The sequence below is a fragment of the Adiantum capillus-veneris genome, chromosome 5 (assembly GCF_014529385.1).
Source record: "Adiantum capillus-veneris isolate H3 chromosome 5, ASM1452938v2, whole genome shotgun sequence".
Lineage (NCBI taxonomy): Eukaryota > Viridiplantae > Streptophyta > Polypodiopsida > Polypodiales > Pteridaceae > Adiantum > Adiantum capillus-veneris.
The window spans coordinates 6,617,092-6,689,180 of NC_140935.1; the positions used below are offsets into that span (position 1 = coordinate 6,617,092).

At 44.2% G+C, this 72,089-nt stretch overlaps 2 protein-coding genes across 4 annotated transcripts; one reads left to right on the plus strand and one right to left on the minus strand.

The window, feature by feature from the left end:
- The first annotated feature begins 2,959 nt into the window (after positions 1-2,959).
- ATRAD17 (RADIATION SENSITIVE 17) lies at positions 2,960-51,047 on the plus strand. 3 transcript variants are annotated; one of them, XM_086511946.1, is made up of 13 exons: positions 2,961-3,166; positions 3,280-3,337; positions 46,035-46,150; positions 46,265-46,315; positions 47,598-47,654; positions 47,739-47,841; positions 47,938-48,083; positions 48,177-48,287; positions 48,383-48,788; positions 49,176-49,307; positions 49,389-49,605; positions 49,719-49,779; positions 49,913-51,047. In XM_086511946.1, exons 1-13 carry the CDS (start codon positions 3,062-3,064, stop codon positions 50,210-50,212), a joined length of 1,863 nt encoding a protein of 620 aa, XP_086368072.1. In that variant the 5' UTR covers positions 2,961-3,061; the 3' UTR covers positions 50,213-51,047. The 3 variants fall into 3 exon arrangements, with proteins under 3 accessions (XP_086368073.1, XP_086368072.1, XP_086368071.1); XM_086511947.1 differs by having other exon boundaries at positions 2,960-3,166; positions 47,938-48,287; positions 49,719-49,799; positions 49,913-50,091; XM_086511945.1 differs by having other exon boundaries at positions 47,938-48,287.
- Positions 51,048-63,993: 12,946 nt separating this feature from the next.
- On the minus strand, positions 63,994-68,227 carry LOC147456829 (uncharacterized). Its single transcript, XM_086511948.1, has 5 exons — positions 67,231-68,227; positions 66,953-67,010; positions 66,676-66,759; positions 64,865-65,009; positions 63,994-64,754 (listed from the first exon to the last, which is right to left on the minus strand). Exons 1-5 carry the CDS (start codon positions 67,874-67,876, stop codon positions 64,407-64,409), a joined length of 1,281 nt encoding a protein of 426 aa, XP_086368074.1. The 5' UTR covers positions 67,877-68,227; the 3' UTR covers positions 63,994-64,406.
- Positions 68,228-72,089: the final 3,862 nt, after the last annotated feature.

The window sequence follows — 72,089 nt, forward strand, 5'->3', positions numbered from 1 at the left end:
TGGATAAGATTCCATATGCGTCTGCAGTGGGTAGTTTGATGTATGCAATGATTGCTACTCGACTAGACATTGCATTTGCAGTGGGAGTAGTAAGTCGATACATGTCAAACCTAGGCAAGAAACATTGGGAGGGAGTGAAAGGAATATTGAGATACCTGAAAGCTACAAAGAGTATGCGTATATGCTATGGGAGTCAGGAGCTAAGTGTAAAGGGTTTTACAGACTCAGATTATGCAGGTGACTTAGACAACCGAAGGTTTACGTCAGGGTATGTCTTTACATTGGCTGGTGGAGCAGTATCATGGCGTTCTAAATTACAAGATTGTGTTACTCAGTCTACTACAGAGGCTGAATATGTTGTAGCATCAGAGGCATGCAAAGAATCAATTTGGCTTAATTGACTAGTAACAGATTTGGGAATCAAAGAAGAGATGCCTGTGTTATATTGTGATAGTCAAAGTGCTATACAATTGGCTCGCAATCCAGTTTATCACTCAAAGACAAAGCATGTGGATGTGAAGTATCATTTCATCAGGGAAATGCTCGAGGGTAAGCAGCTTCAGCTTGTCAAAGTTCACACCACAGAAAATCCCGCTGATCTACTTACAAAAGGACTTCCCTCAGAGAGCTTTGCGCATTTTCTCAAGCAGTTAGGTGTAGGGTAGTACATCACTTCTCTACATCTCTTGTATATTAGCTTGTATAGTAGCTTCTCTCACACTTAAAGTACCACATTGGACTTTAAGTGGGAGGTTGTTGGGGTATAAAGCCCAATGTGGTCGTCCAGGTAAGTGGGCGGGCCGCCAGGTATGTACACATATTCTTTTGTAAAAACCTAATAAGAACTCACTATGCTCTACACATTACAGCAGAGCGAGTTCACCATATCGTCGTGCTCTTCTTCTCGCACTCTCTCTCGCGTCGCACTTCCGCTCGTACTCCTTTAGGTGGTCAGTGATCACTACAAAATGGACACCTCTAAAATAATGCCTAAACTTCTGCAGAGCGTAGACAAAAGCCAATCCCTCTCTCTCAGTGGTTATGTATAGTTTTATTTGGCCTTTGTGAGGAGCCAACTTGCATAGTAGACATACCAATCCAACTTGTACTCCTTGCTAGGCTGGGTAAGGACCGCGCCTATGGTTGTGATACTAGCATTAGTGTGCACATGAAAAATGAGTGACAAATTAGGTGTGCCTAAGATGACAACATGTGTGAGACGTTTCTTCAGATAGTTGGGAGAGCCATCGGAAAGGTTGGGCTAGACTAGTGAGACGAAGTAGAGGCTTGGAAATATCATCATACATTCTAATAAACCGTTGGTAATAGTCGATGTGGCCTACAAAGCTCTGCACTCCTTTGGCATTAGGTGGCCTAGGCATGCATAAGATGGCTATAACTTTTTATGGGTCAAGGGCAAGTCCTTCAGCATAGACAATATGGCCCAACGAAGTGCCTTGGGTGACCATGAAATGACACTTATTAGGGTCGAGTTTCAAATTTACATCTCTACAGCGAGAAAAAATGAGGGCCAGTTGCTCCATATGCTCTTGGAAACATTCCACTAGACTTGCACAGTCTTGGACCGAGAAGCAAGCAAAGTCATCCATAAAAATCCTCAAAAGTTTGTCGAGGAAGGGCTCAAACACAATGTAGACCATTCTGTTCCAGGATGGCGATGCATTCTTTAATCCAAAGGGCATGCACTTGAAGACGAAGACTCCCCATGGAGTAATAAAAGCTATATTGATCCTATCATCCCCCAAAATTGCCATATGATTGTAGCCACCGAAGCAATCCATAAAAGTGAGCAAAGCATGGCCGGCTACATCTTCTAAGATGCACTTATAAAAGGGGGTCGGAAAGCCATCTATAATAGTGACCTTATTGAGAGCTTTGAAGTCTACAACATGGGCAACCTTTTCTTTGTCTTGTCCACACTATCCCCTAACTGCTCTATCTTAAGAACAAGCTATTACATCATTAAGATTGGCTTCTTTGCCTTCTTTACAAGTTTCTAAAATAGAGTTTGAAACAACTCATAGTGCCCCGAGCACCTTGACAAAAGTGATTGCATTTGGGGATCACATGCCATCATGTTGCATCCATTTATACCAATCGATGGCATCTTTGCGAGTCCTTTCTGGCTTAAGCTTCTAAAAGTACAATCCTAAGACTATATCTTGCAGTAACCCACGCTTGACATATACTTTAGTAGAACGTTATAAAGACAAAGATGCTAGCATAATTTGCATCTCTGACAATCCTGAGCCTTTTTTACCTCTGTTACAAAAGGCGAGACCTGCACAATATTGCTCAAGCACATTATTTTGAGCTTTATACTTGTTGTGCCCTCATTGTGGACACCTTTTCCACCGAGACTCCTCTATAGCTTGCATCGAATGTCTTGTGGGGTATTTGATCACTAATAGGCACGCAACACCTAAGTTGGCAACTCGTCACGAATAGAGCCCACTCAGCCTTGATGCCTATGAAGCATGTCTAGGGTCCATCCCCTCCTCTCCATGTCCTCAATATGACAAGTTCCTTGGTGACTTGATCTTTTATATTATTGGGGGTTGTATTACTTTATGATGCCATGGTGAGAGTTTTGAGCTGGCGTGAAGTAAGGGTTTTTATATGCCCTTATTAGCAAGTGAGAGCCATCGATGGTTGCAATTTGAAGGCAGTTTGAGTTTAGCTTCCTTTTGTTTGTTTTTTTTTGAATTTATTTTTACACAGGAAGCACTAGGACGATTTTGCCCACATTGATCGTTGAAGACACCCACGTGGCACTCCTATTGAAAAGCTATGGTCGATTGTTGGCCCAAGAAAGGTAGAATATTGGGTGTGGACCTGTCACGAGTGTTCTATCCTACCATATCCGTTTATATTTTGCTTTTCATCTTGAGAGTCCATGTGGAGCATTCAAAGGCCATCCAAAAACAAACAATGCGACAATTCTTGTAGTTTCCCCATTTCCCTCAATTTTCAAGCTTGATTAAAATTTGGCAAAGAAATTGGAAGAACAAAACAATTTGAGCGTCCTCTGATTAGCGTCATGGGGAAGAAGCGCAGACATACCTTCATATTTCTTTCGGACGATGAAGATGCTGATAACGCGTCTCGCCAGCAGCCAGCCGCTGACAATGGCGGAGCCTCACAGGTAATTTGATTTTGTGTGTGAGAGAGAGAGAGAGAGAGAGAGAGAGAGAGAGAGAGAGAGAGAGAGAGAGAGAGAGAGAGAGAGAGAGAGAGAGAGTTTTTTTTCCTATTTAGGCTAGCAGCACCAGCTTCCATAGCCACATCTATCATTCAGAAAAGTGCGGGCTTGCAAGTACGTTTTTCTAACTTTTTTTGGCTCATGATTGTGTTTGTATGTGGAAGGGCATAAAGCCGACTTTTGTGTGTGTGTCTGTTAAGTTTGAGAGAGAGAGAGAGAGAGAGAGAGAGAGAGAGAGAGAGAGAGAGAGAGAGAGAGAGAGAGAGAGAGAGAGAGAGAGAGAGAGAGAGAGAGACATTGTTCCATGCTTTGTACATGCACAGTTTGTATATCCTAAGAGTAGGCCACACTGGCACTCTTGGGGGTTCTATACTCAGATATAGAGTCATGGTTTTCTCGTGAAAGAGAGAGAGAGAGAGAGAGAGAGAGAGAGAGAGAGAGAGAGGTCGTAACCTTAACCTAGGTCGTAACCCTAATTCTAGGTCATGACCCCAACCCTACGTCGCTGCAGTAGCTTTGGCCATGTGTGGACGCTTGTGTAGCAAGAAACATTTCGTGTGTTTTGTCGTTACGAGGTGTTTTGTTTTGAACATGCCAAGTTGAAACACGATATGAAACACATGTTTCTATCGATTATAGCAAACCTAATATTTAGGAGTCTAGTAGGTGAATACAACTTATATACATGGTCACATTGCCTCATACGGAGTTCTACCAATGGCACTGGAATAGGAGTCCTTACACACATCACCGAGAGCACGTCGTGGTTTTGATACCATGTCAAAGGTGCAGCAGAAAAGGGTGAATCGAGTGATGATCTCATCTGCAATTGCGAACAAACCTCCTCTTCGGACTGGGCAGCCAACGATCTCGGATTTATTGCGATAGATCTCATTGTACATAAGCTTCTAGCACGAACCGCCCACCGCTAGGGTTGAAAATGTGAAATCTGCAATCTTCTGACTTTCTGTTAAATACCGACACTGTGTCGGCGAGGACGGCGATGACGCGATGACGATGTGTTGAAAACGGAGATGCTTTAATCTGCGAACAGCATGCTGAATCTGAAAACGTTGGCTGACTCGACGGTACGGCAAGGATCTACTACGGGTAGGTGAGATCTTCGAAGCTAAGGGTCAATCTGCAAGGGCTAAGGGCTGAAAACTGAAAACGCTACCTGTATGGCTGGACCGGAGTGTTGGTGACTGAAAACGCTAGGCAATCTGCAAGATGCAAAAACGCTAGGCTTGATTTGCAATCTGCTAACGCCAAGTGCTGGGATCTGAAAACATTGGCTGATCTGGATGTCCAAAAATGCCAGGTTTGTCTTGTGGCTGAAAACGCTAAGTCTCCTGCCGGTCTTGCTGAGAAGGTGCATTGCAAGTTGCTGGAACTTCTTCTGCCTCTTCTGCCAGAAAGTGCTAGCGCTAGGTTTCTTTTAGAAGCTTAGTAAATTTTCCCTACCCAGTTTTCCAACAAAAGTCACTTATTAAATAATAAGTGAAAAATGAGTAAATAGGGAAAATGGGTTCTGTGCACTGTAAAGTGCTCATGATGGGTATTGACTATCATGCTGATGATCATGCTGTGTGCAACCAGAGGATATGCAACTACTCTAAGTGCCTGGACATGCATGGCCTGCGCACAGGCTCACAAAGGTGCCATAACACTTCCTAAGCTGACTTGAACCCTAGACCTGAAGTAGCTTGTCCACATGCACATAGGGTTAGATGTGCACGTGACAAATGGTTTGGATGCAATGGACTTGTCGATGATGTCGACGACAATGATGACGATGACGAGGACGAGGACGGGCTGAAAAGTGAAAACGCTAGGGTTGAAATGCTGAAATCTGGAAAATGCTGACTTTTTGCTGAATATTGACACTACGTCGGTGAGGTTGACTCGATGACGATGCGCCGAAAATGCAGATGCTGAAATCTGAAAATAGCGGGCTGAAACTGAAAATGCTGGCTGATCCGACGGTACGGTAAGGATCTGCTACGGGTAGGTAAGATCTGCGAAGCTAAGGGCTGAACTGCAATGGGTAAGGGCTAAAAACTGAAAACGCTACCTGACTTGGCTGGATCTGACGACGGAAACTGCAAAACGCAAGGCTTGGTCTACAACAAGAAATGCCAGAAAACGCTGGGGCTGATCTGTAATAGAAAACGCTAGGGCTGATCTTGTGGTTGAAAACACTAGGGCTCTCTGCTGGTCTTGCTGAGAAGATGCACTGCAAGTTGTTGAAACTTCTTGTGCTGCCTCTTTTGCTTGTAGTGAGCGCCCCTTCTCTGCTTTTATTCCCGATAAAGGCTGGGTCGAGCAATAACTCCTACAGCCCCACGACCTTGAAAATGTGGCATAATAAATAAATAAATAAAATGCCTGCAAAACTGAAGTGTCCCAATGTCACAACCCAGTGACGTGGCGCACACACACACTCTCTTGCAGGGGCATTCCTCGGATTTTCCGTTGGATGTTGAGGTGGCATTGCCGTACGGACATTTTCGCAATTCACGGCGCTTTTTGCGAGCAGTTATACGGAGGCCTCTACGCAAGAAGGCCTTGCTTTTTCTACGCAAAAAGGGCTGGAAATCCTACGCAAAAACTTGCTTTATTTTGGAGTTGCTTATTTTACCAAGGCTTGAGAGGAATTGCCTTTATTTTTAAAGTGCTTTTAATTGGCAGCTTTTGGGGCTCTGCTTTTAGCATCCCTTGTAAACCTTTATAAGGGTGGGTAGGGCTCCCACTCTGGAGAGCATCTGGACGCGAGTTCGAGAGAGACCCTCCCACTCCCTTGTACTTTGTGTTGCAGATTAATACAAAAAGAAATACCGAAAGGGGCGCCAGTCTTTGGGGCTAGTATCTCTAGGCACGAAACTCCGCCGGGCCGTGTCGAATCAATTGTGAACTCTGAATTGTTTTGAAGTGAATTCCTGTCGTGTCGCGATAGAATCTTGACTTGGAGTGTCCAAGTCTGTTACAGTGGTATCAGAGCGCGGCCAATTTCTCTTCTACCGGAAAATCCGATCCTTTTTCTAGCGACACTTATGGATTCAGACTGAGATCAGTCAACTTCCGCTGCATCCGGAGATGCGGGAAGAGTTCACGAAGAAGATTCACGCGAGGAGTACGGCACGCCTCGGCCTACTCAGGCGGAGCTTGAAGAGATGGAGCGTCAACGATTGATTGACGTGCAACAAAGATGATGCTAAATTTTGCGGAAGGACCCGAAATTTGCAAAATTTATGTCCTTCACGAGGTACATTCACAGTGGCAGCAAACCGCAAAACCACCCCTCAAACCGGCACTCAAGAAATCTCCTACTCCAAGGATGTTTACAGAGCAAGAATTAGAAGAGGTGGTTGATGCATGGATTTTTCAGCTTTTTGACGCGCAGAACAAAGCCGAAAAGCACGACAAAAAGCAGAAGAAAGGCACTGACTTCCGGTTTATTTGGGTCGTCAGTTTACATTTGCCTCGGCAAGAAAGCAAAAGAAGCATGTGCGATTTGAAGGAGTACCCAGTTCTTCTTCTTCTTCTTCGAGTTCTTCTAGCTCCTTTGACTCAAGCGAAGAAGACAGAAAAGGGGAAAAGCAAAGCAAAAAGCAAAGCTTCAGAAAGGGTAAGAAAAAGGCAAAGAAGCCTAGATTTCGCCCAATTTCTGACAGTTCTACAGAGGACTCGTCTTTAGACAGTTCGGACTCCGATGATCACAGATTCTATGCAAAGAAGAAGAATTTCTATAAAGCCAACCAATATGACTTTCTGGAGGATAAAAGCAAGAAAGTCCGAGAGTTTAAAGAAGGTGGACAATCAATTAAATTTGACACGTTTTTTGGATATCAAGATGCTTCGAAGGCTTTGGCCTTCATACAACAATTTGATATAGCTTTCTCTGGAGGGCGTTACTCAGAGCACTCCAAGATTCGGAGGGCTACCTCTTACTTCAAGGGAAATGCTTGAACTTGGTGGTCCACGCTTCTATTGAACAAGACAGTGCCAATTAAATGACTGAAATTTAAAAGGCTTTTTATTTCTTCTTGGTTGACTCGAGAGTACGAATACGACATACGAACTGCTTGGAACCATCTTCGGCTGACCAAGAAGGATACATTGGACGCATATTGCGAGAGATTCTGGAGCTCTTTTCTACCAGCCTCTTCATTTAAGAAGATCTCGTTCAAAGAACAGATTGAGCGGTTTACCTTGGGACTTCCTACAGAGATCCGAGATCATTGCTAGTTAGATTCCATTCAGGAACTGATGAGTCATGTGAAACGGGGTTTTGCCATTCATTCAGGCAGTTTGACCTACCCCATATATGAAATCATGACGCAAAGGACCGAACAGACTTCAAACAATGAAAGTAGAAAGAAGAAGAGCAGCCCAGAAAAGAAAGAAACAGATGCATGACCCAAGCTCACTCTTCGAGAGAGGGCAAACTACATCAAAGAGGGAAAGTGCTTTGGATGCGTGGAACTGGACACATCTACGCGAAGTGCTCTAAAAAGGCACCGAAAGAACACAATGACAAAGATGAAGAAAGGCCTGAGAGTTCAAAAGCAGCTGAGGAACGCGGACGAAAAGGCAAGATGAAAGCAAGACTGGTTCGAGATTGCATGGGTACTGACCCAAGCATGATTGACGAGAGTCCAGAACTTTGCCGAGCTTGGGGCAAAGTGAGGCCAAGAAGCCTTGATCTTCTTTGATGGAGAAGCCAAGGCCAACTTCATTTCACCTGAATTGGCGGCGAGGCTCGAGATCACACCTGATCGGAAGGGATCACTAGCAGAGGCAGTTCTAGCGGCACCCGGCAGGGACGTAGCCATTACACCTGTCATTGGCAAACTTCGATAGCATTGTCAGGGGTATTTGGGGCACGAGGACTTCTACATAATGCCCTTGGAAGGTTGTGATGTCCTCCTGAGAATTCCCTGGTACCATAAGAACAACGCCGTGGTCGACTATCGAGCGAGAAAAGCAACTTTGATTACAGAGAAGGACCGAACGATTGTACTTGATGTGAAACTTAAGGGCGAGTCTATCCCTATTGTATCGGCTTCGGCTGTTTCAAAATCAATAAAATCCAATCTGTTTGTTTACTCTTGATCCTTTTGAGAGAGTTGAATGATGAGAATAGGACAAATATGTCTGAACTTGATAAAGAACGCCAAGATTTTCTCCACACTCATGCCGATTGCTTTTCAGAGGGCCTCTCAGGCGAATTACCACTCGCTTGTCCCGAGGATCATACCATTGATCTGATACCTGGAAGCACACCACCGAACCGGCCACCTTATCGTGTGAGCCGAGCCAAGAACGAAGAAGTTATGAACCAAGTGAAAGACCCCTTGAAAAAGGGTCTTGTCCAGCCTAGTACTTCACCGTACTGCTCTCCAGTTGTCACGTGACACAACCAACCCTGTGTCCGTGGACAAGCTACAGCATTATGTGTCTGTGGACAAGCTACAACATGACCAGGGCTCAGTTCAGTCAGTCAATCTAGAATAGGAAGTGATCTGGCACTTTTGTGAGTCTGTTCGCAGACCGTGCATGACCAGTCACTTAGATTAGTTGCATATCCTCTGGTTGCACACAGCATGACCATCAGATTCTAGTCAGATCCCATCAGTAGCATTTTTACAGTGCATAGGCCTAGGCATTTTCCCTATTTTTGACATTGTTCACTTATTATTTTTAAGTGACTTTTGTTGGAAAGTAGGTAGGGCTATTTTGCTAAGTTAATATAGAAGCAAATCAGAGTTAGCACTTTCTGGCAGAAGAGGCAGCAGGAGCACCTTGCTCAACAGGCAACTTCTTAGCAAGACCAACACCCGCAGTAGCCCTAGGGTTTTCAGCCATCTGAGGACCTAGCGTTTTTGCATCAGATCAGCCTTGGCGTTTTGTGCACAGCAGATCAGCCCCGGCGTCATCACGACACGGCAGATCAACCTATCGTTTTGCATTTGCAGAACCACCGGCGACAGCAGGACCAATTTCAGACCTAGCGTTTTTGGTTTGCAGCACAACCTCAGCATTTTTGTAGATCATCGTGATAGAATCAGCCATAGGACCAGCGTTTCAGCCCTTGGCACTCGCAGAAGAACCCCCGAACCTCGCAAATCTCACCTTCCTGCAACAGATCCTCGCCGCACGGTCAGATTCCGCAAGGTTGACAGTTTCAGCCCGGAAAACGCAGATTTCAGCATTTGTGTTTTGAGCCCGCCATCGTCGCATCGTCGCCATCGACATAGAATCAGAATTTCAGCAGATAAAGATTTGCAGATTTCAGCCCTCAGCGTTTTCAGATTTCAGCCTGTCTCGTCGTCGTCCTCATCGTCGTCGACATCGTCGGCAAGTCCAAGCATTGTAGAGATTTGTGCAATCACAAGTAGACCGCTCTCGCCATAGAGAGTGGGGCCTTCGGAGGTGTCACGTGACACATCCCAACCCTATGTGTCCGTGGACAAGCTACACCACAGCAGGGTTCAGTCAGTCCGATCAAGTTAGATTAGCAGTGATCTGGCACTTTTGTGAGTCTATTCGTAGACCGTGCATGCCCAGTCACTTAGCATACATGCATATCCTCCAGTTGCACACAACATGATCATCGGAATTCCCATCAGAATCCATTAGCATCAGTTAGGGGAATTTTCCAGTGCATTTAGCCTATTTTCCTATTTATTGGGATTTTCACTTATTATTTTTAAGTGACTTTCCTACAAAAGTAGGTAGGGCAATTTTGCTAAGTTAATATATAAGCAAATCCAAGTTCACACTTTCTGGCAGAAGAGGCAGTAGGAGCTCCCCGCTCAACAGGCAACTTCTCAGCAGTACCCCCCCGCCGCAGTAGACCATCGCCATACCTTCCCTTCCCTTGGCGTTTTCTAGCCCAGCCGTCACCACCACATGCCTGGCGTTTTCTCTAGCCTTGGCAGCAGTACAAGAAATCACTAACGCTAGCAGTCATTACAGATCGTTGGTATTTTCAGCATCAAAAACGCTGCAAGAACTCAGGCCTTAAACCTGCAAATAGATCAATGTTTTATCATCATTTCAGCCCCTTCAAAAGCTGCAGAACCTCAGCGTTTTCAGCCGGCAGAAACCTCTTCAAAAACGCTAGCAAGACCCCAGCAATTGTCCAGCGGTTCAGCCCCAGTCACTAACGCTAGCCTATTGCAGTTTCAGCAGAGAGAAAAACTCAGAATTCAGCATATAGAACAGTAGCAGATTCCCCCCATTCAGTTGCAGAAGATCCCCGAGTTTAGCCCCGGAAAACACATCCAAAAACAGTCATTTTCCGCCACCGAAACAGTCCCTGCATTCAGCGATTAGAAGCCACAGATTTCAGCCATCGAGTCGTCATCGTCATCACCGTCGTCGTCATCAGCATAGTCCAACTTGCATCTGTCCATTGCATACGCATTGTACACCTTTGTGCAATCAAAGAATAGACCACTCTCGCCGACGAGAGTGGGGCCTTCGGAGGAGGGTTTTACAACCTCTCGGGTGTTGTATCTCTTCTCTCTCCTTCTCTCAGTCTCATTCACTTGCACGCACAATATCCACTCACTTTGTTCGTGATCATAGCACTCTCCATAAGACGGAAAGCTCTCTCTTTCCCTAAGAACTAAAAGGAACCTTGAGCAATAAAGATCACTAATCTTGAGAAAATACAACATTCATTCCGCTGCACCTTACAGGAGGAGGGTTTGACAACATCTCTGGTGTCGTATTCTCTTCTCTCTCTCTCTCTCTCAGTCTCATGCACTTCCATTCTCAGTGTCCATTCACTTTGTTTGTGTCCATTGCACTCTCACTAAAGGAACGGAAGGCTCTCTCTTCCATAAGTAAAAGGAATCCTTGAGCACAATTCGGAGCACTCATGTTGAGCAAAGATCAACATTCATTCCGCGGCACCTTACATTGGTATCAGATCTTTGACAGTGTTCTGTATCACTCAAGGAAAGAACCACAAGAACCATTGAATTTTTTTTGCTTGTTGAGGTCGCACGAACCTAAGTTCACTTGGGCGTGTCGATTCCTAATCGTGTTTTTGAAGAGTGACAGGAATCCCAAGAAAGAAGGGCTTGTCCAGCCTCCCCTTGTGCCTCTTTTCACTCATTGAGAGCAGACCGTGCACTTAGCGGCCGGCCAATCGATGCGAGGTGGGAAAAAGCAACCTTGGTGTGAGCGCAAGGCCGCTAAGGGGTGTGTCCGCGGAAAAGAGCAGAACTCGGGTGAAGAGAAGATCCTTCTCGAACACAGATTGCAAGCGAAAGAAGAACCTCAAGAACCTCAAGAACTCAAGACCCCAAGAAACCCAAGACCCAAGACCCACAAGAACCCAAGTTCCTCGTGCACTTAAGAACCCAAGACCACAAGAACCCACAAGAACCCACGACTTCAGAATGGTCATCACTCGAAGCGGAATGGATACTTCGCTCGGAAGTGATGAGCATGAGAGAGGCGAAGAAGAATTTTCCCCACCAGGAGGTTTTTCCGACCCTCCCCCTTTTCCATCTACGCCAAGGATTGCACTAACTCCTATGGAGGAGTTGGAGCAGATGTTTATGGACATGAAGTTAGAACGCGAAGCAAGAAGAGTAGAAAGAATGGCAGAATTTGATCGCAGACACGCAGAAAGAAAAGTAGAAAGAAAGGCAGCCATAGAGCGTGAGCATGAGCAAGCGCGACACATGCAAGAGTTGTTGCGACTCTTTTCTCAAGTGCAGACACAAATGCAAGAGATTCGGGAAAAGGAGACTCTCTCAGTCTCTTCTTCTCCAAAGCATGACACACAGGATTTGCATGATGATAACCATGATGGTTTGAATGATAATGACAAGCATGAAGAATTGCATGACAATGACAAGCATGATGATTTGGATGACAATGACAAGCATGATGATCAAGATGTGATTTCTCACAAGCATGATGATTTACATTACGATGATGTGATTGTTTACCAGGATGATGGCTTAGTTGATACTTTCTCTAGTGAAGCTAACCTCATTGCAGATTTGATCAATCACGAAGACCCGATCTTGGCTCTCGAGCCTTGGTCCAAAGAACCCCCTCAGGAAGAACCGATCTTGGCTCTTGAGCCTAGGTCCAAAGAACCCTTACAAGAAGTACTATGTGTTCGAATGATTCGTCAGCACGCATTGTACGAGTGTTCATTCGTGATCGTTTCCTGAATTTTTGTCAGCGTCTTTTTGTGATCCCTTTTCCTATGCATGACATATTGTACGTTGAGCACGTTTCACTCATGAATGAGCACGGATGTATGCGGATTATTCATGAAAAGCTGAAAAGTATGCATTCAAGGAAGTCACATTTCATGTCTCTTCCTTGGCACGACACAGTTGTAGAAAGAGCACATGAAAGTATGAGCACCAAGCATGGGCATTTCCGTTGTGAATTGCCACAATCGATTGCTTTAGATCAGAAGAGAAAGATTCGATCTCATTGTTTGCGTGTGTGTGGTGAATGGTTTGGCACTCCGTCTCTTTGTTCATCTACATTGCATGCACAATCTTTGAGGAAGACAAGATTTTTTCTAGTCACTTTACATGGAATAGGTATGTTCATGGTTTTGTGTTGGAAATGGTTTCAAGAATTTTCAGCCATGGAGATTCTTGAAGGAGAAAGAAGCATGACTCTAGATGAAGTTGAAGCATCGAAGGAGCCTTAGAAGACTTTGTGTCGCTTTCGACGCGGCCCAAAGAAGCAAGCGTTGCAAACCTTTATGAAGTTCAAGTACCGCACGACCCACACATCAGAATGGGCCGGCGAAGAGTCCCTTCCAGGATTCTGGATGCTATTGGTGATCGCCCTCAACGCCATACAGTTTGGTACCAGTACCTCACTTTGAAAAGGAGGGGATTTCACGTGACACATCCAACCCTATGTGTCTGTGGACAAGCTACAACATGACCAGGGCTCAGTTCAGTTAGTTAGTCTAGAATAGGAAGTGATCTGCACATTTTATCAATGACACTATGGAAATCCTATGGGATATGCTTTCAGTCAAGCATCGGAAATCTACTCCTTACTATCCCAGATGCAATGGACAGGCTGAAAGTAGCAACAAGACAATAAAGACTATTCTGACAAAGGTGGTGCAAAAGAAACCAGATCAGTGGGATTTGAAACTTCAGATTGCTCTATGGGCTTATAGGACAGCTTATAAGGTAACTACTGGAATGACACCATTCAGAATGGTGTATGGTATTGAAGCTGTGGTTCCTATGGAATTTGTGATCCCCAGTCTGAGAATGGCTGTGAAGTATGGGTTAGACTTCAAACATAATCTTAAGAAGAGGCTAGAGGAACTGATGCAATTAGATGAACTCAGGCAAAGGGCTATGTTGGAACAAGAAATTGTTCAACAACGAAGGAAGCACTGGCATGATCGCCGAATTAAAGTTCGAGAATTCCAGAAAGGAGACTTAGTGCTTCTATATCAGTCTAGACTGGGTCCAAAGAAGCCGAACTTGAAGATTGCTTGGGCAGGACCTTTTGAGGTAGACTGGGTCTTCTCCAATGGCACAGTCAGATTGAAAGATTTATCTGGACTGATGTTGCCAGGAGTATATAATGGAGCAAAGATCAAGCTTTATTATTCAGAGACCAGAGAAACTGGGCTAGAACAAGGTACTAAGGAACTGGAACTTGCTGATCAAGAGATACCAGAATCAGACATTTTTGGACTTTTTCATGTACAACCAATTCCAACTTCAGAACCAGTACGAGAAGGACCAGATCAGGCTGACCTTAGAATCAGTACCAGTATGGTCGAGCCAGACTGGAAATCAGTCGAGTACCAGTGTGGACACACTTTCCAATTTTTAAGCGCCCAACGGTCAAATGGCACGCCAGTGGTAATTATTTCAAGGATGGGTCGCAGTCTTGTCCAATGCATGTCTGCCACGACAACAACGACGCACACAAGTCTAGGAGCGGCGAGTGGTGGAGCTTTTATGGCGCGAACACGTATAACAGTCAGGAGAGTTAGCATTTTTCCTCATAAATCCCCTGCGCGACGCTTCCCTCCTGTTAACCATTCGCCATCGCCAAGCTTCGAGGTTTCTTCGCTGCAGCTGCAAACTTCGACCTCTAACGAGACAGTTGACTGTCAGCTAGCCTTGCCAGCGACACCAGGAAACGGCTTCGACACGATAAGTAAGTCATCTTCTCTTTCGCCTGTTTCATCGTCATCGACCTCACAGTGTATGGGTAGAAGGAAACGCTCAGAGAAGATGCAGGAGTCTCTTGAGGAAACCCAGGCCATAGTTGTTGAGGCAAAGGCAAGCCTTCCCATTATCCCGTACAGTAAAATCCAGCGATATGTATTTACTGATCAAGCAATGACTCTGCTACAACTCTGGGATCTTCGAGTTGTGTTGCAAGCTACAAGAATTGCTTTTGATGCAGATATCATCAAGCAAGTTCTTGATTCCTTCGACACTGAAAATGGCAATGCCATGGTAAATAGTAGGAAGGTGTCAGTGACACCAGAAGCCATAGCATTTGCATTCCGAATGCCCAATGAGCCCAAACCTTCTGTGGCAACTACGCAGCAGATAAGTATAGCTCTGAAGGAGGATGAAACGGCTAGACGAAAGCGCAAGGCAAGTGCTCAAGGAGTTCCAGTAGCAGGACTGGAAGCCTCCATTGCTTACAGGTTTGTAGCTGAAGCAGTAAGCCTTAAAAACAACTTAACGTATGTATCCGAAAAATTGTTTGCTATGTTGTTGGCCAAGATATTGGATCCACAGGTTCCTATTAACCTTTGTCAAATTCTCTCGCATAATGTACTCCAGCAGACTGCCAAGCTAAAATCTCAAAATGTTTTCAAGGCCTGGTATGTTTGGCAATTCCTGTATTGGGCTACTGCTGCAGATGTTAACGAGCAGGTAAAGAAGGCTTGGAGTGAGAAGCCAATTTCTGAACTGAAGAACATTGAACTGTCCTCAGACGACGAGGAAACAGACAGTCAAACCATTTCAACCGACCTGAAAAGGAAAGCAACTGCAGAACAGGTTGGTAGTTCAAAGAAGCCAAAAATTACACTGACAAAAAGCAGTGAGTTTTTGAAGCAGATAGAAAGCCAGGTCAAGACAGTAAACACTGAGAAAGCTGTAGTGAGCCAGACTGAGCAGCAATCTGCTCAGAAGACTGTGCCTGACCAGTCAGTCGTAAAAAATACAGTTGCTACTGGTTCTGGGAAAGATCATGCCAAGCCAGCCACTTTTGAGAAGATAGCAGACCAGTCAGGGGACAAAGGCAAGAGCCAACTGGACAAAGGGAAAGGTCCAGCTTTCTCGACTTTGCCTAGTGGAGTTCCTACTCCAAATAATGGAAACCTTCTGCAACTGGTAAAACAGGACAAGTTGCAGCAAATGCAGACTAAGCATTTGAAAGGGCATCTTCTTCTCATCAAAGCTGATTATGCAACTTTACCCTACATAGCTCCAATGGCAATATATGAGCCTACTGATTCTGATCCAACCACAGTCAAAGACAGATGTTCAGTCCTTATACAGTCTTCTTGGAATACCATTGTCAGTTGTATGGGACAACTGATGGAGACTGCTGGATCAAAAGAGGAAGTCAAAAAGCTCAAAGCTGACTTGACAGAGGCACAAAATCAGATTGAAAAGCTCCAGAAAGCCCAGGAAGAGCAGAACATACAACACAGGGTACTGGAAGCTCATTCAGAAAGGACTAATGAGTTGTTGAACAAAAAGTTAGCTAAGGTTGAATCTGAAATAATGATCGTCAAGAATCAACGGAATGAAGCACTGAGAGCTGCAGAGCGGGCTGAATCAATGCTCAGGATGAAGCGGGCGGAATTCAAAAACCTGCTAATGCGCCATACAGCTCTGAAGGCTTCTCTGACTGAAAGATACATCTATAACAGCTTGCCTGAAATTTTAAATCCATCAGGCAATGCTGTTTTCAATTTAGAGAATTTAAAGTCCTTGATGGAAAGTATGCAGAGCGATTTGCAGGACAAGGTGACTGAGTACAATAATGCTCTGATGAATCAAGCTATATTAGATTATATTGAGCAGCAGACTTCTCCGGATGAGGAAGAAGAAGACCAGGAAGATGAAGCCGATCAGGAGGAGGATGATCAAGAAGCTGGGCATACAAAGGATGATGATGATGCCCCACCACCATCTCCACCTCCAGGACGTGGTACTGGTGGGACAGGGCCAAATGAAGGAGGCCAGTCACAGCCAGACCAGCCAGGCCAGAATGAGGGCCAACAGGAAGGACAGGCTGAAGGACACCAGTCGGGTAACCAGCAGACTGAAGAGCAGCAGCCCAGTTACATTGGGAATCAGCCAACTGATCAGTCCCATCTCAACAGAGATGCTAAAGGGAAAATGAAAGTGCAGGATGAGGGATCAGTTGTTGATCATCAGCATTCACTGCAGCTCATTACCCTGAATAGGCAATTGAGACATCAACAGGCCTCCATAACCAGACAGTATCTGGAGGATGATGATCTCTTGTCTGACTTGGAAAGATTTCAAAGGCTATATGTGGGAGCCAGGGAAATGGTAGAACATTGGAAATCAGCAGCTTTCCATGATAAAGAAGCTTGCCGACTATCTACGCATCCCAATACAGTCCAGCTGCTGGAACGAGTTCCTGAATGGATACTCAATGCTGATGAGAGTGGCAAACCCGCACTGGCAAAGGCAGTCTACTGCAGATTGTCGCTCCCTAGCCCTGGAATTGGAACTTCTGCTGGGTAACAAACCAACTTACAGCTGTATGAAGGATGTTAGGATACAACTCAAGGAAGTTTTGGTGCAAATGCAAACTGCTAGAGGTGTTTTGGATCAGAGAGTCAAAGCCATTCTTGAGGACCAGACAGCCACTAGCAGAGGACCTCAGACGAGAATGTCAGTCGGAGCACAGGCAACTGCTCTCCGAACACTGTTCCAGCTAGTGAGAATCACCAGAAAGATGATGCAGCAGGAGAACCAGGCTGTTCTCAATTTCTTAGAATTTGTGCCTGATTCTCTAGTTCTCTTGTATGCTGTTCCAGCAAGAGAAACAGAGCTGCCAAGATTTTTTCCAGCGCTGTATCCTCAACATCCAGAACCAGTTGATCGTCTCACGGTATGAGTGATCAACTGTGGAATGGAAGACTTGGCAGACGCTGTTCAATGATGCTCTCCAAATCAACGACATTCAGGCACTGAAAGAGGAGATGCATAGGATTCAGCTGTGTATGGGCCAGTGGAAGATTCAAGTCAGAGGAATGACCAAGATTACTAATCAGTACAACTTACGGTCGAATCTTCCAAATTGCCTGAAAAAGACATTGCAGCAAAGCCAGGTCTGGCACCATAGTACAGGGAGATGACTGAGATTCTTTTCGAAGCTCGAGTCAAAACTAATCAGCCTCTTCCAGAAGGATGGATCCATACTGCTTCGCATTGTCATAAGCTGGCCAGAACCAGACTTAGCAAAGGTAGGCGTACACTCTATGACCTTGACACCAAAACCTATCATTCTCACGCCTTATGAACTTATGAAGTAGAGATGACCACCGACCGGCGGGATCAGCTTGAGCAGGAGGCCATTTACCGACTGATTCAGAAGGAGAATGCTGGTACTAGGACTTCTCAGGCGCCATCTAGGTCAAAGGGAAAACGGAAGACGGTCCAATGGAAGGATACTGGGTAGTTCCATCTCAGAATTCAGTGGCGACTTTTCTCCTCAGCAGGCAGGTGGAGATGACAGCTCTACCTTGGCCTGATGACAGCTCCACCTTGGCTTGGTGAGAGCTCCACCTTGGCCTTTTCATCTGCCTCTCGCAATCCTTGGCCTTTTCAGCTGCCTACTCGCAATCTTTGTATGGCCATTCTATCAGTGGTCAAGCCGGAATCCCAACATCAGAACCAGACGATGGATTTTTCAGTCTCACATCAGAATCAGACAGGGGAATTTTTCAGAAATTTGCAATCTTGCCAAAATTCAAGAAAGAAGGGAAGGATGTAGACGGCTGGATAGTTCACTATGTGGGAACGACTTCTTAGAAGATAGGCAGCGAATTACTTAGTAGTTACTATGGTAATTACTACAGTAAACCCGAAGTGTATAAATAGGGCCCATTACATTGTAATCGGGTTGGCAATTATTATCATTTGGGTTAGCGCCTTAGCTATACTTGCACTTGAGAATCATTGGCAGTATTGTCGGCTGTACTTTCTCTCTGTAAATCATATTCGCTGTAATCTTGATCTGTAATCCCAATCATGGCATGTATTTCAGTTATACTTACTTCTCGTCCAGTCTTCTGAATCTGAATCTGAATCTGAACCTTGTTTCCAGTACATAAGTCTGATTCTTATTTCAGTATCCACATTCTAGTCTAGTCTCTGATTCCTGTCCAGTCTGCTGTCTGAAATCTTCCCACACTAGTAGCTGAAATCTTCCAACACTAGAATTAGGTGTCTCAAGAGATCAGCTCCAATTCCATCGAGCACTCGTCTTGAGCCAACAAAATCACCATCAAGAACAGATTTCCGATTCCTAGGATCGATAATATTCTTGACCGACTACAGGGATCCTCGTGTTTTAGTAGGATTGATTTGAAGAGCGGATATCATCAGATCCGAATCGCGCCGGGAGATGTCTACAAGATAGCTTTTCCGACGACTTTTGGGTTGTTTGAGTTTTTGGTGATGCCTTTTGGCCTAACCAATGCTCCTGCGACATTTAATCGGATGATGGACAAGATTTTTCAAGAGTACAGACTATTTGTTGGCACTTTCTTTGACGACATCATTGTTTTCTCCAAGGATGAGACAGAATATAGAGAACATCTGCTACAGGTCTTTCAGGCATTACGAGATCAGAAGTTGGTGATTAATGTAAAGAAAAGTGAAATTTTCCTACCCCATATACACTTTTTGGGACACATTGTCTCAGTAGCAGGAGTGCAGATGGACCCGGCCAAGATATAGACTATCCGTGATTGGCCCGATTTGAAGAATGTCCATCAAGTTAGAAGCTTCTTGGGCTTGTGTTCGTACTACAGGCGGTTCATTAGAAAGTTTGCAGAGGTTGCTTTCCCTTTGCATTTGTTGACGCAAAAAGGAGTCCCTTTCTCGTGGGGACCCACAGAGATGACTGCCTTTCAAACATTGAAAGAGAAATTGACTACGGGACCAGTTTTGATTTTGCTGGATTTGCAGAAGTCATTTGAAGTATATTGTGATGCTTGTGGTCGTAGTCTGGGTGTGGTCTTAATGCAAGAAGGCCATGTCATTGCTTACGAGAGCCGATTGTTCTCAAGGCCGGAATTGACAGCACATATTTATGAGAAAGAGCTTTTGGCGGTTATCCATGCTCTTACTCAGTGGCGACATTACCTACTCGGAGCGGATTTTACTGTCTTCATAGACCATCAGAGTTTACGCTACTTCTTGTCACAGAAGCAACTATCGGAAAAGTAAATGCGGTGGACGAACATCTTGTCACAGTTTCACTTCCAGATTGTCCATGTGCAGTGACATAAGAATTTGGTGGCGGATGCTTTGTCTCGGAAGCCGTTCGTTCTGGCTATTCCGCGATACATCATATGAGCTTCAAGGATATGATCGATCAGTATGCCACAGATACAGATTTTGCAGATATTTCCACTCGGATACGGAATGGGGAAATAGTAGCGGAATATTCCATTCGGGATGGCTACTTGATGAGGAAAACCATGTTGTGCGTTACATAGCCGTTGAGGGAAAAGGTTTTTACTGAATGCCATTGTCCACCTTTTACGGGTCACGACGGCATAGCTACCACCTTGAAAGGTGTGGAGAGATACTTCTTTTGGCCGAGACTCAAGAAGGACGTGGATGATTTTGTGCGCAGTTGCTTGGTATGCCAGAAGGTCAAGTTTGACAGGCATAAAGCGCAGGGATTGTTACAGCCTTTACCCATACTCAACCGCCCCTGGGAAAGTATTGCAATGGATTTCATTTTTGATCTCCCGAGAACACAGAGTGGTCACGATGGTATCTGGACTGTTATTGACAGATTTAGCAAGCAAGCTCATTTCATTCCAGTGAAGAAAACAGTCAAGCCGGATCACTTAGTGAGACTGTTAGTGGCCGAGATCTTTAGATTACATGGCATGCCCGAGACGATTGTCTCCGACAGGGACCCCAGATTCACGAGTTTGTTTTGAAAGGCTATTTGGGAGAACATTGGCACGCGGTTGCAGTTCTTGTCATCTTTCTACCCGCAGACTGTGACGGGCAATCATAGATTGCCAATTCAATGGTTTTAGATTTAATGAAGTCTTACATCTCGGATCAGAAGACTCAATGGGAAAAGTATTTACCTTTGGTGGAATTTGCCTACAATAACACGATACACTCTTCGACGGGGAAGGCGCCATTTGAGATTATTGAAGGTGCTACGAAGGTTCCACCCTTCCTAAGCATGAAAGATAAGATTTTTGAAGCCGATGAGTACATGCGTGACTTGGAAACGGCTTTTGCCAAGGTCCGCGAGGCTTTGTAGAAATCTCAAGAAAGACAAAAAAAGGCAGCAGATTGCCATTGTCGCGATTTGAAATTGAAGGAGAACGATTGGGTGCTCTTACGTTTTGAGAAGGCACGCCTGAGAAAGAAAAAGGGAGAGGCTTTTTCCAAGCTTAGTATGCGATACTACGGACCTTTCCAGATTTCGGAAAAGATAAATGATGTCTCCTTTAGACTGAAGCTGCCCGAAACTTGGAGAATTCACAATGCTTTTCATGTGAGTCTCTTGAAGCCTTTTAAAGGCGATGTGCCCGAAGATGGGGAGCCTGCTGAGCAACCTGAAGTGGAAGAAAACGAGGAGATCCTTGTTCCAGAACAGATATTGGCACATAAAGACAGAAAGATTAAGGGTAAAGTGATAAGGCGGTTCTTGATTAAATTCAAGAACTATTGTGCATTGGATTCGAAGTGGATGGAGGAGGACCTAGCAGATACTCCTCAGATTGGGAATCTTTACCTTGAAGCATTTGGATTAGCATAGTCTATTCTAAATGGAACCCTGAACTCAGCTTGGGCGGAATCTGGTGCAACGGGTATGCACAAGAGAAGAGTTGCTCCGCCCTTTTGTCAACAGATTGCCTCGATTTTTGATACTAAAGTCACTGATGTCCCTTTGAGTTTCAGGGATACTGTGAGCTGACAGTATTCTGCTGTATGACTTTATAAACTGGAATTCCCGATAATATGATACTGATTTGTTCTTGACTTGTCTAAGTGCAGGAACTGATAGACGAAATGACTGCAGCATTTTGGTCTGAACGATCTCGATAGACATGGTTGCAATAAGGATTAGTCAATTGAGCATCTGTGAGGTCCCGACGGGATCTAGATGCGATTGCTAAATATTGCCGATAAATCATGGTCTGAGATCCGAATAAATTTTGAATGTGATTTGTCATGTGATGTTTTGTGATGTCAAGTGATGTCTTGTGATGTCGTGTGATGTGATTGTCGATTTGTACATGTGCTAGATGTGTGTTCCTAGTGCGTCGGTACTAGCAGTCAGTGTCTGCTAAGACAGTTTATGGCCTTTGTCTGTTTTGCAGGCGTAATCGAGGGCGATTACAATGCTTTCAAGAGGGGGGTATGTCACAACCCAGTGACGTGGCACACACAAACACACTCCCTTGCAGGGGCAACCCCCATATTTTCCGCTGGATGCTGGATGCTGACGTGGCACTGCCGTACGGACATTTCCGCAATTCACGGCGCTTTTTGCGGGCAATTGTACGGAGGCCTCTACGTAAGAAGGGCTTGCTTTTTCTACACAAAAAGGGTTGGAAATCCTACGCAAAAACTTGCTTTATTTTGGAGTTGCTTTATTTACCAAGGCTTGAGAGGAATTGCCTTTATTTTTAAAGTGCTTTTAATTGGCAGCTTTTGGGGCTCTGCTTTTAGCATCCCCTGTAAACCTTTATAAGGGTGGGTAGGGCTCCCACTCTGGGGAGCATCTAGACGCAGAGTCTGAGAGTGAGACCCTCCCACTCCCTTGTACTTTGAGTTGCAGATTAATACAAAAAGAAATACCGAAAGGGGCGCCAGTCTTTGGGGCCAATATCTCTAGGCATGGAACTCCGTTGGGCCGTGTCGAATCAATTGTGAACTGTGAACTGTTTTGAAGTGAATTCCTGTTGTGTCGTGGTAGAATCTTGACTTGAAGTGTCCAAGTCTGTTACACCCAAAATGCCATGGAAATTTGGATGTACTGCCTTGGACAATGCAAATGCTGGGTGGTATTGGGTGTGCAATCAGAGGATATGCAACTACTAGACATGCACGGCTTGTGCACATGCTCACAAGGGTGCTAGAACACTTCCTAGGCTAACCTGAACCCTAGACCTGAGATAGCTTGTCCACATGCACATAGGGTTAGATGTGCATGTGATAGTCTATGTGTGTTGCCCTCTCTTAGGAAAGCCATATTGCACGATGCTCATGACTCTCTCACGGGTGGGCACAGGGGAATGAACACCATAAAGAACCCAAGACATAGAATTCATGGATTCAACAGAATATTTGCAGTTTCTGCTCAACGAGCTTCACGACATTCTTTCGTGGCATCCTTAGGAGAATCTTCTGATGCTGCAAAGTTTTCAACAATTTTTGAACTACATGTTACCCCCTCTGATGCCCCAGGTGGTACCTCCTCCTCCGGCACCAGAAAGTACGAGAGCTTCCAACCGGCAACCTTCTCAGCCGTCTGTTCCGATCAGGGGAGTCTTCAGGAATATGGTGCAGCCATCTGACCCTGATTCAGTGCAGCCGCCTTTGCCACTGCCATTGCCCCCACCACCACCACCGCCACCAGGCTACAATGGTTGGAGCCCATATGGATACCCTTATTATCCATACACGGGATATGCGCCTAACCAACCCAAAGATTTCAAAGATGGAAGCACAACAATCAAATTTTTCGCTTTTTCTGGGGTGAAAGATCGCAAGAAAGCATTGCAGTTCCTATAGCAATTCGACAACATCTATGCTTTGGGGAACTATATAGAAGAATCCAAGATCCTCGAGTAGTGGGATTTCTTAAAGATAATGCTATGCAATGGTGGAGTTCAATCGTGACACAACCGTATGCTCCAAGGACCTGGCAAGCTTTCGAGACAGTTTTTGCACGTACTACATGACTTCGATGTTTGAAGTCCGGATTTTGGCAGAGTGGGGCAACTTGAAAATGCTTGCCACCGAAACCATGGACGACTATAACCGAAGGTTTCTCGACGTGTACCTTCCGGTGTCCTTTAAGTTCATTTCCTTAGAGGACCAGTGCGGGCGCTACACCATTGGACTACCATCACCATTGCAGGTATTGTCTCTCCAAGCACGTCTCTACCATGCAAGAGCTTATGGACCATGCCGCGGTCGGTGTAACAAACTGCTGACGTGTCAAAGCTTTGAAGAATGGAGTCAACTTGCAGATGTTGGCCGAGGGGCCTAAACCCTAAGAAGAACAAGTAACATAAGAACTTATGGGGACACCGTTTGATGGGGCCCCAAGCTGTACGGATTTCCGCGTTTTGCGTTGGCTGATGATGTGGCAGCTGTACGGATTTCCGTGATTTACGCTGGCAGCTTTTTGGCTTTGCTTTTGGACCAAATGCTTTTGAGTTTGAAGGCTTTTCACTTTAAACTGCTTTTAGGGCCTAGGGCCTGAAATATGAGGTTAGGGCTCATTCTCTGGCATGCTTCCTTGAGAAGGTGCAGAGTTTGGAGTACCGGCTTGTATTGTGTTGATGCAATATAAAGAAATACCAAAAGGGGCGCCAAGGTTTGGGGCCAATGCTCTCTGGGGTGGAATTCCGCCACTCCGTGTTGCGTGTCATCTCTCTCTTTCAATTCAGTTGTTATTGAAGTGTTAAAAGTTTGTTCAGGCTATTCTTGTCTATTGGCACGTGGTGCCCGTCTTGTGACAGTGGTATCAGAGCATCAGGCGTGTGCTTTTCTGAAAGCATACCGGTCCTACAAAAGAGCAGACAGAGCTAATGAATTTTATTTGAGGGATCTTTGCCCTTCAACCCGGACTTATTAGCCACTCCCACCCTTACTTAATCGTGCATCGGGCGCGCTCCCGTCTTCACCGCTCATGTCTTACAGGGCATAAGCCAATTAAGATCACTCGCAAGAGAAGGATCCAGATTTGTTTCAAGTCACTGTTTTTCTCAGAAGCAGTGCCATGCAGATGTTGATGTCTATAGCTATCAAGCAGCATACTCCAAGTACTTGGCAAGCTTTCAAGAAAAAAACAAAAATTTGCCCGAAGTTATATGGTTTCTGACATCTTCCTTCGCAGTGCAACTTCTGGTAGAGTGGGGTATCCTGAAATGCTTGCCATGGAAACCCTAGCAGATTATAACTTGCAATTTCTCGACATCTCTCAGTAGATGTCTCTTCACGAGCAGATAACCTTGGAGGTCCAGTGCGATTGCTATCTTGGGACTACCATCGCCGTCAAAGAAACACTGTTTGTCCAAGAGTTGATGGACCATGCTGTGCTTGGCTACGACTTCATGGAAGGAACCTAACCCTAATTTTTGGTGCAGGTTTCAAGATAGAAAGTCAGCCGACTTTTCGAGCTCAACTAATGTCGAGATTGCTTTTTAAGTTTGAAATCTGTTTGAGAACTTGTTTGGTGATCCTTGTTTGAAATGGATGGTATCTGTTTTGAACCTGTCTTGGTGCCGATTTGAAATGTTTGACTCTGGTTTTAATATTGGTTTCATTGATTGGTGATTTTTACTCCCGGGTGGAGAAGTGAGAAATACTGTTTTGGTATTATTTGAACCTCGGAACGACGCAGGCCAATGCGTGGGGAGCGTTTGGTTGTATGCTAGAAAACCTCCGAATGACGCAGGCCGATGCCTGGGGATCAAAACAACCGAAAGGAGAAGCTAACTCCTTGATCAAAACAGCAGAAAGGAGAAGCTGACTCCTTAATCAAAAGAGCAAACTGATTGTCCCTCGGAATGTGCCTGAAACCGGCCCGTAGGGCGGTAGACGTTGGCTTTCACCCGAAATTCTTTACTTTAGACACACACAGAGTACTTTGCAAAGGTAACCTGTAACGGGGATTAACACCTAAGTACACACACGGCTCGGGAGCTAGAATGCTCCGAGTAGACACCGACAACTTGTAGGCCCCAAAATTGGTGCCCCTTTCGGTATTTCTTTATTCTTTAACAGAGGGAATAAAACCTGTGATCTCCTACAAGCTGCCCCGCACAATCTAAGCTAAGAAACACCTGTTTTGGCCCGATTTTGGCAGCATAACTGTACTAGGACGCTTCACAGTCAGTATCCCCACGCAATAGGTGACTTTCCCGACGCATACGGACACTTTGCAAAACCTGGCGAGAATCTGCAGCACGCTGAATTCTCTGTTTTCTGCCCCGAAAATGCGCCAGTTCACCTGTACAGCGGTCCCCTCGCGTCCTCGAACCTCCTTGGGGGTAATAGGGTCCGTTTAGGGCCGAAACCCTAAACCTGCAAAAATACACAGCAGGCTGTAATTCCCTGTTTTGGGCTCCGTTTCGCGTGCCAGTCGCATCTGTAGCAAGACCTCGAGCTCCCGCACCTGTAGGGCTACTTGCCCTTTGAGTCGGACGAGATTTCTAACGTGAAACCTCTTCGAATTCACCTATACCTGCGGGGGATTAGCCGCTAGCTAATCCAATACCTGTGCAAGAGGCTCTTGCCTCGGCAATCGCGCATGAACCCACATAATTGTACATTGGTCAAATGAAAAGCCCACTAGTGGGGCATAACATATTGCTCGTAGGGGAGAGAGAGAGCAGTGCGTAGCGTGCAGGGCATCACTCCTGGCACCGCACTGTACATAAGAGGGAAAGGAAGCACTCCATAGCTCTTAACCTGTGACAAAAGCTGAAATGAAGTCTCTCCCAGCATAAAATTCAGCGCCACTTCTTCTGCAAGAGGAAAGTCCATGAGAAAATGACACTTGGCGCATTTGCAAGCATTTTCCCGTTTCGGGTTCGCCGCTTAAAAATATCTCAACTGGCGCGTCAGTTGACTTCGCAGTAGAGTTATAAAATGTTCCCCTAGTCATACCGAAGGTAATGACGCGAAAACATTTCTCGGCCCAAAATAGCAGTTCCCTAAATTTTAGGAGATGCTTCCGTTGGGCTCCCACTGGTCTTCTGACTATCTATCCTCATTGGGACCGCATCCAAAAATGCAATGTGGCCCAACTATCAGATACTTTCAGTCGGTAGTCACACCTTGACTTTAGGCCTTTATTGAGTTCACTTCCTAGTATCCACCAACTTGCTAAGTGCGACGGGGGGACCTATATGATCTTGCTCTGAGCCTAGACATCCTCTTACCATACGAATTCCAGTGCCGACCACTACCCATCTGCGGGTGAAACTACCGTTCACATTGTCCATGCAATGTCCGACGGTTTGCTACTTCAAGAAGAGGGTCTCAAAAATAAAACAAAACCCCTTGGAAAGAAACCAACAACTAAAGTTACCTGTTGCAACGTCCTCGTGACATAGTTAACAGTTGCCACGTCCCCGTGACATACCCCCCTCTTGAAATCGCAAACAGCCTTGATTGCATACCATAAATACACGCAACTGATGATCTTGTGCTATTAACACTCTTTTATCATCGCATGTATCCGCAAGAAAGGTCATAACATATAGATACAAATGACTTAATGAGGCCTTCATACTTTTGTCATTTCCATCTATTACACTGAATTCATATGTACATTTGATGTACTAGCTCTATCATTACCCTTCCTTTGCACACGTTGGGTTGGGGCATAAGTAGGCTGTAACCCAAAGGCTTCAAGGTAAAGCTGCAATACATTGGGTGACTCTGACAGTTCATGCTCTTCCATCCACTTTGCATCCATAGGCGGATAGTTCTTGAACTTCACCAAATAGCGTCTTGCAACTTGTCTTTTAACTTTTCTATCCTTATGTGCCAAAACTTGCTCAGGTACCAGGATCTCATCGAGTTCTTCAACTTTTGGTTGATCCTCATCTGGCATATCTTCTGGCACATCACCCACGAAGGGTCTTAGAAGACTCACGTGAAACGCATTATGAATCTTCCACGCATCAGGCAATTTCAGCCTGTAAGCCACATCACTGATCTTGTCAAGCACTTGAAAAGGCCCATAGTAACGCATGCTGAGCTTAGGAAAGAGCTGTTACTTGCCCGTCATCTTCTTTAACCTTGCCTTTTCGAACCTTAACAGAAACCCAATCACCAGGTGATAACAGCAATTCACGACGGTGACGATCAGCAGCCTTCTTCTGCTTTGCCTGAGTCTTCTCCAAGGCAACTTTAATCTTCTTATACATCTCATCCATGTTCTCAACATATCGATCTGCCTCAAAGATCTTGTCCTTTGTATGCAAAATGGGAGGAACCTTTTTGCCGCCTTCAACAATTTCAAAAGGTGCTTTGCCAGTAGACGAATGCACCGTATTATTGTACGCATACTCAAGCATAGTCAAATACTGTTCCCACTTGCCCTTATTATCTGACACATAGCATTTCAGCAGATCTAAGACAATAGAATTAGCCTCCTCTGACTGTCCATCAGTTTGTTGATGAAACGAAGACGAGAACTTGAGCGTAGTGCGCATGTTCTCAAACAATCCTCTCCAAAACAAACTGGTCATGCGAGGATCACGATCACTGATAATCGATTGTGGCATACTATAACCGGCCTATACAACGTAGAGGGCGGTACTATTTCAATTACCTGTTAACTTTACACAGAGCACTGAGAAGGGAAGAGAACACAGTTGCGTCCAGCGACTAGAATGTCACTGCGCACACGAGACCGACACCCTGTAGGCCCCAAAGACTGGCGCCCCTTTCGGTATTTCTTTATTCAAATTAAGGTAGACGATCCGACCACTTAGCACAAGCTTTCACAAAGCTGTCCAAACCTGGCGAGGGCTGAAAACGCAGGTTTTTGACCGGATTTCAACAGCATAACGGCGCAAAAACCCCTGTAGGTCAAAAACACCTGTCTTGGACGGATTCCCTCGATATCTGGAAGCTTTTTGGTGAGCTGTCACAGAAATTCAGCGGGCTGTAATTCTCTGTTTTTCACTGCCGGGAGCCCGAAAGCCTGTACACGCATCCCAAGGCTATCACGAGGCTCCCCCGATGTTCCCTTGCAGTTGAGGTGCGAAACCCTAAACCTGCAGAAAAACACAGCAGGCTGTAATTCCCTGTTTCAGATCGTTTTTAGCGGAGCGAACACGCCTACGCGTGTCCCAAGGGCTCCCGCACGCAATGGGACAGTTCCCCTGTGAATTGGACGAGTTTTCACGCGAGAAAACTCTCCAAACTCGCAATCTTTCGTGATGGAACTGTGCGTACCTGTGGGGGATTAGCAATTAGCTAATCCGGTTCCTGTTCAGAAGGCTCTTGCCTTGGCAAACGCGCATAAACCCCCAGAACTGTACATAGGTCAAATGAGAAGCCCACTAGTGGGGCATAACATACTGTACGTAGGGGAGAAAGAGAGCAGTATGTAGTGGCGGGGCATCACTCCCGTCACCATACTGTGCATAGAGGGCAAGGTAAGCATTCCATAGCTTCTGTACCTGCTACAATCCACCTGAGGCTGAAAATGGCGCCCCCTTTGTTGATATGCAGCTCGTTTTTGCCTCCCAGAGTGGCAGAATCGCTCACAGGCTGACGCGTCACCCAGTTTTTGAGTTTGGGCTTTCCCTGCTAAAAATATCTCAACTGGTACGTCAGTTGACTTGGCAGCAGAGCAATAAAATGTTCCCCTTGTCATTCCAGAGCTAATGACGCGAACACATTTTCTGGTCAAAAGTAGCAGTTCCCTAAATTTTAGGAGATGCTTCCATGGCGTCCCTATCGGTCTCCTGACCATCATTGAAGACTACCATTTGACCACCATCTACAATGTGGGTTAATTTACTGGCCCCTTTCAACTTATAAAGTTGCAGTGACTTGACGAGTGGCCCAAATTCCAGTTTGGCGCACACGAGCTTCCATACTCATCAGAATTGAGTGCTAACTGGCCCGAGCAGTCCCTGTCTGACCGACCTAGATCCCCGATGTGAGAAACCCATTTGGCTGCAGCCGTTTCACACTGGCCATGCAATGTCCACTTGCACCTTTTCAAGGGTTTTGGGACAAACAAGTAAAAATAAAATAAATATATCTAATACTTATTTACGGAAGGCAACAGGAAAAATACACCTCCTGGTGACACATACCATGGTACTTAAACACATTGTACATGAACAAGCATGCCATCTGATCAGATTTTATCTTCTTCTTGACAGGGATAAAATGGGCTGCTTGCTGAACCTGCAGATAATGGTCCATATACCATCATTCCCTGTTGGCGTTCTTGGAAGATCAAAGATAAAGTCCATAGCAATGCTTTCCCATGGCTTATCCGGAATCGGCAGTGGTTGTAACAACCCTGGTGCCTTTTGCCTGTCAAACTTGACCTTTTGGCAAACTATGCATGCTCGCACAAAGGCATCCACATCTCTCCTCAAGGTAGGCCAATAGAAGAATGTCTCTACCGCTTTAACTGTTGCGTCAATGCCATGATGCCCTGCATACGGTGGGACATGACTCTCTTCTATGACCTTATGTCGCAGTGGCCTAGTGACACAAAGTCTGCCATGCATCATCATAAAACCATCTCTGAGGAGGTAGTGCTCGTGATGTTGCTCCTCTTGTAACTGTTCAAAGATCCTTGTAAAATCTTCATCAGCAGTATACTGTTCCTTCATGTCATCTAACTCATGATGATAAGGAATTGACACAACTGAAATTTGTGGCTTTCTTGATAACGCATCAGCCACAACATTCTTCTTGCCTTCCACATGCATAATCTGGAAGTGGAACATGGAAAGAATGTTTGCCCATCACATATGCTTTTCGGATAACTTTGAGTGTGTCAAGAAGTATCGCAAGGTCTGATGATCTGTTTGGACAACAAAATCAACACCTAAGAGGTAGTGCTTCCAGCTAGAAAGCGCATGAATCACGGCCAAGAGCTCTTTCTCATAGACTTGCATAGTCCTCTCTGGCCCTTGCAAAATTCGGCTTTCATAAGCTACTACATGTCCATCTTGCATTAGCACTGCTCTGATGCTACTGCCACACTGGACCACAAACGACTTTCTGAGATCTGGCAAAACAATAACTGGATCTGAAGTCAACTTTTCCTTTAAGAGACTAAAAGCTGAAATCTCTTTTTGGGTCCATCTGAAAGTGACCTCTTTCTTTTGCAAAGCGTGAAGAGGCGATGCTATCTCTGCAAAATTTCTGATAAACCTTCTATAGTAGGAACACAATCCCCAAAAGCTTCTGACATCGTGCACAGTCTTCAAGTCTAGCCATGTCTTGATAGCTTCCATTCTAACACTATCCTTTGAGACTATGTGGCCCAGAAAGTGGATCTCTTCGAGGAAGAATTCACTTTTCTTAGGATTGACAAGTAACCTGTGACTGCGCAGCTCTTCGAACACAATGGTCAAGTGACGCCTATGCTCCTCTTCATTCCTCGAATACACTATCATGTCATCGAAGAACGTCCCAACAAACTGTTGATGCGAGCGGAAAATCCGGTCCATCATTCTGTTGAACGTGGCAGGAGCATTTGTTAGCCCATACGGCATCACTAGAAACTCATAAAGACCAAATGTTGTTCTAAACGCAGTCTTGTGCACATCCTCTGGCCTTATACGAATCTGATGGTACCCACTCTTAAGGTCTATCCTGCTGAAAATTGCAGCATCCTCTAAACGATCGAGAATATCATCAATTCTAGGAATAGGGAACCTATTCTTGATGGTATTCTTATTCAACGCACGATAATCAATACACATGCGCCATGAGCCATCCTTCTTCTGCACTAGGAGCACTGGGGAGCAAAAAGGTGAAGAACTAGGCTGAATCAGCCCCTTCTCTAATAACTCCTCAACCTGGCCCATAATCTCTTTCTGCTGCGCCGCACTAACCCTGTAGGGAGGTCTATTTGGTGGGCTATACCCTAGCACCAAATCTATCCGATGGTCCTCAGGTCTCTCTAGCGGCAATTGCGACGGTAATGAATCAGAAAAACAGTCACTAAACTTTTGCAAAAATGCTGACCTTTCTTTATCTAACACATATAAATTTGACTGATCACTATCTGAGACATCACGTGCAAAAATCAAGTACATAGAAAGATGATTCTTTATTACAGAAGTGATAGCAGAAGCAGATACAATAGGGACCGACTCTCCTTTAAGCTTTACATCCAAGATGTGAGTTTTGCCCCTATGCTGTACAGTGATCTTTTTGTTGTAGGCATCCAAGACTCCATGCACTCGGAACATCCACGGGATCCCCAACAAGGCGTCACAACCTTCCAGCGGCCTGATGTAGAACTCTTCAGTGTTTACATACGATTGAATATGCAGACGCAGTTTTCCAATGATGGGAGTAACACACTCTGAGTAGCCAGGACATGCCAACCTTGCCTCTGTTGTGTACCCCATCTCTTCAGCTCTGATGCCCAGCTTCGTAGCTGACTCTGGTGAGATAAACTTGGCTTTGGCACCTGGATCAAAGAAGATGAGTGCCGTCTGATCCCTAACTTTACCCCATGGCCTGCATAACTCACTGGCATCTGTGCTGGGCATGTCACCCACCATGTCTGGCACTAAACCTGCCGTGGGTTTAGGCTTCTTGCCTTTCTGGTCTTCTTTATCCTCTGAGTCAGCTGGTCTTTTCCTTTGTGGACAATTGATAGAGAAGTGACCAGGCTGCTCGCATATAAAGCATTTGTTCTCAGCCATTAGGACCTTCTTTTCCTCGAGCGACTTGCGCACAAAAGGCTTCCTTTTCTGTTTCTTTGCCTGCGCTCCAGAAGTCCCGGCTGAATCCTTGTCTTTGGTGGCCTTTTCTGACCCCTGTGACGCATCAGGAGCCCTTTTCACAAAGGGCTTCTTCACTAAATTTTTCTTTTGCTGCCCTCCTTTGTCGTTGCTCGGGAATCCACTGTCCTCTCCTTTCAACAAGGCAAGACCAGTGTTCGCAACTTCCATAAGCTGAGTGAGGGTAGCCACTCTGTTCTTTGTACAGTAATCGCGAAGCCCTTTAGGCAACCCACAACAGTACTTCTCTATCTGCTCTGTCAATGGCACAAATCTGTAGGAGGTCACTGAGAGCAACGCTTTACAAAACCTCCTATTGTACTCCAGCAAGCTCTTGCACGAAGCTGAAGTAAGCTGGTGCCAATCTGTCATGACGTCGGCTTCAAATTCATTTGATAGCCAAGCAGATACAAACATTTGCTTGAAGTAAACCCAAGTGGCGGGTGCCTGTCCTTGCATTAACAATGTCGTCCACCACGTAACCGCATTGTCCTTTAGGAAAGTGGCAGCTTTCCTGACCTTTGAGGCCTCTGTAAAATTCCCTCCCGCATAAGCTGTATCAAACTGCTGGAGGAAGGTAAGAGCCTTTGTATTATCCTTGAAACCACTGAAGGTACTGAACTTTACAGCTGCACCACCTTCTTTGTAAGCCTTCAGCTTCTCTAGTGCCACCAAGGTGTCATATGGAATGGTCTGCAACATGGGCATTGTAGTAGGCATGATCGGCACATCTTGGCCATTCACATTTTGTGTCAGAGGTGCGATATCTGGCTGCTGTCCAGAAAAACCAGCCATGCCAAAATGACCCTGTGGCACCCCAAACTGGCCTTGGTTGCAGTGAAAACCTTGCTGCATGCCGATACTACCATACATGGGGTTTGACATGATGCCTTGCATACCCCCGAACACTGTTCCTGGCATGTACGGCTGACTTCCAGGCGCATAACCAGCCATACTTTGGAACACTGATCCACCCCCGAAATACCCAGGATGTACCGTGGGTGGTGGAAAAACTGAGTGCATTGCCTAGTATCCAGTTCCCTGTCCATTCAAGACAGCATGCTGGCTCTGAAAGGTGGCGGGCTGAACTGGCATAACCTGTGGAATAGGCGTTGTAGCCACCCGTTCAAGCACAGGAGGAACCTGCTTTGGAGCCCCTGACTCCGCAACATGCCGCAACATGCGAGTGTTCCCTATCCTCTTGAGCCGCATGAAGTACTTGGGCTTGAGCATCAACAAGCTCTGTACGTGGCGTAGGTTGCCTATTTTGTTGTTGCACTGGTGACTCCATAAACTTTGGATTCTGCACCAGCTGCGAAAAGACATTCACCGCGGCAACTAACTGAGTCTTGAACGCATCATCCTCAAGTTGCCCAGTCATAAAGCCCTGTACTACTGGAGGGACATTCACGTTGACAGGAGGTACAGACTGACGTGGCCGTGAGCTCTCGCCAATCTCAAAAACCATAGGGATCTTCTGCTTGTCCTTTGAAGAGGAACTCTCTTCCATAATGCCCTTCCCCTTGTCGGCCATAGTGTAATCCCGCGATCCTGCACTCTGTGTCTTTACCCAAAACAACCGAGGCTCACTCTTTGAGGAAAAAGTGATTGATATCCCGGCAATGGAACCATGAAACCGGCCCGTAGGGTGGTAGACGTTGGCTTTCACCCGAAATTCCTTACTTTAGACACACATAGAGTACTTTGCAAAGGTAACCTGTAACGGGGATTCACACCTAAGTACACACACGGCTCGGAAGCTAGAATGCTCCGAGCAGACGCCGACAACCTGTAGGCCCCAAAATTGGCCCCCTTTCGGTATTTCTTTATTCTTTAACAGAGGGAATAAAACCTGTGATCTCCTACAAGCTGCCCCGCACAATCTAAGCTAAGAAACACTTGTTCTGGCCCGATTTCGGCACCATAACTGTACTAGGACGCTTCACAGTCAGTATCCCCACGCAATAGGTGACTTTCCCGACGCATACGGACACTTTGCAAAACCTGGCGAGAATCTGCAGCACGCCGAATTCTCTGTTTTCTGCCCCGAAAATGCGCCAGTTCACCTGTATAGCGGTCCGCTCGCGTCCCCGAACCTCCCGGGGGTATTAGGGTCCATTTAGGGCTGAAACCCTAAACCTGCAAAAATACACAGCAGGCTGTAATTCCCTGTTTTGGGCTCCGTTTCGCGTGCCAGTCGCATCTGTAGCAAGACCTCGAGCTCCCGCACCTGTAGGGCTACTTGCCCTTTGAGTCGGACGAGATTTCTAACGTGAAACCTCTTCGAATTCACCTATCCCTGCGGGGGATTAGCCGCTAGCTAATCCAATACCTGTGCAAGAGGCTCTTGCCTCGGCAATCGCGCATGAACCCACATAATTGTACATTGGTCAAATGAAAAGCCCACTAGTGGGGCATAACATATTGCTCGTAGGGGAGAGAGAGAGCAGTGCGTAGCGTGCAGGGCATCACTCCTGGCACCGCACTGTACATAAGAGGGAAAGGAAGCACTCCATAGCTCTTAACCTGTGACAAAAGCTGAAATGAAGTCTCTCCCAGCATAAAATTCAGCGCCACTTCTTCTGCAAGAGGAAAGTCCATGAGAAAATGACACTTGGCGCATTTGCAAGCATTTTCCCGTTTCGGGTTCGCCGCTTAAAAATATCTCAACCGGCGCGTCAGTTGACTTCGCAGTAGAGTTATAAAATGTTCCCCTAGTCATACCGAAGGTAATGACGCGAAAACATTTCTCGGCCCAAAATAGCAGTTCCCTAAATTTTAGGAGATGCTTCTGTTGGGCTCCCACTGGTCTTCTGACCATCTATCCTCATTGGGACCGCATCAAAAAATGCAATGTGGCCCAACTATCAGATACTTTCAGTTGGTAGTCACACCTTGACTTTAGGCCTTTATTGAGTTCACTTCCTAGTATCCACCAACTTGCTAAGTGCTACGGGGGGACCTATATGATCTTGCTCTGAGCCTAGACATCCTCTTACCATACGAATTCCAGTGCCGACCACTACCCATCTGCGGGTGAAACTACCGTTCACATTGTCCATGCAATGTCCGACCGTTTGCTACTTCAAGAAGAGGGTCTCAAAAATAAAACAAAACCCCTTGGAAAGAAACCAACAACTAAAGTTAGCAGTTGCCACGTTCTCGTGACATAGTTAACAGTTGCCACGTCCCCCTGACAGTGCCTCGGAATTTTTTTTTAGCTAACTTGAGTTGTTTTGTAGATATGCTGTAATCGCGGACGATTACTGTCTTTCAAGAAGGGGAGATGTAACAAACTGCTGATGCGTCAAAGCCCTGAAGAATGGAGTCAAAATTGTAGATGTTGGTCGAGGGGCCTAAACCCTAAGAAGAACAAGTAACAGAAGAAGTCCTCCCAACTTATGGGGACACTGTCCGATGGGGCCCTAATGGACAAAAAGGATTAAAATAAAGCAGGACCCGCACACACGCAAAAACTGATGACGTGGCAGTTTTTTGAAAATTACGCTGGCATGATGATGTGGCAGGCTGTACGGATTTTCGCGTTTTGCACTGGCTGATGACGTGGCAGTTGTACGGATTTCCGTGATTTATGTTGGCAGCTTTTTGGCTTTGCTTTTGGACCAGATGCTTTTGAGTTTGAAGGCTTTTCACTTTAAACTGCTTTTGGGGCCTAGGGCCTTTAAATATGAGGTTAGGGCTCATTCTTTGGCATGCTTCCTGGAGAAGGTGCAGAGTTTGGAGAACCGGCTTGTACTGTGTGCAATATAAGAAATACCGAAAGGGGCGTCAAGGTTTGGGGCCAATGCTCTCTGGGGTGGAATTCCGCCACTCCGTGTCGCGTGTCGTCTCTCTCTTTCAGTTCAGTTGTTATTGAAGTGTTAAAGTCTGTTCAGTCTGCTCTTTTCTATTGGCACGTGGTGCCCGTCTTGTGACAGTCGGCTACAAGCTCATGAAAGGAAAGTTGGAGTTTACCACAGAAGAACCTCCGGCCACTAACCAGAACTCTCGGCAACAACGAACAAATTCTCGAGAATCCCGTGAAAACCAACCTCAACGGCCTCGTCTGACACAACGTTAACGAGACTCCTTGTTACAAGAAGGCCGATGCTTTGAATGTTTCCAAACAGGGCATACGTTCAATACATGTCCTGAGCGAGCCTCGACGTCCTCAGTGCAACCTTCTGCTCCCACATCAGACAAATCCCCGGGGCCACCTCCGGCCAAGAGGGCTAGACCTGCTATTGGACTAGTACCCGATATTTATGGTATACACCTCGAGAGTTTTAATGAATTATGTAGAGCTTATGGAAAAGTCAACGGCTTAAAAGCCTTATTTTCTTTGATCCCGGAGCTATGGAGAACTTCATCCATCGAGAATTCTTGAAGCAGATGCACTTTGATTATGATGCAGAGGGTGGAGAAATTAAAGCTGAGCTAGCCACGGGGCAAACTCGGAAAGTGGTACCGCTCATTGGTGCACTTCCAATGACTATACAAGATTATCATGGAAAAGCCGATTTCCACATTTTGAAGTTGGGCAATTGCGACGTTCTCTTGGGCATGCCTTGGTACGACAAGAATGATGCAATTCTCCAGGTTCGGAACCGAACCATCACCGTGATGTAGAAGGGCAAGCCAGTTGTCCGAACAAAGCCCTGAGTGACGTCTCTAGTTATTCTCTAGCTAGATACTTTTGAATTTTGTTTGAGAAACTGTTTGAGAACTTGTTTGGTGATCCTGTTTGAAATGGATGGTATCTGTTTCGAACCTGTCTTGGTGCCGATTTGAATTGTTTGACTCTGGCTTTAATACTGGTTTTAATGATTGGTGATTTTAGAGAAGTGAGAAATACTGTTTTGGTATTGTTTGAACCTCGGAACGACGCAGGCCGATGCCTGGGGAGCGTTTGGTTGTATGCTTGAACCTCCAAGCGACACAGACTGCGGTCTAGGGAGCGTTTGGTTGTACAGTCTTCTGAGCTCATGGCCCGGACCTTTTTAGGTTATTTGCAGGGGGAGTGACGAGGTAGTCGTTGAGTAGCTTCATACCGCAGACCGTTTGTATCCGGGGAGTGCTCATCGGCGCTATTTGTTATGTCTTGTAACATGCATATGTAAGCATTTGTGTTGCATTGTGATGTGCCAACTACTGAATATTCCTAATTGGATGAGATTGCTTGGGTATGTAATTTTAGTGCATCAAGACACCCGTCGAAGATCAGTGTGGTCTGGGTGTAATGGCTAATTTTACTACGCCGAGAGTTCCGATCTGGACGAAAGGAGAAGCTAACTCCTTGATCAAAAGAGCCGAAAGGAGAAGCTAACTCCTTAACAAAAAGAGCAAACTGACTGTCCCGCAGAGTGTCCCTCGGAATGACCCTCGGAAATTTTTGAGCTAACTTGAGTTGTTTTGCAGATATGCTGTAATCGCGGACGATTACTCTCTTTCAAGAAGGGGAGATGTCACGAACTGCTGACGTGTCAAAGCCCTGAAGAATGGAGCCAACTTGCAGATGCCAGCCGAGGGGCCTAAACCCTAAGAAGAACAAGTAACAGAAGAAGAAGTCCTACCAACTTATGGGGACCCTATCCGATGGGGCCCCAAGTGACATAAAGGATTAAAATAAAGTAGGACCACACACACACACAAGGAAGGAATTGCGTGGAATTGATGACGTGGCAGATTTTCAAAAATTACGCTGACTGATGACTCTAGACTGACTTGGCTGAACTGAACCCTGGTCATGCTGTAGCTTGTCCACGGACACATAGGGTTGGATGTGTCACGTGACATAGGAGTTAGCTCCCTTTACAGATTAACCGGGCCGTTAACGACACCGGGGCTTAAGACGATGATTAATTAACCTTCAGACTGATGACGGTGATGGAAATTTTTGCCTTCCGCTTTACTTGCTTCATCTACATTCAAGATTTTGCAAACTTCATGTAAGTTCACTGTGTCGATCATCATGCTTCAACTATTGTCAAATATTTTGCAATTTCCTGCTCTATTTGCTTTGCACTGTCTCCATTGCCGCACACAAGCTTTGACTTCGTCCTCTAAGCGACTTGCCTTCAAGCTCTGTATGCTGGTGATTCCTCTTACCGAGCCCGAGAGAGAGAGAGAGAGAGAGAGAGAGAGAGAGAGAGAGAGAGAGAGAGAGAGAGAGAGAGAGAGAGAGAGAGAGAGAGAGAGAGAGAGAGAGAGAGAGAGAGAGAGAGAGAGAGAGAGAAAAGCCTCCTCTTTTTCTAGCTTTCATGCTTGCCCCCAATCTCTACTTCCTTCCTTCAATTGCTCGCTTATCCCCGTACCTCCTCTTCTTCAAGGTCACAAGAGAGAGAGATAAGCTTCTCCCGTCACCACTTTGTAATTTCCTCTTTTATCTTGCTTGCTTCCTAACTCTACGAAGAGGGATATCCGAGAGAGAGAGAGTTTCTCTTGCTTGTCCAACACGAGAGAGAGAGAGAGCCTATATCTTGCTTCAAACCCTCCCTTGCCGGCTCCTCCAACACCGGAGAGAGAGAGCTTGTATCTTGCTTCAAACCCTCCCTCGCCGGCTTCTCCAACACGAGAGAGAGAGAGAGAGAGCCGTGCCTTTGCTAGCGAAGGACGAGAGAGCCTCCAGAGCTTGAGAGGAAGAGAGTCCTCTTTTCCCCTCCCTCCTCTCCTCACACGTTATGCCTTCTCCTTTGCTTCTCTTCTCATGCTCCTTCTCGATGCCGAGAGCGAGAGAGATGGCAAGCCCCTCCTTGAGGTCGAGAGCCCAAGAGATGGCAAACCCCTTCTCTCTCCTCACAATCTTCCCTTCTTCTCGTTCTTCTTTTTCATGCCCTTCCCGTCCATGCCTCCTCCTCACGCTGCTAGAGCCGTGGGAACCGGGAGTGATGACGTGGCAATCGAGCATGACGACCAACTTCAAAATGGGCGCCGCTTGAGCCGAATAGAGGCGCCACAGCTTGCTGAAGACTTCACGTTTCATGGTCGTCGGCGTCCGAGTTGTCCTCAGCTCGCGATGAGCTCCTCTTCTTCACGCTACCTCCTTGCCTTGCTGCTTGCGCCATGCCTTGCCTCTTTTCTTTAGTTCACACCTCTTTTAAAAAAATAGGGTTGCCCCCTTATAATTTAGCAAGTGGGCGGCCAGTTCCACTCAAAGACACCCCATTTGGCATACATAAAGGCTAAAGCATTGCCAAGCACAACTCCGGTTCCCCTCAATTGGGCGGCTCTATTAATATGCTCCATGAGACGTCATTTCGGACAATGAGATCATAAATAACTTTTTGTGCTTTCGTAACGGCACCACATTCGTCATGCATGCTTTCATAAAGGCGCCACAGTTGGTACACATATCGGGCAAGGCATTGCTAAGCACAATAGCTTTCCCTAGCAGCCCTTATCGAGCAACCTCACCATGAACTGTTGCCCGTATCAAGAGACGACCTTAAAAGAGATTCCACTCAAGCACTTAATGTGCTCTTTGAACTACAACACATCCGGCATACATCTCAACCAAAGCACTGCTACCTCGAGCACTTATTCTATTGCATTCGAAACCCAGGCTGTAGCTCAAAACTCCTAGATGGAACAACGGCCGAGCGGACCAGACTGGTACAGAATCGCCCCCCGGTGAATTTTTAACGACCAATATCTTGGCAATCGTAACTCCGATCATTGATCTGAAAAGATCGAAGCGCTTCACAAAGTGAGCACTTCAGGCCATGCATTCATATCAACTTGTCCCCTCAGCTGCAACTGCCCAATCCGGTACGGATCTGCAATCGACGTAAACTTCAAACTGCCATAACTTCTTCACCATAGCTCCAATCGACGAGCCGTAAAGACAGGCCGGTAGAGCATTCAAGCACTGCAGTTCTAGATCACAATCTCCCATTTGTGTTCACTTCAAGCATACTCCTTTTTAGCATAATTAAGGCATCTGTTGGCCCTTTAAAGCCGCATTTGGCATACATTAATCATTAAACTTGGCCTCTTATCAAGCACTGATCACTGCTCAATAAATGTGTAGGCTTCAAAGAAGCTTAGCTTGCATTTCTTTGCTCTTTTTTCCATCATGGAAGCGGAGCTACATGACAGCGCGAGCAAGCGCGCTTGGCGGCCGAAGAAAGAGGGGTAGCCATGGAGCATGAGCGTGAGCAAGCGCGCTTGGCGGCCGAAGAAAGAAGGGTAGCCATGGAGCGTGAGCGTGAGCAAGCACGCATGGCGGCCGAAGAAAGACGAGCGGCCTTGGAATTACAACGTGAGGCGCAGAGAGACCAACGCATGCAAGAGTTGGTCGTGTAGGTTCTCACCTCGAAGTCAGAGCCACTCAAGGACGTGGGCGAATCATCAGGTAGCACAAGTCGAGAAGCGAATTCCATCAGTCCCGTCATGGAGAAGTTGACGTTCAGTAAGTATGACGGTAAGATGGATGCTACGATTATTCATTCTTGGTTGCATCAATTTAATGCTTACTTTGCGACAACTAAGAAGACAGGAAATAGCAAGGTTCTGACGGTAGCCATGTACCTTGCCGGTGATGCCATTAATTGGTACCACGCATGGCAAGAGACAAAGTTGACCGCGCACCTAGAGGAAGCTGACGAAGGCGCGTCCCTTTCTTTCAGTTGGGCCGACTTCCAAGACAAGCTCAAGGCGCGGTTCTTGCCACCTCAGTACCTAGCGCGGTTAAAGGAAGATTGGTGCAATCTCAAGCAGAATGGTACCCTAGTCATGTCTTTTTCTAACCGTGTTTTGCAGCTTGGCACTCAATTATGCAAATCGGATGCGAAACGCAAAGAGGCTTCCATTTTCGGGCTGGACGACTATATCAGGTTTGATGTGGAAGTCTTCGATCCCGTCGATCTCAACAAGGCGGTAGCGATTGCTCTCGCACAAGAGATGAAGCACGATAAGGGAAAGCCGAAGGAGAACAAGTCGTCTCAAAGTACCTCTCAGACTTCTCAGAACCCTAGAACGGTAAGAATGGTAACTCTTCTAACCAATCTTTCTCTAGTCTCTCGGAAAAGAACACTCAAAATGAATATAAGGGTAAAGCTAACACAATTGCTAAACCTAAGCTCACCCCAGATGAAAAAGTAGCACAAGGAATTTTAGGAGGATACATCACGTCAGAAGAACAAAGCATTTTTTCTAAGAAAGGTCGATGTTATCATTGTCACATCAAGGGTTTTATAAAGAAAACATGTCCTAAGATTGAATCTAGCGAATCTAAAGAACCCACTTCCTCTATTAATGCCATCAATGTGAACACAAGTGCGACCCAAGTTTCTCATGATCCTCCCATTGATGAGTCTCTCATTAAGTATTATGGTCATGTGAAGGGTCAGCGTTTTGTCATATTGTTTGATCCAAGCAGTATGCATGATGTGATTAGTGACTCTCTTGTCGAAAGAGCCCGCTTGGAGGTTAGCAAGACATCTCTTTTCGAGGTGTCTGACTTCGCTCTCGGTATGGACTCTCTCATCACGCAAGAGTGCCTTGATGTGTTGTTCACTGTTCAACAAGCGAAATTTGTAGTATCTCCTCTTTCAGGATGTGATATGCTTCTAGGCATTCAATGGTTTCGTGAGCATAACCCTCTCATTGATTGGGCAGCCAATACTTTTACTTTTATTGCCAAAAGTGACTCTCCCATTGTCATTCATTGGGAGGAAGTTGTTCATTCTTCATCTCTCATTTCTAATGTGCATGCGAAGATTGAAAAGAATCAAGAGAAGGAGACTCTCAGTCTTGTCTTCTCCAAAGCACGACACATATGTTTTGCAGGATAAAGATGTGATTATTCACAATGATGATGATTTGCATGATAAAGATGTGATTGTTCACAAGGATGATGGTTTAGTTGATGCTTTTTCTAGTGAAGCTACCCTCATTGCAGATTCGATCAATCACGGAGAACCGATCTTGGCTCTCGAGTCGAGATCTAAGGAACCCCCACAGGAAATATTGTGTATACGCATGATTAGTGAGTACGCATTGTTCGAGTGTTTCATTCGTAACGGTTTTTTGTATTTTAGTCACTGTCTTTATGTGTTCCCTTTCCATAGGCAAGCCATATTGTACGATGAACACGATTCACTCATGAATGAACACGGATGTATGCGGATTACTCATGAAAAGATGAAATGTTTGCATTCAAGGAATTCACATTCCATGTCTCTTTCTTGGCATGAGACAGTCTCAGAAAGAGCACAAGAAGGATTGAGCATCAAGCATCGGCATTTCCATTGTGATTTGCCACAATTGATAGATTTAGATCAGAAGGACAAGTTTCGATTCCATTTTTTGCGTTTGTTTGATGAACGGTTTGGCACTCCGTCTCTATGTTCATCTACATTGCATGCACAGTCTTTAAAGAGACTAGTATTTTTCCAGTTACTTTACATGGAATGGTAATGTTCATGTTTTTGTGTTGGAATTGGTTTCAGGAATTTTCCTCCTCGGAGATTCTTGAAGAAGGTAGAGCTACGTTCATAGATGCAGTTGGACCTTTGAAGCAGCCGCATATGACTGTGTCGCTTTCGGCGCGGCCCAAAGAAGCAAGCGTTGCAGACCTTTATGAAGTTCAAGTATCGCACGACACATGCATCAAAGTGGGCCGGCGAAGAGTCTTTTCCAGGATTCCGGACAGTCTTGGCGATCTCCCTTGACGCCATACAGTACGGTACCAATACCTCACTTTAAAAAGGAGGGGATGTCACGTGCACATCTAACCCTATGTGCATGTGGACAAGCTGCTTCATGACAAGGGTTCAATTAACTTAGGAAGTGTTCTGGCACCTTTGTGAGTCTAGGCGCAGGCTGTGCATGTCCAGGTACTTAGAGTAATTGCATTTCCTCCGGTTGCAGACAGCATGATCATCAGATTACAGTCAATATCCATCAGGAGCATTTTACAATGCATAGAACCCATTTTCCCCTTATTATTATTAAGTGACTTTGTTGGGAAATTGGGTAGGGCAATTTGGCTAAGGATATATATAAGAAAAGCTAGCGCTAGCACTTTCTAGCAAAAGAGGCAGCAGGGACCAGTGTCTGGAAGTGCACCTTCTCAGCAAGACCCCCGACAGGAACTCCTAGTGTTTTTCAGCCATCAAGACAGCCTAGCCTTTTCAGCATTTGCAGATCAGCCCCAGCGTTTGGCAACTTGCAGATAGCCTGGCGTTAACAGATTCATAGCAGATCCCATAGCGTTTTTGCAACAGACAGCAGATCAGGCAAGCGTTTTTGCAATTGCAGACTACCATCGTGTTTTGCAGATTCCCGGCGACAGAACCTTCACTTGCATCAACGTTTTACATTTTCAGCAGTTAGATCTCGTACTGCAGCGCCCAAACCTCTCAGATCTCACCTTCCCGCAGTAGATCCTCGCTGCACTGTCAGATCAGCCTGCGTTTGCAGATTCAGCCGCTATTCGCAGATTCCAGCATCTGCGTTCTCAGCGCATTGTCGTTGCGTCGTCATCATCGTCGTTGTCACCAACATAGAGTCAGAATTTAGCAGATACAAGATTTGCAGATTTCAGCCCTTAGCGTTTTCAGATTTTAGCCCGTCTCGTCGTCGTCCTCATCGTCGGCAAGTCCATTGCATTCAGACCATTGTAGAGATTTGTGCAATCAATAGGAGACCTCTCTCGCCATAGAGAGTGGGGCCCTTGGAGGAGGGTTTGACAACATTTTGGTGTCGTATTCTTCTCTCCCTATCTCTCAGTCTCAGTACCTTCTTTCACAGTGTTTTTCCACTTTGTTTGTGATCATTTGCACTCTGTCACTAAAGGAATGGAAGGCTCTCCCTTCCATAAGTAAAAGGAACCCTTTAGCACAGTTCGGAGCACTCATCTTGAGCAAAGTTCAACATTCACTTCCGCTGCACCTTACATCACATCCCGTAGTAGATCCTCTCCGCATCGATCAGACCATCCAGCGTTTCCAGATTCAGCCCACAGATTTCAGATCTCAGCATTAGCGTTTTCAATGCATAGTCGTCGAGTCGTCATTATCGCCGTCCTCTCCGACACGGCGTCAGAATTCAGCAGATCACTCAGCGTTTTCAGATTTCAGCATCTCAGCCCTAGCGTTTTTCAGTTTTCAGCCCGTCCGAGTAGACGCCATCATCGTCGTCGAAATCGTTGGCAAGTCCATTGCATCCTCTCTCACCATAGAGAGGGGGGCCCTTGGAGGGGGGTTTGGGAACCCATCTGGTGTCGTATTCTTCTCTCTCTCTCTCTCTCTCTCTCTCTCTCTCTCTCTCTCAGCACTTTCAGTCATAGTAGCATTCACTTTGTTTGTGGTCATTTCACTTGCACTCTCTCTTTAAGAAGAACGGAAGGTTGTCCCTTCCGAAAGGAACCCTTGAGCAAAGTTCGGAGCACTTATCCTGAGCATTACCAACATTCACTTCCGCTGCTCCTTACACAAAATCTGGTACAATGGTTCTAAATGCTGAGATGCTTGACGACGACGATGTCGACGACGATGACGATGTTTGCGGTAAATGCTGAGACTGCGAGGCTAATGGGCTGAAATCTGAAAATGCTATGGCCATTGATTGGGAACTGCGACTGTGGCGAGGCTAAGGACTGATCTGCTATCGTTGATGCCGAAAACTGAAAAACGCTGGCTGTTCTGAGGGCTGAAAACTGGAAACGCTGGTGTGGATGCGGTGAGAAATGTGATCGCGACGAGGCTATGGGCTGTCTGCTGAGGTACTGCGTCGGATAGGCTGGGGGTTGAAGTAAAACGCTGATGCTGCTGAAAACGCTGATCCAAAACGTTGGAGGTGCTGCTGAGAAAACGCTAGGTGCTTGGTACTGAGAGGCTCTGCTTCTATGATCCTCCGTTGATTGTAGTGCACCAAGGCCTGCATTTATACTTGCAAATGACTGGGTCGAGCAGCACAAGGGAAGCCCCCACGACCAGGAATTTGAGGGGTCATCTATTAATAATGCCTAATAAGCGGTGGTTCATGCGGTTGGGAAAAGGGTTCCATGCGGTGAAAATGCTTATGCTTGGTGATGGGGTACTGATGCTAATGCTAATGGGTTGTGCAAGCAGAGGGTATGTAGCTACTCTAAGTGCTTGGACATGCACGTCCTGGGTACAGGCTCATAAGGTTGCCTGAACACACTCTAGGCTGTCCTAAACCCTAGAAATAGGAGTTACAACTTGTTCACATGCACATAGGGTTGGATGTGCACATGACATCCGGTCTTTTATCCTCCTCAATGGTACTCGACAGGCACTTGGCCACATTCGGAGTATGGCACATCGTGAACCACTTGGATAAAGTAGTCGAAGGCAATAGAGAATCACAATGCACATTCATTACATGGAGGAGTTGTAGGAGGTGATTTGTTATACTTTTGAGGATAGATAACTTCTGACAACAAAGATTGTCTTTTGTGAATAGTCATTTGCTGTGTTGTGGGCTTGCATAGGATTGGGAGTTTCGAGTAACTAAGTGTTTGCTGGTTTTACTTCGGTTCCCTCTTCATCAGGATCTTGGATGGTGAATCACGTCAATTTTGAAATGAGGCCCAAGGGGAGGATCTAGAGCCTATACATGAGCAGCCCATAACCTGAGGGGCCCTCATTTATAGTTCTAGTAGTTGGGACTGGAAGTATTATGTAATTCTCTCCATGGAATGCTTAGAGTAGTGGTGAGGTATACACGATATGTTGCTAGGTTTTGGAGATCTTATGTTGCTTTTTTTTAAAAATAATGTTTTGTTATGTGCAATTATTGCGGCATTTATTTGAGATGGTGTATTTACTTATGCTATTGCCGTAAGTGCAGAACTTGAAAATGTTGACTTTGGAGTAAAATGCCCGACTCAGTTCCCAGATTTGCAGCCATGGACAGATAAATACAGTCCGAGGGAAATTTCTGATTTGGTAGTTCATGCTAAGAAGGTGTGCCTTTACCCTTATTTTAATGCACTTCTCAGGTTTGCATTGTCTGAGTAATCTTCTCGTCCAGCCATGCTGCCACTTAACGGGCCTTAACGGGCCCATTTTTATGGACAGGTTGCAGATGTACGTGAATGGATGGTGACAACCTTAAAAACTACTGGCAAGGTAGATCTCTGCTGTTGATAAGACCAGCGTTTTGTTAAGATGTATAGCATCGAAAAGAGTTAGGAGGACAGTTCTGCTCATGAGTGATGGACCTGGTGAGGGTGTAGTCTCATCCCTTGTCCATCTTTAGTGTTTGTTTTTTTGGTTTTTTTTTTTTTTTTTGGGGGGGGGGGGGGGGGGAGCCTGGAGGGAGGCACGCACATGTTGGATTTGCACATAGACATGTATCAAGAGAAATAACTTCAATGATGTTAAGGGTAGGTAAGCAAATTTTTGCTATAGCCCTTACTTTAGCTCAAACTTGGTGGATAGTGGTCATCATCAACATCAGCCCCAAAATGGTAAGGTTTCTCATAAGTGATACTTTTTGTAGGCTCCAGTGTAACAAGAAACGTTTCCTGTGTTGCATTATTTCGCCGTTTCAAGGGTGTCTTGTTTTGAACATGCCATGAGGAAACATGATATGAGACACATATGTTTTCATAGATTTTAGCAAACATAATATTTAGGAGTCTGGTAGGTGGATACAACTTATATACATGGTCACACGAGTAGTATAGTGGCTGATTTTGAATTTTGAAATTTAGACCAATTTCTTTTTTTGAACTTTAGAAGTGCGTTTCGTTTCAAGCATTTCGTGTTTCGTTTCGATTCAAGGGGGGTGAAATCAGTTTTCATGTGACACTGGATTTGTAGCTTATGTCCGAAAGCTCCTGTCACATGGGTATGCAAATATGGCATTCATTTTAGACATCTTAGACTTTTATTTAAGCTTGATGAACCTGTTGTTTTGAAAAATGTTAACCATAACCAACAGAAACGTGCGAGTGGTTTTATGTGGGACTGATCCTTTACCATGTGAATTTTTATTTTTGATGTTTGCCGCTGTGGCCCTACTAAGGAAAGCTAGTTTCTTGTGTTGATATGGGGACAACTTAGTCACACGGATGCTGTTTTATACTCCCTCACGTATTTAATATTTGCTTTGCTACCTGCTATTTCTTATGTCCATCTTATGTAGTTCGTGTTAGCCTTGCTATAAGTTGTTTGTCTCGCTTTCAAGGTTCAGCTCCTCACACTGCTTTGAAAAGCTTTGCTTGTGTCATAAGGAGTTGACAGTCATCAAGGTACTCGTTAGTTGTAGAGAGCACCAGAAGGTTTCTTTTCCTCATTCATGCATGACGCTCGTTCTCCTATTGGGGGGTTGCCTGTGCAACACGTCTTTACTCACCATCTCTCTTCTGCTCATATCTCAGAAGCTGGGATGTCTACTGTTTTGCAGCCGCATGATGGTGGCAATGTTCTTCTGCTGTCAGGACCTACTGGAGCTGGAAAGACGGTCAGATACAACTCAACTTTCTGCTTTTTCTTTTGGCTCAAGCTTTATCTGGTTGGTTCTCTCTTACTTCTGCTGGTTGCACAGGCTGTTGTTCATGTTCTTGTGAACCAATTTCAAGAAGTAGAGCTGTGTGAATGGGATCCACCGGTACCAACTCTTTGGAAAGAACATTTGCATGTAAATGCTGGTACTAAGGATAGTTTTGCTGTTATATTGCTGTGCTTATGTGGTCATTGTTGCTCTTGAAAAGCTGACTAATGTTCTGCTGGTATCTGTAATGCAGATATACCGTACATTTCAAAAGTTGATCAATTCATTGATTTTCTTTCAAAAGTCAAAAAGTACTCCGGGCTTCCACTTGTACGCAAACTGACTAATGAAGGAAATAGGAGTCCCTTATTAAAAAGCGGACTTACAAGGATGCACAAGGTGCTTTTGATTGATGACCTACCAGTAGTGCATGGTCGAGAATTATTGAATAAACTTTGCCATTGCCTCCGCAATTTTGCATTATCTGTACAGTTCCCGACAATAGTAATTGCAACAGATTTTTCAGAGGAAGAACATGGGCAAGGCACAAGCTTTCTGACTGTGGATGTTGCTGAAGCACTTGAAAGTGGGGGGGCGAAGAAGGTATGATTTATGTCTCTATCTGATAACTGAAGGCTCGTTCTCTAGGTTCAGCAACTCAAAGCTTTTGATCAATTTTGTGCGGATATTTCTGGCAGGTTCTGTTTAATCCAATAACAGCTAATGCTGTAAAGAAGGTCCTCAACAAGATAGTACTGGCAGAAAATTGCAGTATCTCTTCAGAGTCTGTGTCTTTTATTGCTGAGAGTTGTGGAGGGGACATTAGGCATGCAATAAATTGTCTGCAGTTTCTCTGCGTTGGGTTCAATTCAGTCTCTGGCACTTGGGATCCTGGAGGGAAAAACATATTATATGAGACGCCTAAGAGGAGAAGAGGTTTGAGGAATGGCACTCGAAACAAGAGTAAAAGATTTATCAAATGTGCAGCATCTGCTTCTGATCACACATCATCGATTGGTTGCCGTGATGGCTCTCTCTCTCTCTTTCACGCACTGGGCAAGGTGCTGCACAACAAGAGACTAACAGAAAATGACAAAGATTCAGGTGGGAATTTTTATTTTGCATGTTGCTTACAGCTGATGTTGCTATTAATACAAAACAAGCTTGGTGTAAACCTTGAGCAATAATTTTGTCTCTAGAATTCCCCTGAATTCCTCGTTTCTATATCTTTATGAACTCTTTATCCTTCAATTTTTTTTGTAATCTTATGTATACACCTCTCAAATTCAAAGTAGTTGCTTAATCACCCCTCCAACCAAGCACCGTATGAGTAACTCACACAATCCGACATCTCTTCTGTCTATATGTTTTAGCAGTTTCCTGCTGTCATATCATTGCATGCAAGACCTCTCAGATGTAGCTGAGTTTAAACATAACTTGAGGGTGATATTGCATATTTGACATTTCTTTTCTGAGGTTTTGTTATCACAGGTAAAAGCAATATCAGTTTCATCTTGAAAGATGAGCTTCAGCGGCATCCTTTAAACATGGAAGCACCAGAATTATTGATTTCACAAGCTCATGTTGATGCTGCCAGTTTCTTGTATTTCCTTCATGAGAATGGTAGTCAGACAATTTTCCAGCCTGCACTTAACTTGGGTTAAGAGAACTAGTTGGCTTGACTGATTCATGATTTGAATGCAGTGCTGGAGTTTGTAGATGAGGAAGGGATTGAAGATGTTTCAGTTGCCTTCACATATTTCAGCGATGTTGATTGTCTTCTCAAGCACAAAAAACCAAACACTTCAGGCATATTACACACCTTGGATGAGATTGATTCGGGGCATATAGCAGAAGCAGTAGCTGGTTCTATAGCTGCACGTGGGGCCTTGTTTGCAAATAGCCACCCATCAAAACCAAGGTTGTTCCTCCGTGCTGTAGCTTGTTGGATTTATATCCTTCGAATTGTAAACTGCACCAAAAGGAGCGCCTTTTGTTGTTTTAATGCAGCTTTCTCTAACTTGACTGAAACAGGTGGCTTTCATTGCGAGCTCCAGTAGTACGGCAGGTTGATCGTCTTTTAAACCAAAAAAAGGTTATCCTAAAGATTCTTGTGTATGTAAATGTTGTGTATGTAAATCTCCACAATCCAGTAGGTGGCATGCTGATGTAGCCAACCTGACAACCATCCATGATCTATTTGGGTTTCTTTTGTTGTGTTTGAATAGGCTGAGCTCCGTGCTAAGTCGTGGAGAGTAAGCATCGACTGTAGTACCATGTTTACACACAATGTTCAAGCTACTGAGCTGGAACCATTTTACAAACACATCGGCTGCACATCCTTTGCAACAGGCCAGAGTGCAAACATAGCAGATTCTAGCTTGTCTTTCGTGGACAACGAATTGAACTCGTCACTTTCATTTTTGCAAGATGAGGATCTTTTGTCCAACATAATGGCTATAGACTTGAGCAAGGCAATGGATGCGGATATTATGGAGAAATCTGACGATGAAATAGAGGAATGGTGAATTGAATCCATCAAATGAAGGAAATATGCAGTGGGATCTTAGGACTGCTAATGGTTGGAAGCAGCAACAGTCTGGCACTTGCATTAGGCCTGTACATTCTGAGAATCACTTATGAAATGTCAGACCTTCAGTTTTTGTGAAAGAAGGCAGTGCTCAAAGTCTGTTGAATTTCTTTTATGAGTAAAGAAATTGATTCAATCACATCGAATCCAAGTACAGTGGTTCTTTTTGCACAAGTTTTTTCTGAAAGATGGCAGTATTGGGATGTTCGAAGTCTGTCGAGCTTCTTTATGGGTGAAGAAATGGATTAAACCGCAGTAATTGCATATACATTGGCTCTTCTTACACGAAGTTGTTTGTGGCATTAAACAAGCAAAATGCGTGCCATGATGTCAATCATGTTTCACAATGTCAGTGGAGCATTTGTAGCAGCTTGAATCATTCAATTATCAGCAGTCCATGGATGTTGCACTTAATCAAAGCATTAATCGTGTAGTACTGAAGCCAGCCCGGTGAAGGTGGGTATGCTTGGTGGCCAGAACAGATACAGTAACGTATACTGCAGTAAATGTTCTACAGCTCCGGCTCTACAATCGATTGATGGGGTGAACTGTGGACTGCATATGGAAAAAGAGAAAATGTTTATGGTGCATTCAGCATCAATACTTAAATTGCAAATTGATGGGTTAAGGCTAGCCTGCCCTTGTAAATTAAGTTATTTTTTCCTCTTGAAATGAGGGCCTTGTAAAAAGGGCTTTCTTACGTAATTTTGCTGTTGCAACAACTCTTTTGTACGTTCGTATTTATGCCAGATAATAGTACTCAGTTTGTAAGATATCTACTGTATTCACTGCAAGACTTGAAAACAAGGACGAGTGAAACATTGAGTGGTAGAATGCAATACTAAATGCAGTTTTGATTGCCTAAATGTCTACAGTTTTTTGGTCAGAGATTGAGTGCAAGGGACACAGCCCATGATGGAAAAGCACAGTAATTATTTGTCCATCCATACATGGTTCTGAGTCGGTCTGCCAGCAAAAATCTTGCAATATGTGTAAGCGCTGCCATGTTGCTGCTTACATCTTATGATCTTCTCCTATCCTCAAACATAGGAATGAGAATATTTGATGCTTTTGGCAAAATCTTTAATCATACTGCTGCATAATTTGTAAAAGTCATATGACTGTCATCGAGCATTGAAGCGATTTTATCATGAACATGAACAAGGCACAGACTGGTTTCATTGCTGCGTTGCCACTGTCCATGAATGGCCCTGCGTGTGTTATTTGAGTCTTAATTATGGTTGTGGGGATTGGGTCGAATCATTCAAATATAATTACATGAGTAACAATGTGTCCTTTTGATTGATTATATTCAGGTTGGCCAGTTCCAAAGGAAAAAGGACGTTGTAAATGGGACCATTAGGTCTCCACAATTTTAGAAAAATAGAAAACCTTTCAAAACACCTAATCGCAGAAGTCATGAAACAAATGATGTATGTTATGGTATAAATGAAAAGGGAAATTCTGTATCTTCATCAGACAACAATGAGCGTCTCTTTGTATGCGAGAGACATAGTCCATGATGCAGGCTTGGGTGAGAGACTGGGCTGAGTCGGGAACACAACAAAATCAGATAATGTCATGGTGATGATACTATACAACTACATAGGTAGGAGTCTTTCTAAATGTTTTTTTATGTGTCAATGACCAAGTAAAATCTTGTTTCTGTTTATTAAATGGTATATTAGGGAGGGGACATTTAATTAACATAAATATTTTGTGCAAGATTATCATGATGTTTGTAGATCAGAAGGTTAGAGCATGCTCGAGAAAATGTACAATAGATACAAAAGCATGGCCCGTCTGCTAGCCACAATTCAAGACCTCTCCCTTTGCTTGCTTCTTTTCCTAACTATGGCTCATCCACTTGACACACCAACGTCCTTCGAAGACTGTCTTATTAATCTACCATGCCCGCACAACAAATTAATTTGCATATTTATATTTTTGGCCATGTTATAGGTTCAACTTTTGGATATAACCAATTTTGTAGCACGTTCAAGCACCAAATTAGAGTCATGTGAGAAACTATGCCAAAGGGAAAGAAAGCTGGAAGAATGTCCACTTGGATGTGCGTGGGCATACAAGGAACTCTACGTTGCTCACGAGGAAATAATGTAGTTGTAGATGTGCACCCATGAAAAGGTAGTGTTAGGAACAGTTTGTGAAATTTGTCAATTTGGGAAGCAGCTTAGGGATTGAATCTCACAAGAGAGCTTGGCTTGATACACTCAATGTAAGGAGAGCAAGTGAAATGACGGGAATGAGCACCATAGCTTTCACATATGGGGCACATGGATGATGGGTGCATACACAAGAAGATTTAGAATTTTTCTCATGTAGGAGAATGGAGTGTTCTTCATACAATGCATAACATCATGAGCTTCTATTCAAGAGGCATCGCATACCTAGCTAGGTATGCGGTGCCTCCCTCACAGAAGCTCATGATGTTGAGGTAAGTCACAATGTGGGAATTATTGTGAGAATTTGTCCAAAACTTCTTGTGATAGGTGGCCAGGTATGGTCTCCATGACAGTGGGCAATAGCAATTCCAATGGATGAGGCTAAGAGTCATACCTTGGTGTGCTCTTCAAGTGCTCATTAGAGCTACTAACGGCTAATAAAGTCCACCAAATTGTAGGTTGTGCGTGAGTGAGAACGAAGTAATGTCTCGTATGATTAGCTCAAACTAAAGTGACTCCATTTCAGTTTTATTAAGGCAAAGGGTTAAGCTATGGATGACTACTTTGTTTAGCAAGAGCAAGATGACCTATTTATACCTTTACTTATTCATAGGCGTGAATTAGAACCTCATATTTATTTAAGAAATAGGTTTAGCTTAGATCGCACTTGGTTGAGATTTGTGGATAGATCTTTTAAGGAGTATGATGATTACGAGATTCACTTAATGAAAATGTGCATACCTTTGGGGTTGATTACAAGAGAGAGCCTCTTATAGTGCAATTAAAAACAACTAGGTTGTCTTTTGAGAGGTCACTGGGATAATATCAAATTTTCAAATAGGGGTTTTGGCAAGTGCCTAAACTGCACAAGCAATTAATAAATCATGTCCATCTTTTGTTAGCAAGGGCATAAACTACACAAGGCAGCAAATGATTTGGCCATCATTCTCAAGGCTTGATGGTAAAATTGAAAGCATCTAGGATGTCTTCTGAAGGTCACTTCACATGCATGAGGGATTGCACACTTGTGCGCAACCTGCAACCATGCCTCCTCATGTTCACGTGAAGGCGAACTGGCAGCGAGAAATTAGCTGTAAAAGGATTTTTCCCATTAGTGAGCTGAAAAAGTGCATGGTGTCCTGTTGTTTGTGCGGTTCTCTGCTCGCTCCACCCCTTCACCATGGAGCAGGCACGCAACTGGTTGCGAACCAATGGCAACTCCATTTCAGAAATTTTCTCATGTAAACCAAAAGGGTTCGCAACTGGTTGGCAACCAGTTGCAAAGCCCATATTGCGCATGGAACTCATCTCCCCCTAGCCCCACGTAACTTTCACGTAATCCCCCACGAAGGTGAAAGCATCCCCCGCCGAACCCTTCTAGAAAACGTTGCAGTGTGCAATGAAGTGGAAGCGAGATCCCTGCTTGTCGATCGTATCTACTGTAGCTGCATATAATTCGGTGCGGCCTAGCGTACCTAAGGTTCTTGGATAGAAATCTCACTTCTAGGGTAAAGGGCCAATTTAGAGACAAATTTTTTTGACTCCCAAGTTAGAAACGAATCAACCTTCAATTTAGAGATAATTTTTTTTTGTGCATATTCTTAGAATCTTGCTTGTGTGTCTCCTTGTGATTTGCTAAAAAAGTGTACCATGTCAAGGCCTTGAGTGTCTCTAATGCTTCAAAAAACCTCAAAATCGAATTTTTCCAAATGGAGCATTGATTTTTTTATATAATAAATCAATCTTCGTATCATTGGATTCGCCTTTTCATGAAGATTTTAGTGCAATGTTTAAATATTTAAAATGATTAGAATTGTAAAATCCTCCCCAAAAATATTAAAAATGATTAGCTTGTCATAAAACTATCTCTAAACTAGCTCCTTTATCATATGTGGTTGCCCATCGTAACTTAGGTGGCGGCACACGAGGCTCGATTATTAGTAACTCAAGCAGATAACTGAGCCGCAATGTGGTCACACGTATCCTACTGAGCCAACTTAGTACTACACCAAGCATAACCTTTTACAACTGTGCCGATTTTGGCATAGTTACATTAGGGGGGGGAGGGGGGGTTGTAATACATTTAATGCATGCATTTTTCAATGGAATCAACATTCTCTCTCTAGATCCTCTCTCTTTTCTACCTACTAGTAAAGGTAATATCTTCCATGCAACTTATGTTGACTATCACCACATGCACGTAATCGTTGATAACCGTGCTTGCGTGTGACCATGATCATGGCTCAGTTATCGCTCATTCAATGTGTAAGAGGCTTAGTAGCCTCAATTACCCAAAATGATAATTGAACCCTCATGTGACCACCATCTTAGCTGGCTCCTTTTGAGGAGCCTACATAATTAGGCTACGAGAAGAAGAGCAGGTAATGCACTTATGACAGGGTAACAATAATGTCTCTACTTGTAAAATTTACATATAGAGTCCACAACTTTTCTTACATAGGGGAATGAAAGTGGTACAAAACCACAACCACTATGTATGTGCTAGGCAATGAAAATTATGGTTAAACTATCTTATTTCTCATTTTTAACTAAGTTACTTTCTTTGCTTGTGCCACACTTTTGCTTGCTTAATAGGCTTCTAAGCTAAATCAGATTTTTTATATTGAAGAAAACTTTGTTGTGCCTATGATGTTCATGGATGTAGAACACCAATTCGCTCAATATGAAAACTAGACGAAGATTCAGTGTCTAAACAATAAGTTGAAAACGAATCCTTGGTTTTAAACGAAGGGACCATTTACAAACTAAAATAAGTCATGAGGTTCTTCAATGAAGGGACCCACTTACAAACTAAAAAAATTGAATTAAAAGATTTTCCGTTCTCACTGTTCTCTGAGATATGTTCTAATATGCCAAAAATGTCATAAAGATCAAATATTTAACCAACCCAAATGATTTTCTCATATTAAAGTGATCATTTAATGTGGGAGAATAGACGGGAACAAGGGTTAAAATATAGACATGTGCTTTCGGGTCTATCTCGACACGGGGCCATTGGTAAAGGGGCCGAAATGAGATTTAATATGTCAAAGAGCAAGGTTATCCAATGGAGCTTAAAAGACCTTAGGGTTAGCTTCATTAAAGACCTCCAAAGGCTAGTATTAAAAGTCCTTTGACCTTAGGTAAGCTAGGGCTGAGCTTGTGGTGGGAACCTGGCCCAAGCTTGAGGTGCTTGTCGTGAACCAAGCTTGAGGTGCTTTGTCATGCTTGTTGACTAAGGTGCTTGAGGATAAGGTGTTCAAAAAGTCAAATCCCATCCCTACAAGAGAGGGGGCGAGCCCTAAAGCTAGGGGGATGAGAGAGAACACACACACACCCTCACACAAGGCAAGCTTGGTACAAAGAAAGCAAATATGACACTTGTCAAGCTCCTCCTCATGTTGCCCTCATGGTGTGCCTAAAGCCTATTGGTTAGCCTCCCAAGGGATCCAATGATAAATCAATTAATTTAATTAATTGTTTTTGCATTTATCAAGCCCTCTCTTTCAAAGGAAAAAGGGGGACACTTGTCACAAGAGTACTCTTGTTGCTTGTTATGCATCCTACATGTGATTGACCAGGCTTGGAGGGGTCCAATGAGCTTCACACATGAGCTACAAGGGGGATCAACCAAAGCAAGAAGGGGGCTAGCTTGGGGAGTATACTCTCCCACACACACTCACACACACTCATTGTGTGAAGTGCAAAGTGCAAGAGCTCCATCTCCTTCTCCAAGCTAGTAGAGAAGTTGAGAGCCTATACCAACACTCTTGGCTATGGAATGCAAATCCAACCAAGAGCCATGCTTCAATGCTGAAGCTTGCCATCTTCTCCATCTTCATCACTATTCTATTATGTAGGCTAGCAAGAAGAGTGATGATAAGTGATGAACTACTTATTTCTCAAATGGAATGTTTCTTCTTCCTCTTCCCTACCCTCATTCTCCGCTAGCTCTCTCCACCTTCGAAGGTGTTTGAGACCTTGGGACTGAGGCTTGGGATAGTTAATGCTTTTTGAAAAGTTTATGTTATGTTTGTGATGCATGAAGCTTTCCATCCTCATTGCATCACCTAGGTCACAAAGGAATACAAAGATTGTATTGTACCAAGTCTCTCTTGATGGGAGAATGTATAATACAAATGCCTATTGGAGGGGGGGACTGGCTCCACATAAATCTGGTCCTCAACTGTTGTCATGTTCTCTAAACTCTCTCTCTCTCTCTCTCTCTCTCTCTCTCTCTCTCTTGCAAAAGTATTGCTCATGCAAAGTTACGTAAGTACTATGTTTATGTTGCTACCATCAAATAAGTTCACCTCTATGCTCTCAAAGTAATCGCACAAAAGTGCTTTCTCTAATTTTCCTAATTCTGTTACTCTCAAAGTTCATAGGCCATTTCCATTACAGTGGTAGAAGAGAGGTCCTTAAGTAGCGTATTAATGGTTGATTTTGTTAATTATATTAGGGTAAGTGGGACTGAGATCTATTATCGGGTTTGTTGAGCCCATTATGTGGGATATGGTGTACACCTCGAGAGATTTGGTCTTAATAATGGGATCTTTTTAGACTTGCCTATGGCTTTACCATTATTGAGCCATAAGAAGTTCGAAAGGATCTAGCCCTTGGCAACTCAACAGTATTAGATCCACTCCACTACTCTCTATAATTAACCAGTCCGAGCCGTGGGTGTAGATACTTGAGTATTGATTTTCAAAGGCTAAGAGGAGTAGCAATTCAACTAAGGTTTTCAATTGCCAAAGCATACACTAAGTAAGTACTCAAATTTTGTGAACACAGCTGACAATAACCAAGAGAGTAGAATGAACATTAATAACTTTGATTTTGCACATGAAGCTGCTAATGATGATGTCCCTATCTATGTCAATTATCTTGTTACTAGGTTGCAACAAGCTATGGGCAACCGTGCTTTTCAAGCCGAAGTTACTCAACAACTTTGTGCTTATGGGATTTCCCTTCCTCTCCAAGAGGAGAAAGAGCTTGAAGAGACCCCCAAAAGAAGGACTCTCTCCCATACGAGAGGAGAAATCCAAAGAGCAAGAAAGTAATGAATCTTTAAGTTCCTCTGAAGACGTGGCTCGACGGGGGTCTAGACAGTCGCTAACTCCTCCCAAGAGGAAACGATCAACCTATAGTCCTTCTCCTCGTCACTCCGAAAGGGAAGAGAGGAAACAAAGGAAGAAAAGGGCAAGAAAGAGGTCACCCTCTTCTCCTTCTTCTTCACCTTTCTCTTCTTCTGACAAAAGTTATGGCTATTCTCCTAGCGAATAAAGAGGGGAGGACATCGCAATTCTTACCCTGCATGGCAAAGGTCACAAAAGCTCAAGAAATTCAAAGAGCGAGGAAAGAGTATCTCTTTTCTCATCTGTGATGGCACCTTTGGTGCTACTGACAAAGTATTGGCCTTCATCCAGCAATTTGATGCGGCCTTTGGAGACGAGGGCTTCACAGAGTCCTCCAAGCTACACCATGTATCTATGCACTTCCAAAAATTGGCTCGTCAATGGTGGGCTAGCCTTTGTGACAATGGTGAAGCCCCAAAGACATGGAAAACTCTATGAGTTTCCATCATGAAGCAATTCCTTACAAGCGATGCAAAGGACAAAGTGCTCACCGAATGGCGCAGTTTGAATCTTCTCTCTCATGAGTCTATCCACAAATATGTAGACAAGTTTTGGGATTTACATGTCAAAGCTACTATCTTCCAAAAGATAGACTTCGCCGAGTAAAAGCAACAATTCTATGCGGGATTACCTGAAGAGATGGCCGAGTACGTCAACTCTCAACGGCCTAGTTCTATCATCGAAGTAATCCACCACACTATAGTTGCTTCGGCATCAATTTCCAAAAAGGGGCTAGACGGAATGTCAAGCCCATAGAAAACAAAGAAAAAAAAGATGCAAAGGAGAAAACCAATGCCCAAAATTCTTACCAAGGCAATTCCAACAACAACAACAAAAACCAAAATCGGTCCAAGGAGAAGGGAGTTTACAAAGGTAAAAATAAACTCTCTCTTGAAGAGCTTGAAGCTTTTCGCAAGGACCATAAATGTTTTAAGTGTGGGGACCAAGGACATGGCTATCGTTCTTGCCCCAAGAAAAATGCTCACAATGAGACTGCTAGAGCTTCCACCATCGAAGCTCCAAAAGAGGATGCTCATTGCAAAGGATCACCTCTCTCCTATGCTTGGGGGAAGGTAAGGGAGCACAATGACTTCATCTTGCGTGACCCTGGCTCTACTCACAACTTCATATCAACGGAGTTGGCCAGCAAATTGAGCATTCAAGCTTTCGAGATGGGAGATATTGTAATGACCGACACCGGTTTCAAGGGACATCAAGCCTCCGTTACTCCCTTGATTGGGAAGTTGAGGCTTCATGTCCAAAGCTATGTCGACAAAGAAGACTTTTTCATCTCTTCTCTCCAACATGAGGATGCTATCCTAGGGGCACCATGGTTCAACCGCATGGCTGCCAACATGAAGTTCCCTGAAAGGAGAATCTACTTCACCTACAGGGGAAAGAACATATATATAGTTGCTAGTGAGTCTGGTTGTACTATACCACTTGTAAATCCTCCTACTTTTGATAAATCAATGAAGAGCTCAGTTTCTGCTTACATGATTTCCGTCAAAGAATCCCTACAAGGTCCTAATGTTTCATCAAATGTAAATGGTAGGAATCAAGAAGAGTTGGACTTGTCTAATTGTCTAAAAGGATTCCAAGATGTGTTCATCGATGATATCCCTATGGAGTCACCTCCAAAACGAGGGGATGATGACTATCGCATTGAGCTCCTACCAGGAAGCTCACTGCCTAACAAGCATCCTTATAAAGTTTCTCAAGCTCAACAAGAGGAGATCATGAGGCAAGTGCAAGACAAAGGGATGGTGAAGCCTAGCTTCTCTCCCTTTTGTTCTCCAATCCTTTTAGTGCAAAAGAAAGATGGTACATACCGTATGTGTGCGGACTATCAAGCACTAAACCATATCACTATCAAAAACAGATTTCCCGTGCCTCGGGTAGAAGATTTTTTTGATAAGCTACAAGGTTCTACCTACTTCAGAAGGATTGACCTTAAAAGTGGCTATCACAAACAAGGAGAGTGGATGAAGATATCCTAAAGACCGCGTTTTGCACAACCTTTGGTCTTTATGAATATCTAGTTATGCCTTTTGGCTTGACCAATGTACTAGCCACGTTCAATCGTCTAATGGAGAAAATATTTAGACCCTACTATAGATTCACTAAAGTGTTCTTTGATGATATCATTATTTACTCTAAGTCATTGGAGGAACACAAGTAACATCTCCAAGTGATTTTTCAAGCACTAAGAGAAAACAAGCTTTTTCTCAATCAAAAGAAAAACGATTTTTTTCTTCAAGAGATTCAATACTTAGGTCATATTATCTCCCAAGATGGTATCCAAATGGATCCATCAAAATTGGAGGTGATAAAAGCATGGCCTAATCCAACTTTATTGGTATGTGTGCATACTATAGACGCTTCATAGCAAAATTCTCTCAAATAGCAGGACCATTACATGACTTAACAAAGAATAACGTTAAGTGTTCATGGACTGCTAAGGAGCAAAATGCTTTTGACAAGCTCAAAGAGAAGCTTACCTCCCAACCAGTCCTCATGCTTCCGGATCTCTCAAAGCCATTTGAGGTCCAATGTGATGCTTGTGGTGATTGCCCTGGAGCAATCTTGCTTCAAGAAGGGCATGCCATAGCATATGAGAGCCGAAGGCTCAATATGGATGAACAGGTCTTGGACATTTATGAGAAAAAGCTTTTAGCTGTTCTACATGCCCTAGACACATGGAAGCACTATTTATTGGGGGACTCCATTCATCTTTTACAAACAGACCACCAAAGTCTCAAGTACTTCACGACACAAACCAAGATTTCCGACAAACAAATAAGGTGGGAAAATTGTCTTTTGTAGTTTAATTTTCATATTGCGCACATTGCTGGTAAGCATAATCAAGTGGCCGATGCACTTTCACGACGACCAAAAGTTAATGCGGCGTCTATAGCAACTCACAATGATCTATCTTCTATGATAGATGAGTATGCTATTGAGCCTCACTTTATAGACATAATGTCAGTCTTTGCTTTAGGGAAGAAAGAGGAACCATTCACCTTGCAGGATGGTTATCTTCTCCATGGCAATACCCACTCCCTTCGTGAGAAAGTCATGTATGAATTCCATGCTCCTCCCTATGCGGGGCATATAGGTATTCAACCTACTCTTCGAGGAGTAGAGATGTATTTCTATTGGCCTACCATGAAAGTGGACATGCAAGAGTATGTTTCAAAATGTGTGGTATTCCAAAGACCAAGTACGATAGAGAGAATCAACCTGGATTACTCCAGCCATTGCCAATCCCTAATTCACCATGGGAGACTATATCCATGGATTTTATCTTTGGATTATCCAAGTCTATCCATGGGAATACGAGGATATGGACAATAGTCGACAAGTTTAGCAAGGAAGCATACTTTATTCCTGTCAAAAAGACTATTAAGGCACAACAAATGGCAACTCTCTTCATATCTGTACAAAGGCAAAAATATTCTTCTGACAAGCAGAAAAGGGCCTTAACGTTCAAAGAAAACGATTGGGTCTTACTTAAGTTTCCCAAGGCTTGATTGAGGCAAAAAAATGGGTAAAAATCCTACGGGCCATCAAAAGTATTATGTTAAACTAGCAAAAAGATACTATGGTCCTTTTCAAATCTTGAAGCCCATCAATGAGATGGCTTAACAACTCAAGTTGCCCAACCATTGGCTCATACACAATGCTTTTCTTGTGAGCCTACTTAAACCCTGCAAAGGAGAGCCACCAAGTGAACCAATTATTGAAGACCCTCCCGAAATCGAAGACCAAGAAGAGGTGCTACAATCCGAAGCTATTCTTCAACATGAAGACAAGATACTACGACATGGTAAGATTATCCGACAGTATCTTATTAAGTTCAAAAATTATCCTTTTGAAGATGCTAGATGGATGCAAGGAATACAACTTAAGGATAGTATAAGCCTTGTTAATGCTTACAATGCTACATTAGAGTAAGCAAATGTACAAATTTCTTTTGAATGACCAATGTTTTTGTCTTATAAGACTAGTTCTCTTTTTATTGTGCACAAATTTAAATAGTATGCATGCTTAGAATCATGTTTGTGATGATGACGTCTATGAAACACCAAGTAGAATCTGTCACTCTACTTTGGGAGAATGAAATGGACTAAAGAGCAGACATGCTTGCGGCAGCTATGTCTCCCAAGCACCAAATGGATTAGTCATCCATCTTGGAATGATGTCGTAGGGTAAACAGGAATCCTCTACCCGCTAAGACACATTGACTAATGATTAAGGCTTTATCTCTTCTACCTCATAGTCGAGGACGACTATGATTTCAAAAGAGAGGTAATGTCATAAAAATCTAATATCTAACCAACCCAAATGATTTTCTCATATTAAATTGATCATTTAATGTGGGAGAATAGACGGGAACAAGGGTTAGAATATAGACATGTGCTTTCGGGTCTATCTCGACACGAGGCCAATGGTAAAGGGATCCAAATGAGATTTGATCTGTCAAAGAGAAAGGTTAGCCCAATGGAGCTTAAAAGACCTTAGGGTTGCTTCATTAAAGACCTCCAAATGTTAGTGTTAAAAGTCCTTTGACCTTAGGTAAGCTGGGGCTGAGCTTGAGGTGGGAACCTAGCCCAAGCTTGAGGTGCTTGTCGTGCTTGATGGCTAAGGTGCTTCAGGTGTTTGCCGACTAGGGAGCTTGAGGTGCTTGTGTGAACACTACCCAAGTTTGAGGTGCTTTGTCATGCTTGGTGACTAAGGTGCTTGAGGGTAAGATGTTCAAAAAGTCAAATCCCATCCTTACAAGAGAGGGGGCAAGCCCTAAAGCTAGGGGGATGAGAGAGAACACACACCCCCTCACACAAGGCAAGCTTGATACAAAGAAAGCAAATAAGATACTTGTCAAGCTCCTCCTCATGTTGCCCTCATGGTGTGCCTAGAGCCTATTGGTTGGCCTCCCAAGGGGTCCAATGATAAATTAGTTAATATAATTAATTGTTTTTGCATTGATCAAGCCCTCTCCCTCAATGGGAAAAGAGGGAAACTTTTCCCAAGACTATCTTTGTTGCTTGTTATGCATCCTGTATGTGATTGACCAGGCTTGGAGGCGTCCAATGAGCTTCACACATGAGCTACAAGGGGGGGTCGACCAAAGCAAGAAGGGGGCTTGCTTGGGGGGTATACTCTCCCACAGACACTCTCATTGTGTGAAGTGCAAAGTGCAAGAGCTCCATCTCCTTCTCCAAGCTAGTAGAGAAGTTGAGAGCCTACACCAACACTCTTGGCTATAAAATGGAAATCCAACCAAGAGCCATGCTTCAATGCTTAAGCTTGCCATCTTCTCCATCTTCATCACTATACTATTATGTATGCTAGCAAGAAGAGTGATGATAAGTGATGAACTACTTATTTCTCAAATGGAATGTTTCTTCTTCCTCTTCCCTACCCTCGTTCCCCGCTAGCTCTCTCCACCCTTGAAGGTGTTTGAGGCCTTGGGACTGAAGCTTGGGATAGTTAATGCTTTTTGCAAAGTTTATGTTATGTTTGTGATGCATGAAGCTTTCCATCCTCATTGCATCACCTAGGTCACAAAGGAACACAAAGATTGTATTGTACCAAGTCTCTCTTGATGGGAGAATCTATAATACAAATGCCTATTGGAGGGGAGACCAGCTCCACATAAATCCGGTCCTCAATTATTGTCATGTTCTCTAAAATCTCTCTCTTGCAAAAGTATTTTTCATGCCAACTTAACTAAGTACTATGTTTATGTAGCTACCATCAAATAAGTTCACCTCTATGCTCTCAAAGTAATCTCACAAAAGTGCTTTCTCTAATTTTCCTAATTCTGCTACTCTCAAAGTTCATAGGCTTCCATTACAAAAAAAGTGAATTTTAGCATATCATATTTGGCAATAATAATGACTATATATCATAATGGCTTCATCAAGAAAAAATTTAATACATCCATGGTGGGAAAAAAATATCGAGGAGAAGTAAAGATATGAAAAGTAGAATGCAGAAAAACATTCACTGAATGCGTCCTACAGAACCTCTGTAGAGAGTACAATGACTTTTGACTTTCCAAGGTAGTAGTAGGGTTTTTCATTGCTGCACTATCACCCTTTACTTCTACACCAAATGTGTTGCAATGTTTTTCGGTATTTTGAGATTCTGGTGATCTATTGATTGAGGGAAAAATTTGGGTATCATATAAAAGCAACTGACAGTCTCATATTATCCCTACACAAGAAAGCTTACCTATTAAAGGGTTGTGGGTATTTGTCTTTGTGAGCAAGGCAAGTATAAGCAGGTCAGTGGTTGATGCTCGAAGATTTTGAAGTGGCAATATTTTGACATAAGGCTATGGAAGGAGGATCTACAATGTAGAGGGGTATAATTGCAAATTACTCTATGGGTAGACATAAGAAGACTAACATTACAATGAACAAAGGCAACCAAAATGGATAGGGATACAAGTGCCGATCACTATAAGGTGGGTAGGCATCAAAGAGACTGGCATTGCAATGAGCAGAAGTAGCCAAGATGGAACAAGCAACTCTCTGCAAACTGAATAAGGCAAATTCAAAGTGGTCTCAAGAAATGATGAGAAGGTAAGATTGAATGCATTGATGGAACGACCGGAGCATATGACTATGTTGACATGTGATGTATATGTGTATTCTCCACCTGGCTTGAGAAGTGCAATCTACAACTATTTGGGGCCATGGTCAATGGGTGTTTAGGGCAGGCGTGGATGTACAAATTGGATGGGGTAAAAATCGTGGGAAAAATGACTAGGTATGGATGTGTAAAGGCATTTTCATTTTGATTAGCAGCAAAGGGGGGATACAAGAGGTTTGCGGGCAGCAGGAATGCGTTTGCGAAGAGGAGGGTGACGGTGAGGGCGAGTAGTGGGGGAGGGCGGCAGCTGGAGGAGGGCGTGGTGGCGAAAGCAGGAGAGGAGGTGGTCGTTGGCCAAACCAGCAGCCTGCATGAGCGAATAGACGACGATGGGCCCAGCATGGCGGAAGCCGCGGCGCTGCAGGTCCTTGCTGATGGCCTCTGACTTGCCGGTGCGGACTGGGATGAGGTTTACCTGCTTGTACCTGTTCACAATGGGCCGGTTGCCCACAAACCCCCACAGGTATGCGTCCAACGATCCATACTCCTCTACTATCTGTATCAAAAATGCACTCTCTCTCTCTCTCTCTCACACACACACACACACACACACACACACACACACACACACACACACCCCAAGCCATCTTATAGTGACTCTTCTACCTTCATCACCAGTTTGGCATTGCTAACAATGCTTTGCACTCTCGCCTCGCTTCTCATCATGTCATTATTGTGTGACCTCAAAGATGCCACCTTTGCTATGTCATAACTTGCAAGAGTGGCTGGATCGAATTGGGCAAAAACATTTCTGCAAAATATAATCAAAGCTATATCACTTACTTTTTATTTCGTGCAAGCAATCAGGGTCCTTGTGTGTGAAGAAAGTGGACAAAATTTTTGATGGTTATCATTCTTGACATGGTTATTATACATGATGGCATTGTTTGTTCCAATTTGCTTGATCCAAGATCCAAATTTGGGTAAAAGATTGCCAGTCACGTCTCCTATTGTAACTTTGATATGCCCGACATGAAATTTCCCTCTATAACATTTGTGAAAAGGAACCTAGACAAAGCTATTTCAAGATTTGATCAATTTTCAATTTGTTGGCTTACTTGGGGATGAATTTACTAAACAAGCCAGTCATTGAAAAATTTGATCATTCAAACACTTCGTAGGGACTATAGTGTGTTTTATAGTGAAGGCATGTCGTTAATCACAACACATTCGTACACCCTAATCCCTATGAATCCTCAAAGGGACTCTGCCTTTGATAGTAGCTGTTTTTGTTAGTATTAATTTTTTGTTTAAAATACTAACCAAAAAATTTAACATCTTTCATTTTTGCTTTCTCTAGAGAACTTTGGAAAAGTGTGAAATGATCAAGGAATGAGATTCTTGCACCACGCAGATTTCAAAAAATCCCAAACTATTGGAAAACACATTGATTGAGCTGACCCATAAAACCACTAGTACGAACCTATCATAGAGAGCGGATTCGTTCGTTCCAATGCTTCCAACGCAGAGGAGGCCTTCCTAGGGTTATTGCTCCTAAGAACTAGTCTCGAAATTATAAGAGTTGTAATTTCAAGATACATGATATTAGTGGCTAAGGCGTTGGCCTCTCACATAGTGGTGGGGTAACTATGCTCGGAAATTGTTTTATTTTTCCAAAAACTTGGAAAACCTATACTTTAGAGGGAGTTAACTATCTTTACACTAAATTTCTCTAAACTTTTCAGGTTTTCTCACCTTGAAATTGGAAATTCAGAGATAAATCTCAAAATTTGTAGGTGGGATTACACTAACCTAGGTTTTTTTGAGCAGTTGTTCAAATTCCAATTGTGAGAGGGTTGAGAGGGTGGGGCAATCTAGAGATTAGCTAATTGAGATCCTGATATTAGTTTTGCATGATTGACACCCTAATTAAGTGATGGGGTGATTAAACAATAAGGCGCCTGTGGATTGCGACCATTGATACCATGACCCAAGCAAATAAAGAGGATCCAAAAAAGTTCAATCTTGCATGGCAAAAATGACTCCCATGAGATCTTTCACGTTCATAAACTAGTAGGATATGGAGGGCACATGAACCAAACTCGGAAATGTTCAAGAGGGTATATGAACATTGCTATAGGTCCTGTACGTCTTTTTGTGCGCAAGGGCGAGACAAACGAGTCATAAAGAGCGGATTTGAACATGCTCATGCTACAAATAAAACGAGTGGTGCACTCACATAACATGGATCATATATTACAAGCCATGTGCAGCATATGAACTTTGCAGTTTTACCTTGGAATGTTCTCAGGGAAAAGGGTGAAAGCTGTACACAATATGGGCCAGTTGCAGGGAAAAAGGAAAGGAAGAAGACAAGTGTTGTGGGAGTCACACACATTTTACAGAATCATGATGAAGAATGCAATGGGCGAGACGAGCTGGAAAGAAAGAGGAGTGATGATGAGTATACAAGGTACCTGTACACTTCCCGTTTGGCGAGGAGGGTGGACCATGCAATCTCTGCTTGCGCGCCTGCAAACACCAGCAGCTCGAACAGCCGCCTGCCGGTATCACCATACCCACAACATTCTTCTCATCAGCTTATATCATCTCTCTCTCTCTCTCTCTCTCTCTCTCTCTCACACACACACACACACACACACACACACACACACACACACACAAGCATATACACACATCCACTCTCTCACTACTAAAAATCATCCCACTGCTAGGTGCAACATTGTTTTGTACCTGTCCTCATGCACTGGCAACCCCCACTCCTCATCATGGTAGGCCACATACACCGCATCTGCACACACACACACACACACACATCAATTCGTGCAGAGTCTATTCTTGTTTGTTGCTTGCAGTCATCTCATGTAAACACCCCAATTAGCACATTCAATAAGTACACAACACGCCCCAATTAGCACTCCCCCCCCCCACCCAAAAAAAAAAACAAACCCAAACAACACACACACCTACACCCACACTCACACAAGATGAGAGAGATCCCAAGCTCTAACCACTATGTGGAGTAATCCAAGCACATCGCTTCCTGAATGGATCCTCAAGTGCAAGACCGCGTGCTTGCATCCGCGAGTGCAAATCGTTCATTGGGAGCACTCCCTCCTCCACCTCAGGAGCCACTTTGTAACAATTTTGCGACCTTGACAAGTTTTTCTTGTGTGTGAACACAAATTTGCTGTGGCATTGCTCTTCACTAGCTGGTGGCTCAACACCAAATGTAAGTTGCCTCTGCACAGGCCCGCTGACTGGAAGATGTGAACCGCAGGGCACTCCATGGAGACTGGCCAACTCATAGCTTGCATATGGAGGTGGTGTTGTTGAGGTCCAATTCTCTTTCTCAGTAGATGAAAGTGAAGCATCCTTAACTGCATTCGGGTTTCCCTCGGTAACTTGGCATGAATCCAGAAAATGTAGTCCTTCTTGCATCAGATCGTCAGCAACCTGTGCATTGACATCAACACCACAGGCCAATTCTTGAGTGCCCTCATTTAGACTCCATGTTTTCAACCCCGATGTTGGACCTTCATTGTCCGTAATTATGCTCACGTTCGCCTCATCCACAAAGTGCACTCTCTTCTTGATAGCTGCTCCCACTCTGTCACCTGATTTTAATCCTCCTCTCAAGACTATGCACCTGCTCATTGCAACGTTCTGGGAGCGCGTAATTTGCAGAAGAGGAAGTGGCTTATAGCTCAAATAAAGTGAGGTAAACAATAGTGGCTTTAAGAACAAGCCAAAACGGACATTGCATCTACCTTTGATTGAGCGTGAAGCTGTGGGTGGCTGGGGTACATTGGAAGGCAAAGCTTGCAAAACTGAGAGAGAGAGAGAGAGAGAGAGAGAGAGAGAGACAGAGGTAGTTGGTTTGCACACACAAACAAAGATCCTAACTCTCTGAAACACACAATCTTTCTCTCTCACTGCATGAGACACCGCACACAAATTAATAAGCGCAAGGATGAGAGAATGTCGTGGGTGGTAGAACTTTGTAGTAAAGAGAAAAGAGAAGAGGGTGAGGAATAAAATGAAGGTGGGACAGTCGGGACTCCCGAAAGGAGTAACGTCTACTTGGCGAGGTGGTTGAAAGTTGAAAATCTGATACTCGACTCTTATCGCTTTCTCGCACACATATAGCCTAAGTACCACACGTGTGATCTCTCTCTCTCTCTCTCTCTCTCTCTCTCACACACACACACACACACACACACAGGCTCCTCGGACCTCCTCTCTAGACTCTAACAGTGTAACACACATGAGAAGTTGAGAACAGAAAATATTAATCTAAAAGGGATGCGCAAGCGTGCAATTTGTTGAAGCCTTGAAGCCTTGAAGGTGCTAAGCAGCACAAACTCTCAAGTTGGATTAAGGTTGCAGGCTTGCGCTTTGCTTTGGATTCACTGTTGGAACTTGGGAACTTGTTGGACCTCTGAGCTCTCTCTCTCTCTCTCTCTCTCTCTCTCTCGTGAGTCGTGACGACTCCTCAGCCCTGACTCCTGACCATCTCACGTGCAAGCTCCTTGGTACCAGTGTTCGGGAAAAATCATTTTTTCAAACACCTTTCCTTGAGTTTTCCAAGAGGAAATTTTAGAAAATTAGGGGTATTTTTCCGGTTTTTACACTATTTTTTTCTATTTTGAGGCGGAATTTTTTCTTTTCCCCTTGCCCTCAACCGGCATTTTTGAAATTGGAAACAACACGATATTAAGCTGAGACACATTTTTCCCAAACACTGCTTGGTACACACATTCCTCTTGTCTTCTTTCGTTCATCAAACATTTTGCAATTGAGCAATGGGCATCCCTAACTACAAGGCACCTGTGACCCCCTCTACTAAAGCAACACTGGGTTTTCTCCATGTACTACCACCTACTGCAATCAGAACTCCGGAAACATTTTTTGTGGACCTTGCTTTGGAACCTTTTCACACACATATGAGTAGCTTAACTCTTAATTTGAGAGGGATAATCACACTAAAAATTCCATACTTTGGACCGGTTTGAAAACCTTCTTGCCCAAATTTGAGCCGACCAATTTCCATTTTGAACAGGCTTTGGATAAAGCGAATCTATCTTTTCCCAAGCCTTTGTATGAGAATAAGTATCTCCATGAACCAAGATAAGGGATGCCTTAGCTTACAATTACGTCGCTTTCACATTCAAATTATCCCAATTTAGAGCAAAAGAAAAGGAAAAAATCTGCCTGGATTTGGATTCAGAGAGTAAATGATAGCTCAAAATTTTGGATTTTCATCTTTCCAAGAATCACGCATTTGATCAATTTATCTTCAATCCAAGAAGGCATTGTAGCCCAAGTGACCCAACATGCGAATGCGAGAGGGAAGAAGAGAGAGAGAGAGAGAGAGAGAGAGAGAGAGAGAGACACCCCATAATTACGCATGGTTATAGAGAGTCTCTCTCTCTCTCTCTCTCTCTCTCTCTCTCTCTCTCTCTCTCTCTCTCTCTCTCCCCTTTTAAACTTTGGAGTCCACTGCATGGTCAATTTTTAGTTCTCTGTGTGTGTGTGTGTGTGTGTGTGCCCATCGACCCGTATCAATTACTATATTGCTGCGAGTCAAAGACAACTTGTTCCAATTTGTGTGTAGACTTGACTCGGTAACTAGATAAAGTCAGTTATCATGGCGAAATCTACCAAGTAAAATAAGAGAGGAAAAGCCCTTGTAGTACTTATCTGCATTCAAAGCGGCTCTACTTGAAGGCCCATTGAATTATTGCACGATCACTCCCATTAGTCAATACCCACCGCCACATGCTCTATCACTCCTCAGAGAATTCCTTCACTCTCAATATCTCATGTAAGTTTAATTGGTCGAAAAGTAGATTTTTTGATACGTGGCTTGAGACACCGCCACACCTCTCTCTCTCTCTCTCTCTCTCTCTCTCACACACACACACACACACACACACACACACACACACACACACACAGAGTTGCACGTTGTATCACCTCTCTCTCTCTCTCTCTCTCTCTCTCACACACACACACACACACACACACACACACATACACAGACAGAGTTGCACGTTGTATCACCTCTCTCTCTCTCTCTCTCACACACACACACACACACACACACACACACACACACACACACACACACACACACAGAGTTGCACGTTGTATCACCTCTCTCTCTCTCTCTCTCTCTCTCTCTCTCTCACACACACACACACACACACACACACACACACACACACACACACACACACACACACACACACACACACACACAGAGTTGCACGTTGTATCACCTCTCTCTCTCTCTCTCTCTCTCTCTCTCTCACACACACACACACACACACACACACACACACACACACACACACACACACACACACGCACACACACACACACAGAGTTGCACGTTGTATCACCGGAGCTGCAGGGTGCACTGGCCGGAAGAAAGAACTCCTCTCGAGCTCCTGCCATGTGTCTGGGGGGGGGGGGGGATCCCTCCCCCTATTATAGTAGTATAGATTCAAAATGAAACAATTGTAATAACCATCTCAACGTCTGAGTTTCAAGTGTAGTTGTCCAACGTATAGTCTATCCATCATCAACATTATAATTATTTGCCTTTTGTAACATTCCACTAATCGAACAATACACACCTTGATGTATCCGAGTTTTGGGATAGTTGGTCTCTCTCCCCTTCTCAAGGCAAGTTCCTCAAGAAAACAAGAATGTGCGACCTATGAGAAATTGAAAGTATGCTTTTGGAATTGCAATAGATATCCATGGAGTACGGCGATTTGCATACATAAAGTAACAAATGTTATAATTTTTGTTGAAACTTGGGAGCATGATACTAACAAGTTGAAGGATTACAATGTACATTCATTAATGTGGTCAAAGAATCTCAAGCAATGAAGAGGACAACAAGAGGTAGCATGAATGATAAAGAAAGGATTGGAAGATTTTGTATCAATTGTGAAAGATGACAAGCACAAACGTTACGTATCGCTTGAAAATTATGACACCAAAGAGAACACCCATTTTTGTAACTGGTTTCTACATCATGATTTTTCCTTTTATGCTTGCATGGATAGAGATCATTCATTTTTTGTTTAGAAAAGGACATTGCTCAAATTTAAAGGCAAAGGTGACAACAATAAGGAGTAGTGAGGTATTCCAATCCTCATTAAGGCCTCCACCAACACTCTGTGTCTGCTCTTCTTCTCCCTCTCACTTCACACGCATCACACACCCTTCATTGTGGAGTGGAACCGAAGGATTTATATGTAGAAAATACAATGAGGATAGTGAAGGAGTACGAGCGGAAGTGCGACGTGAGAGAGAGTGCGAGAAGAAGAGCACGACGATATGGTGAACTCGCTCTGTTGTAATGTGTAGAGCATAATGAGTTCTTATTAGGTTTTTACAAAAGAATATGTGTACATACTTGGCGGCCCGCCCACTTACCTGGGCGACCACATTGGGCTTTATACCCCAACAACCTCCCACTTAAAGTCCACTTAAAGTCCCGCGACGGCCGTTAGCACAACGAGAACTCACCTAACAAGATTTGTCAGCTAAGGACGAAGCTCGACCCACAGGCGTGTGGAAGCAAGCATAAGGTGTCAACCTACACTCAACAGACTCCTAACTAATCCCTACAGAGGTCTCTACCAATTGTCTAAGTCACAGCCTTCAAGAGTGCATAGGAGGAAACTTCCTACAACGATTTCTAGAGCCGAACACCCATCAAACAATCCCAAAACACCACAGAACTTGAAGGAGACCCTACTATCTGTTAGGAAATAAGACGTAGCTAAATAGATATTTGAGTAGATTACTTAATGGAGAGAGATAGATTTCACACACAAAAGATTATAGA

Excerpts from the sequence above, each read along its gene's own strand:
- ATRAD17 (XM_086511945.1), top strand. The coding sequence starts at position 3,062 with ATGGGGAAGAAGCGCAGACATACCTTCATATTTCTTTCGGACGATGAA. Across the intron at positions 3,167-3,279 it reads ACAATGGCGGAGCCTCACAG|GCTAGCAGCACCAGCTTCCA; the intron begins GTAATTTGATTT and ends TTTCCTATTTAG. Across the intron at positions 49,606-49,718 it reads AGCCACCCATCAAAACCAAG|GTGGCTTTCATTGCGAGCTC; the intron begins GTTGTTCCTCCG and ends TGACTGAAACAG.
- LOC147456829 (XM_086511948.1), bottom strand. The coding sequence starts at position 67,876 with ATGAGCAGGTGCATAGTCTTGAGAGGAGGATTAAAATCAGGTGACAGA. Across the intron at positions 65,010-66,675 it reads GCCAAACGGGAAGTGTACAG|AAATGTTTTTGCCCAATTCG; the intron begins GTACCTTGTATA and ends TATATTTTGCAG. Across the intron at positions 64,755-64,864 it reads ATGCCAAACTGGTGATGAAG|ATAGTAGAGGAGTATGGATC; the intron begins GTAGAAGAGTCA and ends TTTTTGATACAG.